This window comes from Equus przewalskii, chromosome 4, assembly GCF_037783145.1.
Source record: "Equus przewalskii isolate Varuska chromosome 4, EquPr2, whole genome shotgun sequence".
NCBI lineage: Eukaryota > Metazoa > Chordata > Mammalia > Perissodactyla > Equidae > Equus > Equus przewalskii.
In genome coordinates this window covers 70,883,443-70,955,531 of record NC_091834.1, presented here as the reverse complement: position 1 = coordinate 70,955,531, position 72,089 = coordinate 70,883,443, and the positions used below count along the sequence as shown (strand labels likewise).

The following is a 72,089-nucleotide window of genomic DNA, read 5'->3' as shown; positions in this document are numbered from 1 at the left end:
CAACATAGGTGAACCCCACTGGCATAACATTGAGTGTAAGAAGTCAGATCCAAAACAGGATTTACAAATTTATATAAAATTTAAAAACAGAAGGAGCACAAGCTGGCCTTCTGAGGCTCTCAAAATATTCTAAATCTTGAACTTGGTGTTGGCTACATGGATGTATACATATGTAAAAATTCATAAAGCTGTAAGTTTAAGATTTGTGAAGTTTTAGATAAGCTGTGCCTCAACTTTTTAGTCTTTAAAATAAAAAACAAAGAATACTTAGAGTTGACCAACACTGCAGGCAACAGATGTTCATTTCTGCCAGGACCCTCAAGGTGTTTAGAATGAACCTTAAAACTGCTTACCCGAGGGGTGAATGGGAGAAACATTTAACCACCACATCCCAGTGCCTACTGATTGAGGTTTACCTGATGGGGCATTAATTTCCCCACACATGCATGAGTGCCAGGTGGCTCCCCAGGATGTCCACCCTGTGGACTCAGAGAAGCCCCAAGGCAGAAAGCAAGAGATGCACAATTCATACTTGAGAAGAGGCACTGGCAACATAAAAAAGGTGGAAGTCTGCTCAGAACTGTTCTCCCTGGCTGTGGCTGGAATCAGAAGTAAAGCTTAGAAAATAAAACAATGATCAAAACTTGTCTGATCTGCACAGACTTCCCACACATGCCAGGAACATGGTACTACTGATGAAGCATAAATGTCAAGTCCTGGAGGGTTTGAAAAGGGTAACATTAGCAAAAACAATTTTAAAAAATGATAAGACAACAAAATTATGCCTCAAATAAAATATATTCCAATTGACTTGTGATGCTTTAAATTCATTGATCTCCATAAGAAAAAGCATTATGTGTGTATGGGAAATAAAGAGGGGTAGAAGGGGTTGTATTACATTCTCCATAACCTTCCCTTTTCACAATGAGACTCTGGTAGGTCTGTAAATAGATGGAGCAAGCTCAGTATCAGAGGAGATAAATTGACCAATGAGGAGATGCCTTCAATGATAGAGTTAAAGAGCTGAGAAAGATTTTTGGATTAATGTGAAGATTTCCCAATAATCAAATACCCCGCAGTGTAGCCACTGAAACTTCATTAACTACTTATGAAAGTTCCCTTTGCAGCAAATAACTTTGAGTACTTTGTCACCTTCTTTAGAAAAAGCAGAAGGACTGAGAAATGTGTTCCTTAGCAATAAAATTAAGTACATTTATACAAATTAGTCTAAGGAACACCAATTATATCATTGACTTGACTCACTAGCAGGATTGGGCTGCTAGAATAATACCTTAAATTTGCTATAACAAATCTTACCTCAGGCAGAGAAAGTACCAGAGGCTGTGTCAATCAAACAAACCAATGTTATGAACTGTTGTTGCCTGACTGTAACCAATCTCCATTCACCCCTTCCTCCTGTCAGGCAGCCCTTCCACAAACAGCAGATATGACTCAGTCCCACTATGACTACATATGGCTTAAAGCAAACAGAACATTCCATTTTCCTAGCCTGTTATTGATTCAGTGTCATATGACTGTGGTACACAAGCATTTCCTCTTCTTCCTTGGAATGTTTTCCTGGGTGATTGTAAAGCCAGGAACTATGGCCACAATCTTGTTTATAGCCTGAGGATGAACGAAACACATGGAGGAAAGAAGAATGAAGAGAACACTGGTTGAGGCAACTCTGAAACCCACATCTCTGGACTTATAAATATGGGACCAACAACTTGTTATATTGTTTAAGATAGCATGAGCTGGGTTTTTTTGTTGCCGTTGATTCATTTATTTTGCTTTGTTTTGTTTCTATTTTTACTAACTTTGAACCTTCACCAAATAAAGGCTGGTTGAGCCAAATACCAACAGCCTCACTAAACACAAGCAGGACACCCCAACATTTCCATTCTCTACTGAAGTTTATCATCATTTTCCATAAGTTTGTAGCTATATAGGATAGTCCTGAATTAATCAGAATAAAATATATTTCTTTTCAGATAAACTGAATTGTTTATCTATTCTTATTTTGTGTGAACATTGTTATGAATTAAGCTTCAGTGAGGGGCCTCTGAACCACCCAAATTCATCCCAAAACAGTTCTGAGGCTCTAAACTGTAGCAATATCTTGACCTAGAATTCCATTTGAACTTAAAAGAGTAAAAGGAGATTCATTATTCTCTTTTTCATTTGTTTTTAAACAATCTGAACAACTAAACATATACAGGCATGATTCTGGGTAATTGAGTTTAAGTAAAAGAGAATTTTTTTCTCCTTCCTCTTGCAAACCATTTCACTTAGAAATTTTTTTAAATGCTGTTAAGCTAAAGTGGAACAAAGATTTTAAAAAGCCTCTTATTATCAAATCATTGTTATAAGGTTTGTATTCAGGACTATGTAGTCTCTTTAAATTATATATGTGTGTTTTGTGTGTGTGTGTGTGATATACATAGTCATATAAATATATAGATAATGCGTATATATAGTCCCATGTACTGAAATTGTTTTTAACTGGGCACTAGTTATCTTTTTAAAAGATTTTATAAAACTACTAGCTTTCACATATTTTTTTCATGAACCAAGATCTGGTCTTCTACTATCTTTTTCTGTGTCCTTAAATTCCTAACTGTGCCTTGATGTTTTGGTAGAAAAGCATGTCTTCTTGATGTCTTCAGGAAGCTACAAGTCCTTCCCCCACTTTGCATATCTCTCTGTATTACGCTTTTATCTTTTTATCCTGTGGTAATTTAGAAAGGAGATATTCTAAAGTAACTTTTTAGCAATAAAGCTTTCCTTTGTCAATGGCTTGCTTGTCCTTTACATTTTTAAAACTACTCAACACAACACACCTATCTGCATATTTCAAAAAAGCTATTTTATACTGTCATAACTGTGAGTCATTACCGCTTCTGTGTGGAGAAAAATTAAAATCCTGAAATAAATTAATATGTCAGTCATTTCTTCTGCTTTCAACCAATTGCGTAAAACTGGTAAGTGTGATTGATAAGCCAGGTTGACTTTAAATAAATAATAACTTCACATTAAAGTTCAGCTTAGAAGGATTTCCCTTCTGGCTTCTCAGAGAAAATACAAACCACAAGTATAGTTCGAATAGACTAGGTTATGGTGCATTAACAAGCAACCCTAAAATCTCAGTGGCTTAAAAAAACATCAAAGTTTATTTTCACTCATGATACATGTCTACTGCAGAGCACCTGGGTCTGCTCTGTGCTGTCCTCATTCAGCATCCTGCCTAATCGAGCAGCCACTGTTTGGAATGCCATTAACCACATTGGCAAGGGAGAAAGGAGAGAGTGTGGCAAGTCACCCACTAGCTGTAGAAGTTCCAAACTAGATGATTTTGCTCACATTTTAATGACCAAAGCAAGTTTCATGACCACTCTAAGAATACAGGGAAGTGAAATCCCAAAATGCCCCGCAAGAGAAACCAGAAATAAGTGGCAACAGCACAAATGACTACCTCACCATCAGACATAAATTTCTTCACTTTCCTGCTACACATCTATGAACCTTCCACCAGCTACCATCTCATCCTTCCCTACTGTAACAACAGAAGGGAAGTCCTTCCTCCTGACTAAGATTTATCCTTCTTCCTCTGCCCCTAGCATCTCAAGACCCAGCTCTATCTGGGTAGATCACCTCTCCTCTCTATCTTCAACTCTTTGCGTCTTTTTGCCCCTTGTCATCACAATTTATATTTCCTTCTCCTAATTTAAAATGTAAAAACTCTCTCTTGACTTTCCCATTTCTATTTCTTCCCAACTATCATTCTGCCTCACTCCTCTCACAGCCACATTTTTTATGAGATATATCCTTCACCAGGGCCATTTCCTCAACTCCCATTCATGCCTCAAACTACTGGATCTGGTCCTATCTTCACCACACTGCTAAAACCACTTTTATTAACATCACCAATGACCTCTTTGGTGCTAAATTCCATGTGCACATTTTAGTTCTCAAGTTACTTAACTATTGGCAGGACTGTCTACTCCCTCCTACTCCTGAAAACGTTCTCATTTGATTTTGTAGTACTACTTTCTTGACTTTTTTCCTACCTCTCCAAGGGGTTCTGTCTCAATCGTTTTGAGCAAACCTCGTTTTCTAGCCATTGTTTAAATGGTGGTGTTCTTGGGTTCCTGCTCTAGTCCTTCTTTTCTTCTCATCCAACATTAGTGTCATCCAACGTGGGTAAACTCATCATTCCTGTAACCACAGTTATCATCTGCATGCTGATGTCTCCCAACTCTAACCACAAAAAGCTGTTACAATTTCACAATCATCCTGCCAACAACACTACCCTTTCAGCACTTGCCTGTGTCCATGTAGTAACTATCACCTAACTTCTAGATATACCAGATTTGATTTACAAGAAACCAGTCATATTTGAAGCCAAAAATGAAAAGATAAAAATTGAAATATAATCTTTTATTAGCCCGTAACTAAATTGTAATAAAATACTAATCTATGTGTTTGCTTAATATCTCTCTTTCCCTGGGTTATCAGGGAGGAGGTATGTCTTAGTTATGACTGTATCTCTAGAGCTTGGCCCAGTGGCTGCTCAGTAAATAGTTGTTAAATATTGTTGCAATGCAACTTGGTACTTCTCACCTAAGTGTTACCATCTTATTAAAATTATGCCACAATTATTAATCTGAACAGACTGTGTTGCACTGAATTAGCAAGCAATCCTAAAATCTCAGTGGCTCAAGAAAATATCAGATTTACTTTTTCCTCATGCTACATCTCCACTAATGTTCCCCACAAACAAAAGCTGCACAAGAAGTGTTATGGACTGAATTGTGTCCCCCGAAATTCATATGTTGAAGCCCTAGTCCCCAATGAGACTGTATTTAGAGATAGGGCATTTAAAGAAGTAATTGAGGTTAAATGAAGTCATAAGGGTGTGGCCCTAATCCAATAGGACTGGTGTCCATATAAGAAAGGGAAGAGACACCAGGGGTGCACACGCACAGAGAAAGGGTCATGTAAGATCACAGCAAGAAGAAGGCTATCTGTAAGCTAACATGAGAAGCCTCAGGAGAAACCAAATGTGCTGGCACCTTGACTTTGGACTCCCAGTCTCCAGCACTGTGAGAAAATAAAATGTCTATTGTTTAAGCCACTCAGTCTGTGGTATTTTGTTATTTCAGCCTCAGAAAAGTAATATAAGAAGTAAAAATGAAAAATTCACTGGTGCCAATAATTCTATTGATGCTGAGATGCAGCCCTGTTCCTGCGAAGTTCCAAGGATCAACATAAGGAGCAATCTCCAGCCATTGTCAATTGGCAAGAATGTGCTGAAGGGCATGGTAGATGATCTCACTCTCCAGGTGAGACCCGAGTCCCTCCAAACAGCCACTCTTCCCATTAAGACCAGTCTTCTCCTAGGGGTAGTGTTGAACTTGCTTGAGGGAGCAATTCAATAGAAAGTATACACGACCCAGCAGCAGGACACAAGCAGATGGTACGGGAGAAGGTTGCCGTGGAGGATCTAGATATTCCTCTCCTTAAGAGGAGTTTTTTTAAATACTGAATTTCCTCATAGGAAGAACAGAAGTGTTTAGTCCTTGGTGGCAGTCTGCTCCATCCCTTTCCTGGTCTACCGTCTTCTTATCGGGCTTCCTCATGCTTCCCCTGACTGTACAGGCTCTGCACTGAGACATACTCCAGAAGTGCCACCTGGGGAAACTTCCTTATGTCTCATTAATCCCTTCCATCTCTAGATTACTGAGTTAGTTTTTCTACACTAGACTTAGCAAATCACAACTCCAACACAGGCCCTCAAAATTGGACTCTGTCATTTAAAAAATAGTAAGTTATCAAAAGTTCCTATATATTCTGTGCCAGAACCATGACAACTTTTCATTTTGCATATTTTTATACAAGGCAGAAATATTATTTTAATTACGCAACAAAATAGAACAATACTATTATTGCAATATCCTTCATACGGTTAGCTACATTGAACATCAAGAAACAAATGCTCTGACAGATCATCTTTTTAAATACTGGCAATGAGTTTACTATCATTTATAATAACAAAAAATGAAATACGCAGTTATGATTTCCACTCCTTGGAAAAATAGAAAAGAATCCCAATCTAAATTCTGTCTACAGGAGCCCAAACATAAGGAATGTGATCAATAGCAGTTATCATGGAGACTCATTAGAGTCAGCTCCCATCTGGCTCTGGTGAAGTCTGCAGTTTACCTCCCAAGACATACTCAGGAAACTCCTGGACCAAAGAAGCTACAGTGTTGATGGAACAGCAGCTCTGGGGGTGGGTTACCAGGGGAAGCACCAAGTTGCCCTGATAAAATACTTGATTTATCATCAAGCTATTGTTGGCACATCTCCACCATTTGGAAATCATCCTAGAATTGCCTCCAATCCCAGTGCATGCAGCTTGCCCACCCAGTTTGTTTCCTATTTTCCTTCTCATTTTGGTCTCACAACTACATCATTTAGTGTCCCATTTTTCAGCCCATCTCCTAGCCTTTTTTGGACTTTCTATTCTCAAAATGTTGTCCAGTGTGTCCCCTTGGTCTCACAAGTGGCTCAGTTAGTGACCAACCACTCACAACAGATCTACTTGTCCCTGAAATCACTGCCGATGCCATCTTTCCCAAGCCTTGTCACCAGCATCTTGGACAACAGCCATTCATCCCCATGCCCCACCCTGACCCAAGCTCTTCTGTGGGGAGGCAAAGAGAAAGGGAAACAGGATGATTTGCTATGATTGGGTTTAGTTTGGTTCTTTTTGTTTCTATCCCTGGCACTCTGTTCAATGAGAAAATGTTTTTGGACATTGTAGGGGAGGAAGACATTTCCTCTGCCCAATGTGGGTTCTTCTGGCTGGAGAATGAATTAAATTCACATGAGACAGAATAACAGGAGAAAATTAAACAAAGCTTTATAACATGTATACATGGGAGAGGCTCAGGCAAGCTGAGCAACTCACCAAAACGGCTGAAGCCCCCACTTTAAATATCATCTTCAGCTAACAACAAAGGAGGATGTTGGGGGTGGAGGGGGAGTTGATCATGGGAGATTACCACACAAGTACAGTAAACAAATGCAGATGTAAGTCCCTGCTTTTGGCATTGATTAAGAGTTTCTACAGATAAGGTCATCCCCCCCCTTCTTCCTGGTACAGAGGGAGACACCTTTACAGATGGAGATTTCCTTTACAATGTAAATGTCTCCTAACAAAGGGCAAGCAAGTTCCACTCCTCAGAGCCTCCTTCCCATCTGCAGTTTATTAAAAATAACCAGCCCCAAATAATCCTCATGCCAGAGACATATCTTGGGGCAGCCAATGCCAGTCCCCCACAACATCCTTTCCCACCTCCCAGTCAGGACAACAGTTCCTAGCTCACACCCTACCCTCACTATCTCAGCCACAACCACACAACACCATCCAACAATGCCCTACTTCTTCTGCCAAAAATTTCAGCTGCTTCTGTCCTGAGTTCTGTCAGTAAAATTAACATAAGACACGTGTTTCCTTTTCAACTTTGTTTACCTCAGTGACTTTCCATTTCTCTAAAGACTTTCTAAACTCTCTTGCACTTAAACTCACGTTGTAACGTTACAAGTCATTAAAGTAAAACAAAACAAACAAAATAGCTCCAGGGTAGCTTTTTAAAAGTCTACAGAATGAGGTCAAACCTAGACTTTTGAGAGTGGCTCTTTGGAGAGGATCCACAGTGGCTGACATCTTGAAGAGTATATACACTGCCACCCCACCTTGGAGAGAGGCATCCCATAATAGCTCCTCTCTCCGCAGCCCTCTCTGCCAGCAGTTGCCTCCCCTGCAATGCTGCTTGCTGCCTTACTTCTGCGTGATCTTGGAGGAGGTCTCTGCCCCTTTCCTTGGAGGCACCCATTTCAGGCTGCCATCTCACAGTGACTGAGGTGTTCAGCTGTCACTCATTCACCCAGTGCATCCAGGAGTGTGATTACGATGCAGTTCTCTCTTTCAATAAATAATGTAGATCTGCAGGTTTCTGAATTTGCCCTGTGGAGGGCAGTTCCAGAAAAACTTTTTGCTCTCTCTACAAAGCTTCTTTACTCAGACTTGTGCAAATAGCTTCTGCTTATTAACCCTCTTAGTGAAAGATGGAAGGGGAGAAAATAAAGAAAAAACAATACATTTATTGATCACATATCTGAAGCCACTCAGTATGTTAGGTGTTTGCACATGCATTTTTATTTTTGCAGAAACTGAGTCTGATTTGAGCACTGTCTGAGTCCAAAATCCATATTCTTTCCAATGCATCATGCTGCCACACACTATACAGAGCTGGTGTCTTTTTAAGAAGTAGGGGGAAGAAGTATGGGACGAGTGGCCATTGTTAAAAAGAATGGTCCATGACTTCTATGGCTGCTCAAGTCTCTCCCTGACCTTGCCTCACTAACTCTTCTGCTCATTTATCTTTTATCTATATAGTGTCACCTGAAGAGCCAAAAATGTCTCTTCTACCTTTTGATGACGATGCCTGAACTTTTAGCCTTGCTTCCTTCCATTCCTTTTGGATAAAGGATTCTTAGTCAAGAATTCTCATTAAAATAAAATGATACATAGATCCCAGGATATATTTGCTGATAGTCAATAAGAACACCTAATAGATGAGTTAACTGAATACTTATTTGGTTTACTAGTTGACACAGAGTAAACCTCAATAATAGGGCATTGGATAGCTTAGTTTTGGTAAGGGGGAAGAGAAAGAGAAGATAGAGGAAATGAAAAGTCCAAAGCCCAAGGCATTAACAAGGTGTGGGCAGCTTAAGGAGGGTGGTCAGAAGGAAGTACAGTTAGTAAATCATGGTAGAGATGAAACCCTCAATGCGGTGGGGAGAGGTAGGAAGAGAAAAGTAGAAGAGTACCAAACCCAATCGTGGCCTAAGGGACAACCTCACCTACACTGACTGGGGAGAAGAGAAAGAAGAAAAAATGAGAAACTAGTAAAAGGGAAGAGAAATTATACACAACAGACTCCTGAGCTTCTCTCTACTATAGAACACATACCATTTTCGGTTGAAATTATCTGTTTGCTTGCCTGCACTCTCCTTTAGATCATGGGTTTTAGTGGACAGGGACTCTGTGTCATTTTATTTGTGTGGCACCAGAGCCTAGTGCACTGCCTGGCATATAGCAGAGGCTCAATTCACATTTGATGGATGAATGAATAAAATCAGTTTCTTTCTTTTCTAAATCTCATACATAAAATCTTTGCTATGAAGAACCACATGTATTTCATATATGATGACCCTTCAGCAGTACTCAGGATTCTTAAAGGTGCTAGGGCCCTTTGAGAAGCATAAACTGTGTCATTTACAGAAATGCAAATATCTTTACTCAGAAATGTGGTAATGTCCAACGTCTAACAAATACTGTTTTGGTGATAATAATTGTTGTTTGTAAAAAGTATTTTAGTTATTTTCAGAGGTCTTTATTTATCGGTAAGCATGCTTCTTTACATAGTCTATTTTTATTCAAGTCATTTAAATCAACCTGACTTCTATTACATTATATTTCAACATACATAAGACAAACTTAGATGAAATATAGCCAATGATTCCAAAATAGTTCCTCTAGACGTGCTATATATTTTAAACTTAATTTAATTTCTTTCTTATGTACTAGGGGAAAACATATGAGATTTTTTTCCCAAGCATCTCTCTTTCCTCATTATCAAAGTATTCATACTGAATTATTTTAAAAAGGCAGCATTTAGTATTCAATCAAATAATAAGGAGAACGTGTTCCTTCTCAGTGGTTTAATAATAATTCTTGCATCACCAACCCTGAATATTCATGTTATGGAAATGTGTCCTACTTCTATAGATTTCATCACTGTCAGCTAGTGCCAGCACAGAACACAGGGACAGTTAGTCAGTCTTAATACATTCAGGATTTCAGCAGTTACCAAAATGTCTTCCCTGACTTACCATCAATAATTTAACTTTTGAGGAATATAATACTGAGACACAGGAGGCTGACCAATAAATATTCTGCTATTCCTTAGAAAACAGGGACCTAACTGCATGAAACTGTGATATCACTTGACTTAAGACTTACTTTTATGTCTGCATGACATAAAGACGACTGACTGATTCAGTGGGGGAAATAAATCAATCAAGCCAGTTTTTTTATTAGGTAAATCTACTTATAGCATATTTATTTTTTTCCCTCATTTTGCTGTTAGAACATAGCTTGTCAATGGTCTGATAGTCATCATCCTCATTCTTCAAACATGTATTAATCCTGTTTTAACCTTAATTCTGTTGGTGGTATGACCTTGAGGTAGTCACGTAATCTTACTAAGACTGTTTCTTCATCTGTAAAATGAGGAAGCTGGATTGGGTTGGGGTCAACAAACTTTTTCTGTAAAATAAGTAATAAGTACTTCAGGCTTTATGTGATGTAGCCTGTGTTGCAACTACTCAACTCTGCCATTTTAATGAAAAGCAGCCATAGATAATATGTAAGTGCATGAGCATTTCCATGTTCCAATAAAATGTTTATGAAAACAGGAAGGCGGCAGGACAGATCTGGCTTTGTGCAGTGGCTTGCCAGCTCCTCTCAGGTCTTTTTCAAACCTATGATTCTATATGTCAGATACATATAAGGCACCTGAACACCGTGAGAGGGAATGAACTCACCTAGTTCCTCAATGACCTAGAATTAAAGGGGCACAGAAACTCCCCATTACAGAATTACCCTGAAAAAAATCAAGTAAGCCTAAGCAAACCCAGCTGATTAATAGACTAACAAAGGTCTCTCAATTCTGGTCAGTCGGCACACATTTTATTGGTAGCCCAGAGTATACAGACACTATGAAATCCAGGCCAACTCTCCAGGTTGTTTCTGGATGAGGGGAGAATATGCACAGCAGCTTACAAGAAAGATAGGATTTCACTCCCGGTTTTGTTGCTTTTGACTGCACTGAAGGCACTAATCAGCATTAAAACAAATATTAGTCACACTGCAGCTTCAAACTTAGGAAAAAAAGAGAACCATTCGCATGTCTGTGTAGAGTACTTGTTTCATTAAGTAGCTCAGATGGTGAAAGCCCCAAAAGTCAAGTCATCTGTTAATCTTTCGTGAATGTCTGTCTGTAGTTTCATTCTGTTGCACCACTATGAACTTTACACACACAATCACACACACAGAGGGGACAGAGTTGGGGAATGCTAATCTGCGGAGACGTAGTAGATAACTGTGTGCTGAAAGATGATTCTGTCACGTTCAAAATAAGCTTAAAATGTATATAGAGGTATTACAACTGCCCAAGAAGCAAATCCACAGTGACAAAAGATCCCAGAATAATAAAAAAAAGAATGACAGAGTACATTTGGTTTACAGCAGGATTTCTCAACCTCAGCACTATTGACATTTGAATTGGATAATTCTTTGGCATGGGGGGGCTCTTGTGCATTGTAGGATATTTAACAGCAGCCCTGTCCTCTATCCATGAGATGGAGTAACAGCAGCTCCCTTTTCCCCTCCCTCACCCATGACAAACAAAAATTGTCTCCAGATATTGACAGATCCAGGGAGGAGAAGACAAAATCACACCTAGTTGAGAACCTGTGGACTATAGAAACATAAGATATTGAATTGGCTATAAATATCATCCACACCCCAGGAGTCAAGTCGTACCCCAGACCAAACCTCATATTCACAAGCATTTTATCACAAAAGACAGGTCCCTTCCGACTAATTCTTTCTCCCTCTAAATACATCACAGAACTGCCCAGATAACAATGAGAACAGTAGAGGGGACATTATCTGGAGAAAGAGTACTGCTGTCTTAATCCTTTGTCCTAAGCAGTTTCTAACTCTTGCCCAATGGCAATGTTATCATTTCTATATCTTACACACAGGGAAATCAAACCCAACGCACTGACTATGTATCCCACTTAACTCCTAAATTATTGTTCAAGATTGCTTGCTCCAGTTATGGGTAAAAAGACCTACAGAGCCTTAGACCATCACTCAATGGCCTGGAACTGATTCAGCCTTACGAACTTGGGCTCTTAAGTCCCTGATCTCAAACTTGGTTCCAGGTCCTGTGTTTCTTTTTATTCCTACCATACCTAAACCTCTGTCTAGCATCCACAGTTTTCTTAGGCGGTACTGCCTGCACTCCAGACCCCATTGCTGGGTTCCTAATACCTGCACACACTTCCCAGCTGACCATAATCTATTTGTTGAGACTTCATTGCATCATTTTCTGCTGATATCTTCCCCCCTCCAGCCTTGGGTAGGCCCTTGTGGTTCTACCCCATCTGTGTGTTCCAATTATCTCTTTTCTGTGGGGTCTCATTTTTGGGTTCTGGCCATAAAATCAAGCATCTACTTATTTATTTTAAAGGAACAGTAACCATAGAGGAGAGAGGGGAGAAGCAGTTGTGTGCTTACTTCAAAGGCATCCCACCTTGAAAAGCTTCCTAGTGTAACCCAACAACCAGAACTCTGATTATTATAAGAAAAACCATCACAAGATATGCTATGTTATGTTACTATGATGTGAGGCTTCCTAATATTCTGAGTCATGCAGAAATTTCTACTATTCTCTGATGTTATAGGTAGAGAGAGCAAAACCAGAAAGAAGTCAATAAGATGATGTGACCCCTGAATGGTTCTCCTCTGCATGGAAAAGAAAAAGAGTACAGACAATAACAAGTGGAAACAAAACGGAGATATTAATTTTAAATCTTGCACAAAATCATGTTTGACTTCAATTTGAGGGGCAATAATACTAAGTCCTGTTTAATTACAAATATAGGTAGGTATATTAATGTACCCTTGATTCAATAGTCATATACACAGGAAAAGCTTATTCAAGCATAAATGTGACCACAAAAAGTTTAAACACAAAAGTGAATTTTATTTCACCTCTGAGATGAGGTTAAGGGAAAAGTCTGTTTTCTTAGCTTGTGCTGCATATAATAAGCCCCAATGAAAAATATTTGAATTAAAAACATCCTTAACTATATTGCCTTAACCACAAGGCACGTAGAAACTCCAAAGGCTAGAGAAGAGCATGGGCCAGAATTCTGGAGAGGGTAAGGGGCTGGGTTTCGGGTAGAGATAGAGGGAACTCATCCAGCCGGAAGTACAGAGAATAAGAGGTTGGCTGCTATGCAAATACCAATGACAAAGAGGACTGCCTCAATTCTCTAGGGTGGAGCACGGCAGCAGGCAGAGACCATGGTAACACCATGATTCAAGGAAGGTCCATCAAGTTGGAAGCACATCCCCAACCAAAGGATGTAGCTCAAAGGGTGTAGACAGTGAAAGGGACAAGAAGTGTGAGACTGACAAGTTCTAGAATGGCTTTCATGCCTCAGTCAAACATATTGGGTTCCAGATCAAGGCTTGAGTCCTAAATGGGAATAGAAGTACAAATCAGGAACAATGTCAGAAGTCTAAGAAGTCAGTTTCTAGAATCCATCCACTGGGAAAGATGAAGTTCTGGCTGAGCCTTGCTCATTCATTCATTTATCCAATCCTTTGTTCAACAAATGCATACTAAATACCTACCAAATACTGTTAGACTCTGTTCCTGGCCCTATGGATTCAATGGGAAAAAATAAACAGGGTCCCTGCCCTTGTAAAGAGCTTTGCTGGAATTGCTTTGGAGCTTGAATAGTGGTGAACCTATAAGTTAAAAAACTTCATCAAGACAGGGATGATAGACACTACTAGTGCTAGCGGGATTGAGCAGTCTGTGCCCCTGAGAAATTCCACTCCAGCCCATAGGCAGCCAGATGGGTAGCAAGAAAGGAAATGTGGTTCTATCACCTAATAAGCACATACTGAATCATAAATGGAGGCCATGATGAGGAGGAGGAGGCACAGTACTGGTAGTTGAATAACTGTTTCAGGATCCAGCCAAGAGACTCAAATCACACCAGCTATTTAAACAGAAAGAAATTAATATGAAGAATTGTTAACTCAGTAAATGTTGTTAATTAGGTACTGGAAAGACAAAAAGAGAGCTCTAAGGTATCACAGAGGTAGTAACTGCAAGAAGCATCTGCTGTCCCCAAAGTTGAAAGGACAAAGGGAAAAAGTTGGAGTTATTAACTTCTTGAGGCTGTAGGACAGATCCCATAACACTGGAATATAACTCTGGAATTCAGACTTCGGCGGGGGGGGTGGGGGGGTGGGATACTCAGATGGTCTGGATCCCTGAGCTTAGGGGAAGGAGGCATCCCATGAGGCTGGGTTCCAGAGCTCTGAAAATAGGGAGCCAGGGGCTGGCATTGGGGTCTCTAAGAACTGGCTCTAAGAATGTTGGGAAAAACGGCAAACCAGACTCAACTGCTGCTATTGGAACACACTACTGCAGCAGGGGTAAAGAAGTGTTGCAGGGGTGATGTTCATGGGATAAGAAAGGCAAGAGAAAGCAAATAGGGAGAAAAACAGAAAACAACAGTAAACCAGAAGGAGTGTGTGCCATCTACCCTCTCCTACTTCCTGCTTGCAATCTCCCTCTAGCACCCCTCACCGACAGAGTTTAACCAACTGACAAAGCAGAAATGTGATGTGCAAACATCCAGCCCAAGAATCAGAAAGCAAAATATGGAAGAGTGGGTTTGAAGCTGAGAGATGATAGCTTAATACACAGCCCAGTAATCTAGGGCAAATTCTTTACCTTTTTGAGATACAGTTTGTCAAATAAGGACAATAATGCCTAACACAAGATGTTTTGAAATTAGACAAAATGTATATAAAGCATTTCACGTAGTGCTTGACAAATAAAATACTTTATTTCACAACAATTAATGGTTTCCGCTCCTGATTCATCCTTCCAAGTACATCTGCCACCCCCAGTGCCTTCCTTAAACGACTACTTTGTAGAACTCTATGTGTGGCTTAATCTATTGCTAGAATATATCTCATCAGGCAAAATCTATTTATAAGGCCTCAACCAACAGGGAGCCCTAGGTTCTGGGTTAGGGACCATATTTGGCTCTTGTATTTTCACTTCCATTCCTCTCTCTCATCTTGAAAATCTGGGGAAAAAAATATCTCCTACATATTTCCTTGTCCTTGCCACCATCAATCCAATAGGCCAACTTTCCATTAAGACATATTCAATTTCCTTCTTTCTACCCCATGAGTACAGCAAGATTTCAAATGTGATCTAACATCCTTCACCCTAAAGAATAGTCTTCAGTATCTTGTGGCTTGAGAGGTTTGCATGCCCAAAAGCAGACATAGGAACCACTACGGTTTTTCTGATGTTCTCAGTTGAGCAGAAAAATTCCAGAAAACAGAGACCTAAGCCTAGGAAAGAGAGTTATTGAAAGTAGAGCATATCAGATGCCTTTTGGCACATTTTAGAGGCAAGAACCCATAAAAACTCCTACAAGAAAGCAAAACATAGCTCTTCTACTATCTTACCTAAAATTTTGGGTTCCTAACAGTTCCTAATTAGCTCCTAATTAGTCTTAATTAAACATTTCCTAATTCCCTTCCTGATCCATGGATCATGTGATTCTACCTCTATTAATTATAAGACCTTGGGAAATTTTCTTAAACCTCTAGGCCTCATTTAATTCCTTGTGAGATGGTATTCCCAACACTACCTCACAGGTTTATTATAGGAATTAGATAAAACAATATATATTCAAGGACAGGGGGGAAATGGGGAGTTTATTGTTGTTTAATGGATATAGAGTTTTGGTTTTGCAAGATGAAAAAGTTCTGGAAATCTGTTGCACACTAAAATAATATATTTAACACTAGTGAACGGTAATCTTGCTGGATAGAGTATGCTTGGCTGTAGGTTTTTTCCTTTCAGCACTCTAAATATGTCATGCCACTCTCTTCTAGCCTGTAGGGTTTCAGCTGAGAAGTCCACCGATAGCCTTATGGGCTTTCCTTTGAATGTCACTTGTGGCCTTTCTCTTGCTGCTTTTAGGATTCTCTCTTTATCTTTAATTACAGACATTTTAATTACAATATGTCTTGGTGTGCACCTCTTGGTGTTCATCTTGTTTGGTGTTCTCTGTGCTTCCTGTACTTGGGTGTCTGTTTCCTTCCTTAGGTTAGGAAAGTTTTCAGCTATTATTTCTTCAAATAGATTCTCTATCCCTTTGTCTCTCTCTTCTCCTTCTGGGACACCTATAATACAAATGTTAGTGTGCTTGATATTGTCCCAGAGTTCCCTTAGACTGTTCTCATTCTGTCTAATTCTTTTTTCTTTTATCTGTTCAGCTTGGGTGATTTTCTTTAGTCTTTCTTCCAGCTTACTGATCCATTCATCTGTATCATCTACTCTGCTATTGAGTCCCTCTAGTGAATTTTTCATTTCCAGTATTATATTCTTCATTTCTGATTGGTTCTTCTTTTATACTTTCCAATTCTTTGTTGATATTCTTACTGTGTTCACCCAGTCTTCTCCCAATATCAGTGAGCATCCTTATGAGTTTTTGTTCGAACTCTTTGGCTTGTTTCTGTTTCATTTAGTTCTTTTTCTGGTGCTTTGTCCTGTTCCTTTGCTTGGAATGTATTCCTTTGCTTCCTCGTTATGCCTCTTTCTCTGTGTTTATATCTATGTATTAGGTAAGTCAGTGATGTCTCCTGATCTTGGAGAAGTGGCCTTATGTAAGAGAAGCCTTTTGAATCCCAGCAGTGTGCTTCCCTCTCATCACCAGTCCAAATGTTCCAGGATTGATCCCTGTGTTGGCTACTTGTGTCCTTCTGCTGTGGCAGGGTTGCTCGTACTGCAGGTATCCAGGGAGTCTGACCTTTCCTTCCCTGGCCTGCTGTTTGTAAATCAGATTTGGGGAGCCCCAGCTCTGTAGGCTACAAGGTCTAATAGCACATTCCCGTTGCAGTTTTCCTGTTGACTAGGTATCCAGTGTAGCTGGTTGCAAGGCTCAGGGGCTTACATTTGCTGTAGGTCTCAGTCTTGCACAGCTTTTGTCAACTCTCTTAGGATTGCAGCTGAGTGGGGCTGGTCCTAGGCACAGGAGCACCCAATTGTTTCAGGCTTCAGAAGGTGGGGCCAATCCTCTTTGTGGCTGTTTGTGAAGAACAGGTCTTCTGCCACCAATAAGCCCAGCCACCCATAGGTCCACACACACTGTCAACACAGCCCTGGTCCATGCACACTTCCCAACCCCATGGAGTGCACCCAGTCGCCCCACTGCACCCCCACCTCTCCACCAATGTTCCCCACAGTTCACCTGGTCCTCACACAGGCCCTGCCTCACAGAGGCAGGCACACTTACCTGCCTGTAGAGGATCAAGGCACCCAGTCTATGCAGGCCAACAAGTAGCCTGAGGGCTTGCTGTTGGGTAGAGCCGCTCCCTAGGGCAGGCTGTCTGCCGTGATTGAAGTAGATTAAATCTGCACTCTTGTGGGTGTGGCAGATCCCTGGGCTAACAGGCCAGGTGAAGAACTGCCAGGGTCTGTGTCTGCATGCCTGTACTAGGTCACAACAATGGCTGCCACCAATGTCTCAGTCTCTGGAGAGATATCATCTCTCACTGAGATGCACCCAGAGCCTAACAGGTGAGTCTCTTTTTACCAAAGAACTATGTAGCTTTCTTTTTGGTGATTTTAGGTTGCTCTTTAAGATGAGTGAATTTTTGCACAGGCCTTTTAAGAGCCAGGTTTTTTCAGCTTTTGTCCAATAGCTTTTCTGCACGTATTCCCCTGTTGCAGTTAATAGCCAGCTAAGCCAGACAGTAGGACACTCATCTCAGTTGTGCTGAGTCTGAAGGATTCTTATAGCAGTAATGTGCCCCTGCTAAGGTTCCCACTTCTTCAGGGAGGGCTGTGCACCTTAGGGTGGCTCCTGTCCAGCTGTCTGTGAAGCTCAGCCACTTGCAAAGGTAGATTTCTTTCTCTCCAAAAGGAATTTCTGCCTCTTCCGCCTCACTCAGGACTGTCCCTTATTGTGGGGGTTCTTTTTATCCAGTTTTCAGTTTTCTCTCCAGGGTAATTTTTCCAAGAATAGTTTTAACCTGGTTGTGTTTATGGAAGGAGGTGAGTTCAGAGTCTGCCTATGCTGCCATCTTGACAAGATCTTCTAAAAAATGTTTATTGAATGAATGAATGAATAAAAAATTCCTATCACACACACACACACACACACACACAACACAAGTTCATCTCTCATTGTGATATCTGGCACATTGCAAGCATTCAAATATCAGCGAGGTTCTGTCTCTTTCTCCTTTGAGCCTCCCAACAACCTCCTGACTTGAGCCTCACCTGCATGAATTTCTAATTTCTCTTCCTCTGAACACTGTATGGGCTTAATCACATTCTGATCAGTGCTGCTCCTTAACAGTTCAGTGTGGGCAAGCTTTATCTTGCCAAATAGATTTTCAGCTCCTGCAAAGAAGGGACCATATCTTATATTTCTTTTATATTCTTCTCCATGTCCAGTGTAATCTTTGCGTTAACTGTTGGCTGAGATTATACTTCAAATGAGATGGACCCTCCAGAGCCATCAGGTTTCAGTTGTCCCTGTCTGCTCTTGGGCTTCCACTCGTCATCATCAATCAACACTTACTTATCTGTTAGTTTACACAAAAATCTCTGTTAGGAAGAGGGGGCCAGAGCAAACAACAGGGAAGGTAAGAAGAAAATAAAAAGATATATAAGACATGATTATTGTTTTCAAAAGGCTTACAATCTACTTGCACAGACAAAGCAGACATAAAGAGGTTGATAAAACTGCAGGAAAAAATGCTAAGTGTCCACCGAGTGTTATAGACAATGCAGGAATTCAGGAAGCCATGAGTGCTTCAGGGGAAATTCAACAAGAGATTAGCTTTAGAAAAACATAAGCAGTAGAGTATATATTCTTTAGAGTTAGGATGATTCTTTAGGAAAGAAACATATATATATCTGGGGGCCAGCCCAGTGGTGCAGTGGTTATGTTCATGGGCTCCACTTCAGCAGCCTGGGGTTCACAGGTTCGGATCCCAGACACAGACCTACACAGCAATCATCAAGCCATGCTGTGGCAGCATCCCACATACAAAATAGAGGAAGAGTAGCATAGATGTTAGCTGACAATCTTCCTCACCAAAAAAAAAAATCTATCTGCTGACTCTAACTTTGAGATAAAATTATATATTTTCAAGATAATAATGATAACTTTATTTTAGGCACTACAGTAGACTCTACACACTATCACTAATCCTTAAAAAAAGGGGCATTATCCCTATTTATGCATAAAGAAACAGTGTGAAAGAAATTGCCTGAGGATGTTGACATAGTAAGTATTGGATTTAAACACATCTGACTCCAAAGCATGAATTCCTCTCACTATACAACTCATTAATTCATCAAACATCTACTAAGTATTATCTGTAAGAAAGTATTGCACTGAAGATATAAAACTAAATAAAACATGATTTCTTCCTTCAAGTGGCTCACGGTCTAGTGAGGAGGCAGTTACATAAAGAGACCATTCCAACAAACGCAATGAGTCCAAGAACAGAGACATGCAAAAGAAGTTATGGAGCACATAGGAAGGAAATCTACTCCATCCTGGGAAATCCTGAAAGGTTTCCTGAAGGAGTAGAATTCTTTGTTAAGTACTAAAGAATAAAATAAACCATAATAGCTCATATTTGTGTGCTTACAAGACAGATACTATTATTAGCCCTGATTTACAGATAAGAAAATCGAAGCACAGATTGATGAGCAACTTGCTCAAGCTTAAATAGTTTATAAATAAGCAGTAGAGCCAGGATATGAACTTGTTCTCTCTTAATCTCTACAGTATGCTGCATACGAGTAGGAGTTTGTCAGAAAAGCAGACTGAAGAAGAGAATTTTTTGCAACAGGAATATTCAGAGCAAGGCACAAGGCAAGAAACTGTGCTGTATGAGATCATATAAGAAGGAGAGTATAGCCGGAGCAGGAAATAACAAGAAATGAAATGAGAGAATTACAGGCCAGATCACAAAAGGTCTTGTGTAACATGATAATGATCTTAGAATTTATCCTACAAACTACGGAGGAAGATCTTCAGATTTGTACATTAATAAATGATTATGTCAGCTATTTGGAGGTTGAATTTGAGTTAAGACTGGAAAGAAGGGGGTCCATTAGGAGACAGTTTTATCATCATCATCATTATTATTATCGTAAAAAAAATAACATAAACTCGCCCTCCTGACAATTGTTAAGTGTACAGTACAGTAAGGAGACAGTTTTAATATGCAGGAGAGAGAAGATGAGAACTTGAACTTAGGCAGAGAGAGCAAAATGGAAAACGAAGAAATAAGACATGTCTAGATGGCAAAATAGGCAGAACTTGCTGATGAACTGGATGTGCCTACCTCCTTGCCCATCAGATTTCCCATTTTAAATAATTTGTTCAGGAAAACAGAAAGCACAAATGTACACATTTGTCATTTCAGAATTGGCTAGGCATGAGAGTATTAAGAATGAATAAGACACACTTCCCATCGTAGAACGGCCTGCAGTCTGGAGTAGGGTGGAGAACAAGGTCAAGTGCAATAAAGGGTTACTTGGTTATTAAAGAAACATGTACAACACACACTGGGGATCCAAGACGGGAGTGGTTAGCCCTAACAAGGGCAAAGCAGAGAAGGGTTAAGGGAGGATATGTCCCAAATTGAATCTGAAGAAACGAGCAGGTACTTTCCACTGGATCATGTATTACTTGAGGTGAATGTTTCTCTAGCGTAGAGTGGCAGGAATACAGGAGAACAAACAGTATCAATGAGTTAAACAAAGAAGGTGAGGAGGGCAATACAAAACATGCAGACCCCTGAAGGCATGAAAAGTAGAGCAGGAATTTGTTAGCTGCTAGTTCCTCCATTAAAACACCTAAGCCCAAGAAGGAAATGGAGGTCACAGAAGGATGAAGGTGAAAGACGAGATAGTGATCTGCAAGAAAACTACAGGAAGTGTTGTGGCTTTATAGTGCTGTCTGTGGCCACACCATCACACTCCATCTAGCCCCGCCTTGAGGCACAGAGTTGGTGTTCAGTATGCCTGGAGTAGTGTATAAGCCTATTAGTTCTCCCCTAAACCCTAGCATTTCCTATAATTGTAGGATGCCATCTTGAGAGTCACAGTAGGGGTCTGCGCATCAGGCAGTTCCTACTGCTCTTCTAAAGGATTTTAAATTACCTCATAATAACGTATGTTTAGAAGCCTCACTGCCTCAGTCACAAATATTGATCTTTGTGAGCAAAAGTGCCTTTTTTTCAAATGTGTTTATATAGACATTATCTTTTTTCTAAACGCAATGCTCAATGCTAAAAGGACAATATTATTTATGAATATAAACTCTCAGTCTTGAAAAAGAACATCTTTGTTTAACCTGTTTAATATACAACCTCTGTACAATTTCTAAATCTCAAGCATCTTCCCAGAAATGACTATTTATTCCCATCTAAAGTCAAATTCCTACTGCTGTCCCTAACAATCAAGTAAGAAGGAGGGAAATTCAGTTACTGAAATTGGTCACAGACTTCTTAGATCATTAAATGTACTGCTTGCAGAACAGCGGCATAGGCTATAAATCTAGTTCTTTGACTTTGAATAATTTCAATATTCTTTATAGGAAAGCTTAAAAGAACTTTTCCTTAAGAAAAATAAAATTATTTAGTGGGAAAAAAGTTTAATAAAGTCATTTTAATTAGATGTATACATTAATCATGAAACTGTGCAGAATAATTATAGTGACATTTCTCCATTTATTATAATGAAACTTGGAGTGAGAATGATTAGAACACAAACAGCTCAGACAGAATACAAAGGTCCGTGTTATTTGGGGTAATTTTAGCATGATTTAGTAAAGACTGCATCTCCCAGGATAAAATAATAGGTTCTCATTACATGAAAGTGTACTTTCATGTAATGTAAACAGTTTTGGCTCCAGTTCTGGGAAACAAAAACTGGGAACGGGAATTGGGAACCAAACTGGGAACTGGGAACCAAAAACTCTTCATCTCTTGCGATCAGCCATCCCCAGTCCAAACCTCACATTAAGAAGTAGCAGAATCTCTGAACATATGCCAAACTGAAGATGGACGTTTGTAGAACTTTCATATGTGCAATACCTGCAATAAAATAAATTGGAGTTATGACATCACAAGGCAGTCGGCTAGCAGCTAAGTTGAGGCCTTTTTCACACATAAGAGCATGTTTATTCACCCCATTCTACTTCTCCAGGGGCCCAGAGGGAAAATAAATGCAGGAAGTTTCAGCTGGAAAAGATGGCTCACCCTGAAACTTTCTGAGTATTTTAAGAGGGTTTACAATGCTGTGGACTGCCGCTTGTGTCCTGTGTCCCCAGCAGTGGTCAGGATGAAATGAGACAAGAGTTCGATAAAATGGAAAACAAGTGGTTCTACAGCAGTCATATATTAAAATGACAATGTGCGTTATCACAAACCTTTACACAAACATTTTAGCATATGGTGCATATATTTCAAGTAATGTAAATGCAAAAGAAAAGGTCTTTAGTACCAACTGACTGGCTTCAACACTGGAAGAATACAAATTAACAGAAAAGAAACTCAAAGGGAAATTAACGGCTCTCATAAATGTCTCAAGGGCAAAAATACTATTTTCTCTTCAACATAGGAAAGAAACAATTTCTGGTAATAAATTCTACCAGTTATGTTAGTGATGGTGTTATTTCTATTACTTTTAAAAATGTATTTTTAATTGTTCTACAGATTTCCTTAAACATACAAAAAGAAATCAGAGACTCCACTTACCATAGCATATGCTCAAAACACACAATACTGTTTCCATTGCTAAAAGTATTTGAAATATATACCAGCATACCATACAAATCAACTGTTCCTTACAAGGTCCTCTCACCAAATTGAGATGTTTTCACAAACAACAGGATTCAAAAGAAATAGAAGTCAGGACTGCTCCTGAAGTTTCTCAAAGCATGAGCTACACAGGAAATTCTCTCTGTGCCATGCAGGCTGATGGCACTGATAGCAATGATAATACTAATATACTGGCTGCACTCATTTAATGCTATTTAAGTACTCCAACTGATGTCTAATAAAATGAGGCTTATTTTTTTCTTTGTTAATTCTAATTAGGTCCCCTTTCTTCCTCTCTTTCCTTTCTCTGTCACTGTCTCCCTTTCTCTCTCTCTCCAGCTTGTCTTTTCCTTTGTGCAATAGTGAAAAATAGGGGCCAGCCTTGAGGCCTAGTGGTTAAGTTCAGTGCATTCTGCTTTGGCAGCCCGGGGTTTGGTTCCTGGGCATGGACTCACACCACTTGTTGGTGGTCATGTTGTGGCAGCGACCCACATACAAAATAGAGGAAGATTGGCACAGATGTCAGCTCAGGGTGAATCTTCCTTCGCAAAAAAAAAATAGATGCTAGTATGTCTACACATACTTCAGTGCCCACCCTCAGGCTACATTTGAAGACCATTGGACCATCACACAGAGTAAACCTGTCACCTCTCCACATCACCTACCAGAGGGGTAAAAAATTCCATTTCTTATCTATCTAGGTGCCTATATTGAAAGTTTAGACTTGTCACTTTTCCTTGTCAGCCCCTCAGATCCAACGAGTTGCCAAGACCCAACCTTCTTGCTAAAAGCCTCTCAAATCTGTTTACTTCCTACCATCTTACTGTCTCTGCACAATCTGAGCCCCACTATCTCTTCTTTGTCTCCTCACTAGTATTGATGCCTCCATCATGGCCCCCCAACTGCTTTCCACACTGCAGCTGAGTAATCAAATTAAAATGCAAATCTGGTCAAGGTACTCATCTGCTTAAGACACTTCAACAGCTCCTCATGTTCTCAGGATAAAGTCTTATATGCTCTCAATATATGTTTTTGTAATCAGATCCCTGCTTATCTTTTAACCTCCCTTCTCCTTACTGACTCTAACAAAAACAGCTTGCATTTTAGCTATCATGAACTACAGACAAGCTCTCACTAAGGCCCTTGTACCCACTGTCCCCTCTTTTTAGAAAGCCCTCCTGCCATAGTCCTGCCTTTGCTAGGCTGATTCCTACTCAGCTTAAAGGATTCATCTCAGTTGTTAGTTCCTCAAGAATCTCTTCTACCCTACCTGCTTGACGATTGTCATCAACGGGTGTTCACTTTTAGCTTCCCCCACACATCACTAAGTATTTGTTGGAAAAATGAAAAAATTCAAATCATTTTGTTGCACAACTGGTTTGGCTGTAGCACCTGTGTATAAAGATCCAAGATACTAACAACAAATCAAGCCACTCAGCTTTGCATCCCACATTTAAATGCTTGGACACACATATACCCAGGCCATTTTAACTCTGTACTATTAAGGGTTAACAGGGCCCTGATATCATCAAAGCCAAGTTTTGTAATTATAAAAATATATAGGTTTATATTTTCCAGAAAGACAAGGCTTGAGTTTGCTAAGAGATCTCTCTAGTTTTATTAATATAACAAGCAACCTTCATTGTTTCAGGGTCATCCCAGTAACACATAATTGTCTGAAAGCTGATCACCTGCTTCCTTCTCACAATGGTTAGGAACTGTCTGGTTAACAGAGGGGAGAACCATACAGCTCTAATATGCTTAATGTTATCCGAATCCAAACAAGTGTGATAACTGGAAGCAAATTCAATCAAAAGAAACATTACCACTTTCTCAATGATTAACATGAAACTAGCTATCTAAGAAAAAATATATTTTTAGAACCGATTTAAGGTGACTCAAAACTTGAGAGTTCATAATATTAAAGTTTAATTCTGTTATAAAGCAGTTGGCATCAAGATAAACTCTATATCTGTCAATTTAGAAGAATCTCTTGAATAGGAAATCTTAGGTTCAACTCTCAAACACAATATCTAAGCTTTGGTTTTGAGTGTGATGGGTGGCAAAGGGGGTAAAGTGTGGATATTCTCTGCTTGCCCTGAGGGTCCACAGGAAACAGGTCTGGTAAGCACAGTTCTAATTAATCTTGCCAATAGCAAAAGCCATAATCCACAGACTCATCTTCCCTGCCAAGCTACTGTTCTATATTGTGTATGGTTGAGTGCAGAATGCTGTGCTACCTTACTAAGTGTAGTTGGTACTGAATGTTCCATGCAGATTCCTTCCTCAGGGTTAAAGCATCTTTCCCCCAGCTGTTGGGAATACCATCTGTTGACAGCTCACAGTTGGGTCCCTCACAGAGAAATGCCCATAACTACAAGGAACTACCTTACTTAAGGTTAAGGCCCATCCCAGAGGGGAGCCCCCAGTCAATGACCAACTCACACGGAGGAACAAAAGCCCTTTTGCTTCAATTTGGAGGAATTAACTCTGAAGGAACATCCAGCTCCAGAGCTCCCTACAGATTCCACTGATGCCTCAGCTGCATTGTGGGTCAGCTTCTCCCTCTTCCCAATCCTCCTTTTCTCATTTCCTTACAGGTGTATATCTGGAGAGCACTTCTCAAAACAACCTTCTACATGCTGCTCTTCATCTCAAAATCTGTTTCCAAGCAACCTAATCAGAGACTCAAGTCAACAATTGTGTAAGGCAAATACAGCAGTATACAGTAGTTCTGCTGACTTCATCAGTAACTAGTCTTGGTATCAGTCTTGATTTTCTATTAGAGATGTAAATCTATTAATAGAGGCAGAGACAAGATCTAGAATTTAATCTATCACTAATTGACTCCATTTAATTGCAACAAAATCTAGGAACCAACTCATTGTTATTAAAAGTTATCTAATTTCTACCTTTTATCCTGAACAATTTTTAATATTTGACAAAAATTGTTGAATAATTTTACCATCAACCAATTATAAAAAGGTTAATATTCTAGATGAAATTCTAACTGAAAGAGCACAAGAAGAAAAGGAAAATAAAAATGATCTGTCCACAACAGATTACCACATTCTCAAAGATATGGGAAATGTATTTTGTTGGACTTGTAAAGACTCAAACCTTTTCTGAGCAAAATAAAAAGAATGATTAGAATAGCAGCTACCCTTGATGTTCTTAATCAATCTCTTAATATCTCCTTTGGAAATGAATGAAAGGTTACCATGGAATCAATGGATTCTTTTATCCCATTCCACTGCTCAATCCAAAGGGTATGAAAATGAAGGTTTTGAGGTCTTTGGGGTTTTTTTGAGTTTTATTGTTGCTATTGTTTTGGTACCATCATTTTGAAGAGTAGAAATTAAATCAGTTGGTCCACCTAACTATGGTCTCATTTGTCTCAGCTGATGCAAACCTAAGCTTCTCTTCTAGAACATATGCACACAAAGAAAACTCCTAATTAGATCAGAGTACGGTAGCAAACAAATGCTAATGTGCTATCCTTTTAAGAAAATATAACTTTCATATATAGGTAGAAGTTGCCATACAGTAAAGAAGACTTGCCCACAAAAGTGAATCTTCTCTTTCCTTTAATTAGAAATTTCTGTCTAGTACAGATAAATCAGTAACTTGACAGTGGTTTCGTAAAACTGAATGACAGGTCCCTACTCTTGTTGGGGAAAGAAGCAAATGCAAATGGGGTGGAGAGCCATTCTTTTATGTTTTCTGGAAGAAGTAAAATGATATGTCTTTCTCTTTCACCCCCAGTGAATTGAACCTAGACCAAGACTCCAAATTTTTATACTATGCACCTTTATGAGTAAAAACATGTTGAACAGTCACATATATATATATATAAAATGTATTAATTGTATCCATGTATTACTGTGCTAGTAGATACATTTCAAAATATACAATATAGAAATTTTAAAAAGATGAAATAAAAAAGAAACTAAAACTTTATATAACTTTGGTTTGTTAATTAATGGTCCAAAAAGTTTTCCCTCACATTAAAATATTCCTTATAATATTTTAAACGAAAAATCAATACAATCAAATATACACAATTTCTTTCAATCTTGGCTTAACATTTATTGACACTGTGATTCAAAAGGCTGGTTCTAAACTCAACTGTAGTTGTCATAAGCTAAAAAAGAAAATGCTGCACAGAGATAAACAGATCCAAATAGTTGAGGCACATTATTGGCTGTGTTTATTAAATCATGACATTCATTTTACAATCTTTTGAGGGATTAATATTATGTTCAACCTATAGTTTTTTTGTAAGAATCTTTGAAGCTTAACTGAGCTAAAACTAGATAGCACTTCATAGTGCTAGTTCTTCCACTTAACCAGACACACAAAGACGACAACACATTGTTACACGTTGAAAGTGAACTAATAAATATGGGCACCAAGGTGACTCAGCTTTCCCTAGAATAGCCAGGGGACTCCTCAGAACACACGATTGTCTGACATGTGGGCAGTATAAGGCCACCAGTGTTAAGGCACATGGTAAATATTAGTAAATCTGTATTTCTTATTTTCCAGAGGAAAATAATTATTTTAAAAATTTGAATATTTTCCTCCCCAACTCTCTGACAATCTGACTTAAACAACAGATTCCAGGGAAATGCATAGAAAGAAAGATACCACAAATTTAATCTCTGTCTTTTTTCAGGTTTTGCTCCCCTAACTGAGCAGCTAAGCACCTAGATAGTGTGATAAGCAGTGTCAACATGTTTCCAGATCTGTACACGGCACATATTTTGCTACCCATGTGCTCAAAAGTCAAATATACATTGATATTCAATGTTTAAGGGATTTACTCACTCAGAAATTACATCAAAATAGCTCATTTCCAAGAAAAGCACAATGTGAATTTAGAATAGGAAGAAATACGAAAACTTACTTTGGTCTAAGATTTAATCATCCAGAAATGTATGCTACAATGACTTGATATCCACAAGTCTGTTAAGATCATTCCAACACATGGGAGGAAGCATTTTGTAGGTAGTCCATAATAAATGCATTTTGGGGACACATTACATTCAAAAACTTGATTAAACTTATATCTTGATCCTCAGATTACAAATTTTTGCTGGCCTAAATAAAAGATACAGAACCCATTTTTCATCTGTTCACTTTAGCCTACAAGATAGTTCATGAAATAGTATCAGTCACACAGGCTGATGATAAAATATGAACAATATTAAAAATATACCATATATATTTATGTATTTATAAATATTAAATTATTAACAAAGGTTTTCTTTTCAGAAATAGGAAAAAATCCATTTTTTTCTTCCAATTTGAAATAAAGAAATACTAAGAATAAAGGCTTTGGAAAGATAAATAGCAGTGTCTCAGAGACTCTTGAAACAAACCCTTGTAATGAGCACCAGACAACTAGCATAAGACTTGGGGGTGGTGGGAGGAAGAGATAAGAGAAGCAGAGAATGTCAAGTTCAGAAGGAACCTTCAAGAACATCTAAGCCAATCATCCTTTTGAAGTCTGAATCCTTTCTACAACATCACAGCCAAGTGTTCATTAAGCCAACCAAGTGATTGATCAAGAGTTCACTGCTCACCAAGACAGCCAATTCCCTCTTAGAACATTAGGCAGCTTTCCCTTACACTGAGCTAAAGCATGCCTATCACTTTTACCCACTGGCCATCAATAACAAGTCCAGTTCCTTTCCTTTAGGGCCTCTCCTACAGGTTGAAGCCATCAAAAATACCAGATAGTCTGACCGAGTTTTCTCATTAACATCCCAGTCTTTCAACTATGTTCTTCAACTAATAATTCTAGTCTTATCACAATCCTAGTTAATATCCAGTTCATTAATGTTTCTCTGAAAGTGGGTTATTCATAAAAGAACACTATACTAGCCAATAGATGGAAACAACCTAAGTGTCCATCGATGGATGAATGGATAAAGAAGATGTGGTGTGTATGTATGTGTGTGTGTTCACAAAATGAACTACTACTCAGACATAAAAAAGAATGAAATCTTGCCATTTGTGACAACATAGATGGACCTTGAGAGTATTATGCTAAGTGAAATAAGTCAGACAGAGAAAAACAAATACCATATGATTTCACTTATATGTGGAAACTAAAAAACAAAACAAACAAGCAAAAGAAAACCCATAGATACAAAGAACAAATTATTGGCTTCCAGAGAGGAGGGTGTTGAGAGGTTGGCGAAAAGAGAGAAGGAGGTAAAGAGGTACAAACTTTCAGTTATAAAATAAGTAAGTGATGGGAATGTAATGTTCAGCATGGTGACAATAGTCAACAATATTGTACAGCATATCTGAAAGTTGCTAAGACAGTAAAGCTTAAAAGTTCTCATCACAAGAAAAAAAATTTTGTAATTTTATATGGTGGTGGATGGTAAGTAGATTTATCGTGAAGATCATTTTGCAGTGTATACAAATAGCGAATCATTATGTTGTAAGTTTGAAACTAATATAATGTTATATGTCAATTATACCTCAATTAAAACACACACATATGCACATATATACTGCTGGGCATGGCCCACGGAAAGAGCAAAATAGAACTTTCCCTCCCCATTCTAGATATTACACATCAATTCCTGCAGCCCAAGATCATACTCATGGTTTTCATGGCTATGTCACACATATTGATTCAAACTGAGCTTCATGTTGAATAAAACTTTAAAATCTTAATTGTCAATTTACTCAATAAGTATTTGTGGAATGTCAGTAGATGGATATTATAACACTATGAAATGAATGAGAAATCAGTGTGATATAACGGAAAGAGGCAAAACCCTGGGCCCAAGCCCCACTTTATCCAGCTATAGCTGTGTAGCAAGAATGCTTGTTAGAGCTACTCAATTTTCATAATAGGCTAACTACCTCGCTCCTTGCTGGTCTCAGTTCCAAAGCATATGGATGGGCCCTCAGCCAGCAATTTAGAATACCAGCACTCCAGGTTATTTAGCTCCTTTCCAAATACCTACAGAGAGAAGAAATGTTTAGGGGAGATAGGTCCAAGACCTTATAAATTCAATCCTTGGTTAATGTCGAATCACCAGAAAGCCACATATTAGTAATTCACCACACATCTTTCTGAGCACCTTCAGGGAGTTGCATTTAATGCTTTGTCCTAATCTTTGACAGAAGATTGCTGTAAGCAGTAACCATATGAAACTCCCGAGTACATTGCTGTGTTTTTAAAACTGAGGATATTGTCCATTTTGTTATCCTCTCAGTGCTAGGAAAGGAATGACATGTGTCAATATTTCTAATGATGGAAATCATCAGAATGGTTTTATACATTTAAAAAAATTAAATTTTAGAGAAGGTAAGGCAGAAAGAACTAATGAGGAAAAAAGGTCATTAGATACATAAACAAATAGCAAGAAATATTTGTATTTCCCACTTCATCAATAACTGAAAAATGATCTATGATAGGAAAACAGATCATTCTAACTGGGTCTTATTCAATGCTGACTGTTAATTAAGATAAAGATTGCTATCAGTTGCCCCTATGTCTCCTCTTCCCAAAGAACAGCCCCAATAATTTATTTTCCCCAATTACAATGGACCTAAGAACTATCTGGAGAACTAGTTTTAGAAATTGGAATTTTTAAACAAATTCTCCATGTAATTGGATGCAACTGGACCACAGAACACACTTCAAGAACACTCTTCCAGGACTGATTTTTGAATCACTTGAATCAACTCTGTCACTTATCCCTGAGCCCTCTGTTGTCTCTCTAGGTCCCTTTTAAAGCCCTGGTGACCAAAGGTAGGTAGAGTATTCTTACTAGGGGCCCTACTAAAGCAGAGAAGATGAAGGGATTATGCCCCTACTGTGACACTGCAAACACATTCACTTTAATACATCCTAGTGTTGATAGGCATGCTTGCAAAAGCAGTGCTTCACTTTGTCAGATTGAGGTCAGCTACTTAACTCTCCTGACAACTGAGAGCTTAAATTGTACTAAAATGGGTCCAAATCACAATAAAATGAAACTGCGAATAGCGTTGTATGGGACTTTTTCCCCAATTGAACCAGTTGTAATCATTTTTTTATATATCATCTATTCTACTCTTAAAACACAGAATTTTCCTTTAAATAGAAAATCTGGCAACCTCCTTGAGTAAAATTATTCTTCCATAAAGTAAACTCTTTTTGTCATAATTTTTTTTATTTATAAAGATTTTTAATTCAAACAATACCACTTTTAGAATATTCACAAATAAGTAGCCTGTTGTCATACTGGATTCAAAATCATCAAAATATTACAGGGCAAGAGTAAAGAAACTTTATTATTGCTCTCTAACTTACCATTTCATAAATAAATCATTCCATAATACAGAAACTAATGTTATACCATAAAGTTCTCTGCCTGGACCATCTATATGATTTAGCAAAAGAAATAGATTTAAAAACTAAAAGTGACCAATCACTTACAATATGTCAACTGAAAACTCACAATAAATGTTGACATAAAAGGTTCAGATACTCATTCAAGTTTCTGAGATCAATTTAAAAGTCACCACTTCCAAGCTTTTGCTTACCTATAAAAACTCTAGCCCTATATATTCCATCATGTCTAAATTGACTCTAAATAAAAGGTATTATCAAGTGAACAAGTTGAGCTATCCAAAGCAGAAATTCAAGGTCTGAAAAATGAGCGATTTTACTCAGAAAATGGCCAGATAGAAATTTTACAAGGTTTTAGATTCAAGGGAAATCAAGCTAAGACCAGTTGGGGCATGATTCACTCTCTTAAGCTATTTGCATTTTTTATCTGGTATGTTTTTAATTTTATAAATTTCATGCTGTCTGTCTCCATGGTTACCAGCTCTTAATCATAATGAGCACCTGGTCTGTACAGAGGAATTAATATTTCCTTATGAACCACACACACTAAATTGTTCATAACCTCTCTATACTTTTCCAGTGACTAGTTTAAGTTTTTGACCTCTAAGCAAAGATTTTCAAAAGGTTCTTTTGATTTTCTTTTCTTTCTTTTTAATTTTGTATATTATGTGGACTTTAGTGGTTTCATGATAGCTGAGATTTGCCAACACATCACAATCTATGTTCTTTGACATGTAACTTCTATATCCATCAAGTGTGCTTCTGAGTCTGGGTCAGACATACTTTATGTTTTTTAAAAAACAATTTTTTGTACATATTTATTAAATCTAAGTCAAAATCAATTGACAAATTAGGTGAATACTGGTATTCACTCATTCACCCACTAGAGCCTGGAGGGAAGCATACAAACCCCAACCGCTCAGTGACACCATGCTTAGGGTTCCTAAGCAACACCTTATTTCAAAGAAAATTAAAATGGCATTTGATACTGTGGACATTTTCCACATAAAAGCATATGGGCAATGTTTAAGAGCATAGACTTTGTCAGATTTCCTGGGTTCATATCCTGACTCTGCCACTCACTCATTATGTGATCTTGGATAAATTACTTAACTATGCCTCAGTTTCTTCATCTGTAACCGGGGATAATAACTGTATTTGCCTCATAGGATTAATTTAAGGAGTAAAGGGATTTATATTTGTTAATGTGTAGAATAGTCCCTGGCACATATTAGTTACTGTTTAAGTGTTTTTAAATATAAATCAATCATTATGACCCCATATAGCATGAAACCACGTTTTCTAAGAAAATCTGATTTTCACAATAAATATTTGTTAACCCTTCTATGAGGCAAGATAATCCTGACTTTAAGTTTCCTTGTGCAGCACTTAACTATTACCTGATCAGCTAGTCCCACATCTCTAAGAATTCTATACACTGACCATATTAGGCATTTTACATGTCACTTCATTTAACCTGCATTGGTAATCCTATGAAGACTGATGATGTTCTCGTTACAGATGAGAAAACTCAAGTTTCAATAAGTTAGATATTGCACAAATACACAGTTAGTAAGTCGCAGAGATAAATTTTGGGCCAACCAATGACGTCTCCAAAAATGAGATGTTCTTAATCAATCCATTACCATAGATGAAGTGCTATATAAAGAGATAATCTCACAACTTTTCAAAACTATAAATTTGTCCCATCCAGGCATTCTTAGCCTGCTCCTGGAAGCCCAGCAAGGTAAGTAAAATTCGAATCTGTCAGTGCCTCAGGGTAGGGTTCCTCTACTTCCCTGGACACCACAGGCTTGTGTATGTGATTGACTCCCACAGATTACTGAGGTTCGTTGGTAGAAGTCAGGGCCACAAATGCAAATGAGCTCTAGATGGTGCCTGGAACAATGTTAAAAATGACCTTTTGCATCTTGCCCATACACCTCTGTAAAATGCTGGAACCAGAGTGTTTAGCCTGAGCAGATATTTTTTCTCCAGCAGCTGAACAGCTCTGGAAAGCTTGGCTTATTCCATCCTGTTGGCCTAACGATTAGTTGGCTCTAACGTAATGATCTTGGTGATGAATGTCCTATTATTAATGGGAAATACTGACTAGCTCTGGGTTGGTTTTTTTTTTTTCATTGTGAGGCTCCAATAAAATGTCTCTATTCACTTGGCTTGGCTCCATTTCTAATGAGGAGGTCTGGGTTTTATGAATTTCCTGACACACACACCAGTCACTGCAATAACCTGATGTCAATCTATCCTGCCTCCTCTGATGGGATCCCAGACGTGTCTTCCTTCAGCTTCTAGCTATGACTCACTTCTGAGTTATAAAATAAGCAGAAGCCACTTCTCCTTTCTTCTCCGAAACCATTTCTTGGTAGCAACTGACTTGGAAAATTTTGCCCTCCACTGCTCAATCAGTGACTAAAGTAATGTTCTTTGTCTCTGGCTACCAGTGATGTCTATTTTAGTGAAGGATGGCATAGGCGTATGTTCTCTTGAATTGAAAGACTAAATTCTGGATTCTGGATAACCCCAGATACTTAATGCCAAAAGAGGAACAAAGCATTCAGACAGCTTGGGGAAGAAAATGAATGTGGCATTGCTTTAGAAGAATGGTGGTTCATGTTGCTACCAGAGACTTTCAAAGGCAGAACTTGTAGCCAGCAGATGCTGGCCACAGAGGAAGTTGCTCATCGGTCTAGCACCTGCTAAAGAAATGATAGTTCCTTTTAGAAGAGGAACTATACATGTACAACATAGCAGTTATTGTCCTGGTCAGTGATCTAGACAGAATACTAAATCTGAGCTACAGCTGGGAAATAACAGTTCATTAAGATAGACTGAAGGCACATTAAAAACCAAAAAGGCAGGCTCAGGTCAAAGAAGTGGAGGATATTATTATATTCACTGCATTCCAGAAATTCATCCCTGCCAATACATCATTTAACATTAGTAATGCCCAGGTTAACATCTCCAATTACAGTATACACCATATGACCCTTGACTTATAAGTCAAAGACAAACTTAAAAAAGAAACATGATTTTTTTGAAGCCACTTGGCAAAACAGAGTTCCTTCATCTATGGAGTACAAGCAAATGAGTTCTAAGTACAGGTTGTAAGAAGAATAACGTTTATCTTCTTCAGACACTGGACCTTACTAAAGCCAAGGAGGTAAGGTAAAAATCTTGGTACCATATTCAAAACAGTGTGGCATGCCATCTCTCGGAAGTAATATAAAAGCATTTCCTTCTGTCCTACAAGCTCTGCAATTAATTACCCCATAACAATCTATCAAGAGTAATACATTCCTCTGAACCCATAGTCTCCATTCTTATAATTCTCTTTTAGCAAAGCTTTTAACGCTGTCTTTTCCTTTGCTGCAATTTATGGAGAAAGCAGTACAGAGTTACAGATTAGCTACTGTAATTATAAAAAGAATTCAAGAGGAATTAAGAGTGTGTTTCTTTGTTTGCTGGATTTTGTTGGAGTGATCCTAGAGATCATTTGAGTTGAATGATTTCTTGAGGCTCTTTACCCATATCTAGACCCTATCAACCATATTTTCAAAACCCCCCTTCACATATTACTCATCAGTAATATGATGAGTTACTGATGCAACACTAGCTGAGTGGAGAATATGTTTTAAGTACAAATATAACCTCCAGTGGGTATGAAATAGTTAAATAGTAAAATCCCCCTCACCCCCGACAGGGAACAACTAGATGGTTGTTGTCATAAACACCACAGCTTTAAAGTAATCGAGGAATGTTTTCCATTCAACCCTCAACCCAAAGCCTAAGAGGCCTAAAATGCCTCTGCATCCAAGAGTTCCACAGGCATTTTCTATTTACTGTGTGTGCCTGTAGAAGAGCATGTTCACAATGGAGAAAAGCCACATCCTGGAGACCTCATTCTCATGGATTGGATTAACAGCCAATAGTAACAACAGTTACTATTTAATGAGGGTTTACTACATGCCAGCAACTAATTCCAGGAACTTATTTCTGGATATATTTAATCTTCAATAATATACACACGAAGTAGGTATTATTATACCCCATTTGATAGATGAATAAGCTGAGTCTTAGAAAAGTTTAGTAACTTATCTATTGTCATACAACTAGTAAGCAGCGTAGCTAGCTTTCTAACCAAGCAGTCTGACCCCAGAGACTATAACTCTTAACCACTGACTGAGGAAACAAAAATACAATTAAAGGAGGAAGTGAGAAGTACTGAGCTCTGGACACTTTAGAAACATTTCATTTAACCCTCATACAATACATTTTGTAAAAGGAAACTGAGTCTCAGAGAGATTAACTAAATATCCAAATCCAAAAGCCAGCAAAGGAAAAACTAATATTCCTTATACCACATCAAACCACCTCTCTGCAGCTTAAAGACTAAACTGAGTGGCCGATATAGAAGCAGAACTATCACTTCAATCTGCATATCAGTGCTGCTATAAGAAAGTGACCAGTGGAACCTGTCTGGCAGAGATGCTGATAGGAAAAAGAAGGGAATCTGAGATAAGAGAAAACATAAAACCAACAGAACCAAAGAGGAAGAGGATCTAAATCATTAAGATACTGTAGTGTTGGTAGGGGGAGGGGGCAGTGTGTATGTACACAACTCAAGTGTGTGTGAACTGTTTGCTGTTTGGTTTCATTCTGTTTTCAGTTACTCCTTTTACTTTCTTCATGAAATTTTGAGTGGTTTTCACCAAGGGACAGCATCCATATCCACAACCAAAGAGCATTTGGCAATGTGCGACGGCAGTAGGTGGTCCTCAGGACTGGGGGATCCTGTTGGCATTTAGTGGGCATGGGCTAGGGACGCTAAACATCCTGCAATATTGTGTCTGCACAACAAAGCACTGTCCCACCAAAAATACCAATACTGCTCGTCCAACATTAAGAAGTATTTAAAAGAACCCTTTCAGAGATTAAGGAAAAAATACATGATCAAGGTGGACTTAATCAACATTTGTTGTCAAGATCCCGGTGCCTCAAGTCGACAGAGGAACTAAATACCTACTGCACATATAAACAAATACATACATAATATAATTTCAGTTAGTGATAGGCACTATGAGGAAAAAATAAGGCAGGTAAGTGGGTAGAAGGTAATGGGAGAGCTATCTTTTGTGAGGTGCTCAGCAACGGAGGTGAAATTTGAGCTGAGCCTTGAATGATGGTGAGAAAACAGCCAATAAAAAGTCTGTGGGAAAATTATTACCCGGAGAGAGAATAGCCACGGCAAATTCAATAGGGAACAACAAAATTGGCATGTTTAACAAACAACAAAAAGGTGAGTGTGATTGAAATGGAATGAGTATGAGTGAGCGGTGAGTTGACATCAGAGAGGCAGGCAGAGGCCAGAATGTGTAGGGCTTCATGGGTCTTGAAAAAGAGCTTGGATTTCTGCTTAATGTGATGGAACTGGAGAGTTTTAAGCAAAGGAGTAAATGATCTGATTTTTTTTTTTAATCACTAAGGTAGTAAGAAGAGAAAACTGAGAATGAGGATATCATGCTACTTGGAAAGTAGGACTGTAGATAAAGTCCACAGAAGCATATATCGTGATGTCTTTGTTAAATTGCCTGATGGGGTGGGTACTGGTTAGGGAAAGTTAACCAATTGTATTTTAAAACTACTTGGGCCCAAAACATCCCTGCACAAACTTCTGCCATTCTTTTTTCAGATGGGCCAGGTCATTAATTGATCTCTTAATATATTAATTTAAAGAAAAAGCATTTTACCACGCATAGACTCTTCATACTTAAAACCAAACCACTGTCTTCAATGTTGACACACCTAGAAACAAGCCCGTAATAACACTAACGTTAAAGTAGTCTCTGCTGACTTTAGCTAACTGAAATAAACATAGAGGGAAAATTAAATGCCCAAACTGTTCACATTGGAATACAAGAGACTATTTTGGAAACCATAAAAAAAAAGCTTCTATTTCAAATACAATTGATTAGAAAGGTACAAAACTAAAAATAGCTCAAGGCAAATGAGGCAAAGACAGAAAATAATCAAGTTTAGAGAAGCAATACTGACAACATTATTTTGTCCGTCTTCCAATTTGCAAGACAACTTGGTTTGGTTTATTTGCCACTTCTTTGTCTGTCATGAAATCTTTGGCACATTTATTATTATTAGCCAAATAATTATTATTAGCCAACACTATTGAGCACCTGCTGGGGGTGTGTTAGGAGCTAGGAATATAAAGTTTTGCTGTCAGTCTAGAGAGGTTAGCAATGCGTAAGAAAAAAGATAACCAACGATACAACGATGCTAATTATGGACGTTGAACTGAATGTAACTGCTGTATCTGAGATACAGACTATCAGACATAGCAGGCGACTTCATCCCTAACCCACATCATTAACAATTTACAATCTGAAGCTGCCAAACAAATTGTTGAGTCAGTAAATGACAGTTCAGGAGACTGGGTGACTAAAAACGTTCAGTAAGGACTTCACTAATATTAGACTTCAAGAAGGCCTTTCAGAAAGGGTTAAGACTTACACATGTAATTCATTCGTACGATTTAAAAGTAACAATTTTACATCTTTTCGTAAATATTTGGGGATATTTGGGATGGGTGTCATAAAAACATGACTGAGAAGAAATCACTAAAGTGTACCATATACGGCGCTCCGGAATAAGGAAACACACAACTCTGGAACCTGAATCAAAGAGCTTACAGAGCTTAAGCCATTTTTCCTAAACTTTGTTTTTCCCTACAAATGCTTTTAACATTTCCCAAAACGTCTTATTAAACGTGTTTTTGCCCCATTGGTTAAGAAGAATTAACAAATGTCACAGGCAGTTTTGGAAGATGGTGACAGGGGATTGATTCCCAGCTTGAGAAACGCTGGAAGCCGCTGGTTTAGAAGCGTCCGAAACGGATGGCTCTGCTCTGGTATCTCATCCAGCTGTTACGTCTTCATTTCAGTCAAAGAAAAGGACATAACTACTGGTGAGTCTTGAAACCTTGAACGGGGTAAAAAACACTCGCCGTCAGTTCTTGATCTTACTTTTAAGCGAGCTTTTGTACAAATACACTAAACCACTTTACCAGTAAGATATTGGGCCCCGTGGGGAAGCCCCGTGAGCTCACTCCCCTCCGTCTCCAGCAGAGCGTGACCGTCATCCCGCAGCCAGTTACACGGGAGCGCGCCGGTGCATCCTGGGAGTCGTCAGCAGTGGGGATTGTGGGAAATGTAGTTTGGAGACTCCGCCCTCCTCGCCATTTCTGTAATGGCTGCTTCGTGGAAGGTAATGTACAAGCTCGTCTCCAAAGGGTACTTAGATTGGCCCAGTGTGTTTGTAAAAGAGAAGGCAAATTTGCACCTTGCCGGGCCAAAGCAGAGATTCTTTTTAAAATCTTAGTGTCGAGTCCTGGAACGAACTTGTCTCTCGGTTCGATTTATTTTTAGCTTTTCCTGTGTGGGCGAACTAACCAACTTTCAGTCTAGTTGTCCTGCTTAACTATTTTCCCTACTTATTGCCCATTTCTCTCCTTCTGTACAACGCCCCCGCTTTGCGCTGACTCTAGCTGCATTCTTAAAGTGATAATAATAGGAATAGTCATGGTGATGATGAGTAATTTTTAAATCCTACCCTCCTCTGATAATAGGCGGTGTCACACAGAAGCTCTTAGTCTCAGCATCCGGAGCTCCAAGAAAGGAGTATTTCAAGTCAGATAGAATTAAACATATATCGTTTCTTTGGTAAGTCGTACTAATTCCCCACAACTTCATGGTATTATATGTTATGTTACTTTTGCCAGATTTGTCTGCATTTCCTGGATGGGGGAGACCTTAAGAAAGTGTAATTTTTACTCACTAGGATACTTTAAGTTTCCAAGTAAGTGTGTTGTGCATTTTCTGTTTGTTCTTAGTTCTCTTCTGCTGTTGAGTTTGTTTGGTTTATTCACTGGGTGTTGGCATTATTATAGGTGGAAAAATCGCTGGAGTCAAGGAGTTATCATAAGGGGAAATTAGTCTCAAATGAGCATCTTTAAGTACCTTTTACTTCCCTCAGTTTTTTCCACCATAAAATGAAGACATGGGTCTGAAATTTAAATTTAACAGGTTGTGTGGACCATTATTTGTCATGTGTTCATATTGTCATTTGAAAAGGTAGGAATTTTTAATGGTTCCTTTTTGTTTTCATGTTTAATTTCTAGAGACCTTCAGCCCTCAAGATCCAGCCACTTGAAGACCCCAGCATCATGACCTCAGTTTCAACTCAAGTGTTCTTAGTTCTCATTTCACTGCTTTTGGTGCTGCCTGTTGTTGAAGCAGTAGAAACCGGAGATGCAGTTGCTCTCTTGTTAGGTGTGGTACTCAGCGTTACAGGCATTTGTGCTTGTTTGGGGATATATGCACGAAAGAGAAATGGACAGATGTGACTTTGAAGAGCCTCCTGAATCAAACCTTGCCCTGAAAATCTTTGTGCTATTGAGGCTAAAAACAGAGCTTTGGTGTCTGGAAGTTCCCAAGAAACAGTAAATAGGGTAAATTCACATTCTTAATTAACTGTTTTCACTATAAATGGGAACAAATTGATATATGTTAAATGGAAAGAAAAGTTTCCCAACAAATGATGTACTGACAAATGCAGTCTATAATTTGTATTTGCTGCTTAGAAAGAGGATCAAAGTAAGAGGGCTGAAGTTTTCATATGTAACATTTCATAGTTTCAGAATTCTCAAAGCACATAAAATAGGAAGAAGGAAGCTCTGGCCCAGAATCCTAGGAAATCACCACTGTTCAGTTGTAATCACTGCCCCCTGCATCTTTTTGGAGTCTTTTCTCCATATTTTTATTATATTTTTGTTTTTGTTATCTCCCAAGTTAATATTGTACTTAGATATGATATACAGTCAGTCAGAAATTAAAATTTTATTTCTTTGGTGGGAAGAAGGTTAAAAAATGTATTCAGTGTATCTAACAGTGAAATGGAGAAAAGATTTAATGTAAAAAAATTACTTTATATTGACATTGAAATGGAGTAGCGATTTAATGTTAAAAAAACTTTATATTAACTAACATCTCCATAGTGAGAAATACTATATTAAATATAAACCCATTATGTTGTAAGTTAATGTGTGGTGTGCATTTCTGTTTAGGTTAAGCTGTTCAATCTTTGCATAGACTTTTATATAAGCTAAGTGGAGAGGGGCAGGATGCCTTACCTTAACTGGTCACGCTAGCTTGTAGAGACACAAATCAGCAAAAAATGAGAAATGGGCAGCATCAAGACAGGAGAGGCCCCTGGTAGAGAATCCACAAATACAGAAAGAAAATATAGTGGCCCATACTGATTTACACACCAGCCAGATGAGACGTACCCTCTCTGACCTTGCTACCTAAAGTACCCTCAGATCAGCAATATCACCTGGGAACTTGTTAGAAATCCAGAATCTTGGGTCCTACCCAGACCAATTGGATCAAAATCTGCATTTGTTTGAAGAGCCCAGTGTCATTTGTATGCACCTTCAAGTTTAAGAAGACTACTCTCACTTGTTTGTACCCAAGAATGACCTGAAGAACTTGGTAAAACTTTTACAGTCCCAGGTGTCTGTCCTGGTTGTGTTGTAGTAATTGTAGGTTGGGGCCTGGAAATCTATGTTTAACAAGGGCCCCCCACTGATTCTTTTGATTCTATAGATGCAGCCAGCATAGAATAATCTGAGTAAGTCAAACTACTTTAGGGTCTTAATGGAAGCAGGTAGTCAAGTTTTTTCCCTAAGATAATGCATTAACCAATCTCTAGCTCTCCAGGTGACATTGGGAGCCTTAATTTTGGTCGGAAAACAGGCAGGAGCAATCTACAATCCTGTTTACAGTATATTACAATACAGATGTGAACTGAGCTGGCTTGCATGAGGGATTTGGCAGAGGAGTCAAGGAGTAAGGGACAGCCACGCTATCAAGACAGTGAAGAAACTGAATGGATCTGTATTTGTCATAGTTCTTTTGTTTTTTCACCAGAGAAAGCACTAACATGTTTTGTTCAGATAAATTGGCAGTTACCCATTGTGTAAGTAGTAGAACTTGATTTTACATGCCTTTTTTTGTTTTCTGAAAGATGGAAAAAGGAATGCAGAAAAAGGCCAGTTTGCCCTGTGGCCTGTAAACCAGCCCATTGGTACTGATGTAGAGAGGCTGCTGTGGCTTCCTCGTGTGTCTGAACTCTTCCAATGGCATTGAGAGAAATCAAACCTCAAGTACATTTTAAATCACAGTGCATTAGTCATGTAGTCACCTCCAGGTACTATTTTTAAAATGTTCAAAATAAGACTACAGGCAAACATTCTTTAATGCACGTGTATTTTCAGAAGTGCCTAGAAGGAATTAGAAACTGTCATTTTCCTATTTTCTCCTTAAAAATAGAGAATCATCATGAGGTGGCATTCAGGAATTTTGATGGATATGATAGGGAATATCTTCCCTACTTTTAGCCTCATTTTTTTTTTTAGCCAATCTATCTAGGTTGGATTATATGGGTTTGCCTGAAAAGGACAGAAACTCTTATGGTGGCTCTTAACCTTTTGGGGGCCATCAGCTCCTTTGAGAAGCTGATGAAAACTATGGTCCTTTCCCTAGAAAAAAAGCACATACATACTGGCATTTTTAGATTAATTTCAGGGAGTTCACAGAGCTGAAGCCCATCCAGAAATCCCAAATTACAAATTTCTACTCTTGATTTCCTTTTTTTTTTTGAGGTTCTTTCCAATTCTGGAATTCCTTAATTTGCTCTGAGGGATAACACCTGCAGTGGGGCAGCTATAAGAAGAATGGGGTGATAAATGTCCCCCAGGTGCCCAGCATAATTTGTAAATGTAAATGCTCTGTACATCTTGGCTTGGTTGAGTCCAGTTAAAAGCAGAAGACTAATAGTTGACATCAACAGGAAATGCTGGTAACCAGCCTATTCCTCTAATGCCAAAAATCAGAGCGTTTCATGGATGGTTTCTCGCCGGTTGCTTTTAAGATTTTTTTCCAGGCTGGGTCTATGGCTGAGTGGTTAAGGCTGCTCGCTTCGCTTCAGTGTCCGTGGGTTTTGCCAGTTTGCATCCTGGGCGCGGACCTAGCACAGCTCATCAGGCCATGCTGAGGTGGTGTCCCACATAGCAGAACAAGAAGGACCTACAATTAGAATATACAACTATGTACTGGGGGGTTTGGGCAGAAGAAGAAGAAAATAAAAGATTGGCAACAGATGTTAGCTCATGGCCAATCTAGGGGGAAAAAAAAGATTTTTTTTCCATCCTTAGTTTTCAGAAGATTAACTATGATGTGTGTTGGCATGAATATCTTTGGGTTTATTCTGTTTGGGGTTTGCTCAGCTTCTTGAACTATAGGTTTATATCTTTTCCCAAATTTAGGTAGTTTTCAGCCATTATTTTTTCAAATACTCCTTCAGCCCATCTATTTTCACCTTTCCTTCTGGGACTCCAGTGACCCAAGTGTTAGATCTTTTCTTACAGTCCCACTTGTCCCTGAGGCTCTTCCCCACCCCAGGCCCCCCCTAGTTTTTTTCCTCTGTTGTTGAGACTGAGTAATTTCTAGTGTTCTATCCTCAAGTGCACTGATTGTGCTGTTGTGTTTTTCAGTTCTAACTTTCCTATTTGGTTTTTCTTTGTAGCTTCTGTTTCTTTGCTGAGACTTTCTATTTTTTCATTCGTTTCAAGCATGTTTGTAATTGTTCATGGAAGTACCTTGATGGTGGCTGCTTCAAAATCCTTGCCAGATGATACTAACATCAGTTTCATTTCAGTCTCGGCATCTGTTGTCTTTTCTCATTCAAGTTGAGGTCTTCCTTGTTACGATGAGTGATTTCCCATTGATTCTTGGACATTTTGGGTTTTATATTAAAAAGACTGGACCTTATTTAAATCTTGTATTTTAGCAGGCCTCCTCTGACACCACTCCCTCAGAGGAAGGGAGGATGCTGCCTCATTACTGCCAAGATAGAGATAGAAGTTCCAGGGGCACCTCATTAGTGCTCTCCATGTGCCCTCCACTGACCCTGGGGGTGAGGTACCTTGTAGCTACTGGGTGGGAGCGAGTGGAAGTCCAGACTCCCCACGTGTTCTCCACTGGCCCATGACTGTGTCCAAGCCCATTGGAATTTCTGGATTGCTAGCTTCTCCAGTACCTGACCAGAGACCTATGAAGCAAAAAGAAAATCTAGAGACTTCACTACCATGTCTTTCTACTGGTCCTGAGGTCCTTAGCCGATCTGTCTTCTTTCCAACTTTCCGAATCTTCATATGTTTGTTTTATACATAATGTCCAGAGTTTTTAGCTTTATTTAGTGGCAGAAATAGGAAAAAGGATGTCTACTTCATCTTCCTGGGAACAGAAGTCTCCTCAGTGCATATTTAAAGAGTGAATTTCCTAGAGAGAGAAAACACCAGGTAAATGATCGATTCAAGGTATTTCACTTACAGACCTTTGTCCTGTGATGTCCCTCGTCTGTCATCCCCTTTTCACCCATCCAAGGTATCATATTCCTGTCTTTACCCAGTAAGCTCAACTAGGGAGTACAATTAGCAGTCAAGACTTCAGGAGTGCAGATGAAGTTTGAAAAAATGAAGTGTGTCCCTATTTTGTCTCAGCCAGTGCAACTGGCGGCTCTGAAAAACTGATGTGAGACCAAATGTACCTACTGAAGGAACCAGCCAGGCCCAGGAAATCTCAGAAGCTACACATCACATGCACCTTCACCCTCTTAGGCTTTCTTAGCTGTGTAGAAGCTTGTCAAATGCCATTTCCAACCTTGGATGTAGAAAAGTGATGTAGCTATACAACCTGCAGCACATAATGAAAGAAGGGCACTTCTTGATATACAACCTATCTCCCTCCCTGAGACTCACGTATCACTCTCTTTACTGGTATCCCAGTAGGGGTTAAGAGCCCAAGCTCTGGAATCTAACACAACTAAATAGATAACCAGGCTCCACCAATTAAAATGTGATCTTGAGCAAGTAACTTCTTTTAAATTTGTGTCTCCCTGTTAAATTTCTTTCTGTTAAATGGAGATAATAATACAGTCATGCACCGCATAACAACATTTTGGTCAACAATGGACCACACATACGACAGTGGTCCTATAATATTAGAACCATATAGCCTAGGTGCGTAGTAGGCTATACCGTCTAGGTTTCTGTAAGTACACTCTAGGATGTTGACACAATGATAAAATCACTTAACAATGCATTTCTGAGAACACATCCCCATGATTAAGTGATGCATGACTGTAGTACCTATCTCAAATAGGTGAGGAATACAGAAAATAATGAATGTGAAAGGCTGGGCACACTGAATGCTATTATTATTGGTATTTGGAGATATTTCCTAGACATTGGGGAAAAAAAAAAACTACTAGCACCAAGTTTCTATTTACAAAGAGGGCATCTTTAGAAAGTTATATAAGCAAATCCCTTATTAAACAGTTTATATTTCAATTTTGACATTTTCCCTGAGTCTTCATTTTCTTTACCATAATCCCCTCCCCCCCATTATAGGCTTACAAATTGATGAAACTCAAAGACATCTATGAAGAAAAGAAAATTTGGCTACTCTAAAGTTTCCCCAAGTCTTCTTATTTGTACCTGAGTCTCTTGAAGAGAAAAAAAAGGAAAAAAAGAAAGAAAATAATTGGTGCTGTTTTAGTAATTCCTAACATGTTCAACCATGATGACTTAAGTGACATAACAAAAGCTTAGCAGCAACTGCTCAGATCGTTAAAGGAAATACAAGGAATTTGGTTCTGCTTATTCAGGAAAATGGCAGATCTGGTCCATATTCGACCAGGAAAAATATTCTGACAAATCTCATCTCATTAGAAGTCATAAAGATATAAGCAACACGTAACTTCTTAATGGTTGTTTCCTATGATGGGGAGTGGAAAGGAAGCCCCTATTTTGGTTTACTAATCCCAGACAGGATTTTCACTTTTAGGTGAAAACAGGACCAAATCAATAAATATGTGTGTGGAGTAGCACATTTTAAATTTTGTTTCTAATTTTTCGTAACCATTTTTCTAAATCTTTTCTGTAATTAAATAATGTATATCTAACATCTAAATGCAAAAAGCAGAAGACCAGAAAAATATGTGATTGCTTCAAAAAACTAAAATGCGATTTAATTTCTCATTGATTTGTAGTATCAGAGCTAAAATACCATGCTCACACATATTTTCACTGAATCTATTACATATATGGGTGAGTAAAATTTTGAAAATATTAGTTGGCACTTCATAATCTAAAATGAAATTATGAAATTTTATATACAAGAGGGTTAATTATTTTTAAAGGGCTAATCATGTAGCACTTTGTTAAACATTGGGAATATAAATACCATATTTCTCAATATTAATCAAGATAATTATGCTTTGGATAAATGTGCATAAATCACTTAACAAAAGAATTCAGAAGCTGGCGTGATCACCAAGAACAGAAACTATACTATATTGTCTTTCAAATGATTTGTCAGAACAACCCTTTCATTTTGCCACAAAAATTACCAGGGCATTTTGATATCAACAATTTTATGGGTCCTGTATGCTCACTTTTACTTGTTTAATCAACACTTTTCAAGACATCATCAGTGCAATTTAGAAAGAAAAAAATTAATCAACTATCAGGCAATTGACCTTGAGCCAATAATTTAACCTCCATAATTTTTTCATCTGTAAAATTATTTGCAAGTAATCTTTAAAAGGCTTCCTAGTGATAGAGTTTTGTGGCTCCATAGTTTTCCTGATTTCAAAGATAATAAGGTCTAACGTGTTAAAAATATTCTAATTATCTATTTTCATTTGGCAACACGAGGAGCTGATTTTCTTTCAAACTCCTCAGTGAAAACTATAGTCATTTGGTACATTTTTGATTTTCAATTCAGTGAAGTGGGGGCCGCTCATTTTCTGTACTGAACAAGTATGATTAGAGATTGTCTCAAGAAGGAAGAATAAAAACAACCTGTGACCCTGCCACTCCCACTCACAGCAAACAGCCCACACGGGAATTGATGTCAGCCTGTTGGGATCCAGGAACAAACAACCCTGCAGTTTCCTGTGTTTGGTCTTTCTGGCACTACCAGTGAGACTCAACTAATAGACACCATCTTCCCAGTGGCCAAAACAGACATTTGAGAGGATTCATGGCACCTTCCTCTCCCTCACACTCCACCTCCAGTCCATCTCTAAGTCTTACGGAATCCACTTCCAAATTATCCTTAGGACCCACCCACTTCTCTTCATCCCCATGGCTCCTATCCAAGTTCAGACTGCCATCTTGATGAGGATGAGATCTGCAGCAGGCCCCTAGCTGGTCTTTTGACCTCCCACCTTAGCCCTCTGCATTCTTTTCTAAACACAACAGCCATAGTAAACTTCTTAAAACACAAATCTGATTCTGTTACATCCCAGGTCAAAACTCTTTAGTGGATTTCCTATTTTTATGAATTTCTTAACAAGCCTTAAGAAGATAGCACCGTTTGATCTGCCCTTATTTCCTCCCCTATTTCACAAGTCTCATCTATGTCCATGACCCACAATCTACCTTGTACTCTAGCCTTCAGCCATATTAAGCCTTTCACTTCCTAGAAAGCACCATATCTGTTTTCTTTGTCTCACCTCTGTGTGTGTGCGTGTGCGTGTGTGTGTGTCTCTCTCTCTCTCTCCCCACAAGCCCTGCTCTCTAGGTCTGCACACTTCTTCCTCTGCCTGGCATAGTTTTCCCCAGTTCGCCTGCCTTATTCCTTCCTCCTCATGCTTGAACAGCACTTCCTTAGAATGTCTTCCCCGACTCTTCCTGTCTAAGTTACACAGCCTACTGTGTGGTCACACAGCATTCTGTACATCTCTATCAGGCACATAGCACTCTATACCGAAATCTCTGTTTACTTATCTTTATCTCAACCAACCTCAACCCCATCTTAGGATTCTTTTTTTTTTAATTGAGATTATGATGGTTTACCATCTCAGGATTCTAAGCTCTGTGAGGACAAGGACTGAATCACTAATTCACTGCTGTATTCCCAGCTTCTAACACAGTGGCTGGCATATAGAAAACGCAGCTCACTCAAACTTTTGTAGAATGAATATGTGATAGAAAGTTAATGTAGCAAAGGGACACCTCAGCCCAGGACACACAGTAGATCATGGCATCCTCTCACTGAGACTGGCTGTGCCCTCAGCAACCTCAGTGCAGCTCTACCAATCTTTTAGATCTTACACAGGACAAGTTTGAGATTCATTGTGAGATTTATCATTTTCTTGGACATCTAAATTATAATTGTAGAACATGATTCTAATAAGTTTCAAGATGTCTAGTTAGCTGATTTCAATTATATACACTATTTATAAAAGCTTGCATTGTATGTACATATTTAATGCTTCGTTTAGTTTAGACAAGATCCACAGATTTGAAACACAGGATGATCTACTGCTTTGTCTCCTCATTTTCTTCCTCATCCTATACTCCAGCAACACTAGACCACCTGATTACCAAAATCAAATGCCTTGCCATTCCTCCATGCTCATCTTTCATCTACTTTACAAATGTCATCTCTTCCACGAAGCCTTTCCCAAAAGCAGTTAATGATATCCATCCTCCAGAGTCCCTAGTGCTTTGTCTACACCTGTATTATTGCATTTCACTCGGCCTTGTTTTATGGTTATTTAGATACTTATTATGTCTTTTATACCACCAGCTCCACGACACCCCCTTCCCATTCATCCTACCTCTGTTACCTTTAACTTAAATTTCTTGAAATCAAGATTGCGTCTTTTTATCATTGTAAGTATTAACACACCTTGTCCATAGTGTTAGAGGTTTTAATAATTGGTTGTGTACTGAATTTAGTTCCTAAAAAATCCTGAAGAACAAATTAATATAGTAGCGTTGAGTAAGCAAGTCTATATGCTAACTGAGGTATAATACTGAAGCTAACATTATTACTTCTTAATAACATTGCAGGTTGGAAGTGTTCCTTTTACACACAAATGTGTGAACTCTGTCTTTCTGAAAGCAGTTGGCAGTTCATGGTTACTCTAAATGTCATCCCTTGAAAGAGATCCATTGTGAAGTAATCACAAGACAGTTGTCAACACGTCGTAGTTCTCAAATGATGTTACCACTGATGATGTCAAAGCCTACATTTCATTCGGGTGAGAAGACTTTAGCAGACAAAAATTTAAAAAGAGAAGAAAAGATGCCTGTAGCCCAAAGTCCTTCTGCATTTCCAAAGATGACTCTCAAATAAAGAGCCCCAAATAGGATTCCACTTCTCACCCTCAGTCATGGCGAATGAGTATCATGTAGGCTCCATGCACTTGTGCTGGATCTTTCACTTGGGCTGTTTCTCCTTCTAAAGAATAAATCAATTCAGTGTCAGTATCTTTACGACTAAAGGTACAAAGAAGCACTAAGAGTCAGTTTTTACAAATCAATGTGTTCATCCAAATATTTAGGGCTCTATAAAATAGTCCTCTAAGAAAAATGTGGACTTAATTTCATTGATGATGCCATTATTCAAAGCATATTTGGTACTCATATTTAGCCTGTGACATGCTCCTTTGAATACCCCCAATGAAGGGAAGACTTCATCATTGAGCATTTGGTTTTAGGAATTAACCAGAAGTAAGTCAGAGCTGAGCCCTGTGTGTGAATAAGATAGGTAACCAGAAATAGAAAGAACAACCACTTGGTAAGCAAATTCCCGAATTGAATGAGAGGTTTGTGCTCTCACATTTTACAGACAAAGACACTCAGGCTTGGAGAGGTTAAGTTACTTAGAGATGTAAATTTACACAGTTTGATAAAATGAATAAGTGACTTAGAAGTAACAAAAAAAAATTTTTATGCAACTTACAAACCAAACTAACTGGTTATTACACTATGTAATGTATTACTTTTTTAACTAAAAAAAAAAGAAACAACATTAAGTAATGATATGGTATAATAACAAAATGACCCATACCTTACCTGCCCTCAGTAAAACTATTTGCACTTGTGCATGCCACCTTCCATATGCATAAATGTAATGAAACTCCATTAGAGCATACATACCATTTTGTTTTCCAAGTTTATTTGTTTAACATTTAAGTATTTCATGGACATTTTAACAACCAAATAATATTCCATCCCTTATATTTGCCATCACTTATTCAAAATCCATTCTTTTAATAATGCTGGATATGTCAGTGATTTCCAACATCTTGCCATTACTGATAATACTATACTGAAATAAGCAAAATAGGCAATTCTTACCAACTTCCAAATAGATACTCACATCCTTTGAATGTGTGGTTCCAGCTTATAAGTTGACTTTAAGTATTATTTTTATATTCTAAATTAGCAAATGCAAATATGTACGTAAATATATTTCTAAAGTGTCTCTTGTCCTGATCTATGTTTTCCAAAATGGAGGATAATTGGGGTTACTATACAGTACTACACCAGAAATGCTAGAGGACTGAGTTTGTAAAAGACTATTTGAAATCTAGATGTGGAAAGAAAGGTTTTATCCAGGGAGAGAGGATGGTAAATCTCTTATTAAAGAAAAGGCCAGGAGTCACTGTGCATTTTTATAATAAGCATTCTATAAAAAGGAGCATATGAAGTGAAAAGAGAAATCATCATATGTTCTTGAATATTCATTTTCAAGATTATTCTTTTTGTTTTCATAATCGAAATTAAGCATTACTCATCCAATGATCCCTATGTTTACTATCATTAGTGGTCAATAGTAATGATAGCTATCAAGAAACATTAAATTGATCATTATTACAATAATAAGCATCAAATCACACGGTAAAGTGTTTCTTTCCTCTGTGCTGTTGCTAAGTGACAGAAGTTTATGGCTAAGAAAGGCTGTGAAACATAATGAAAAGAGCACTAAATGAGGAGTCAAAGGGACAAGGATCCTAGTTCTGGCTACACTGCTGACAAACTATAGGGCACTGGGCAAATCACTTACAAATTATCCTAGTTCTCGTTTTCTTAACCTATTCCACTGGCAGGCACTTCAGAGAAGAATTCCTCTTTGATGAAGGAAGAGCAAGGTGAAGGAAGGCCTTGGCAGAAAGTTACCCAGAAGTGGGGCCAGCCTTGAAAAAAGGCAGAAGTAGTTCCTTGGTAGATGACATAATTTAAGGAAAGCCAGCAGGAAACTCCCCAAACCAAAATGCCTACCTCCTATCCATTCTTCAGTATTTTTGTGATACCTGCAATTCCACTATTAATGGTGCCTCTTCTGGGTCATGAAGGCCTAGAGGTCTTCTGGCTTCCTCTATTGAATGGTAATGACAAGAACCTCCAAATGGAACTTCAAATTGAGATTAGACACCTGGGAGTGGGGCTAGGGAGAGGGATAAAGGTTAAGATTATCAAAAGTGGGGAAGGGCCTGGGGTGGTTAATGCACCAAAAATACGCAGACATTCATAACCAACATGACTGAAGGTTGGCCCTGCTTAAAAAGAGGTTTAATTTCTGCTTTGTAGTTCATTAAATTAATCATGTCAACCTAATAGTAATAACCTTATAAGCAGAAAATTTTTCTTTTTAGGTTTGCATGATTCTTAAACACCCAAGATAAAACACTTAACACAACAGGTGCTCAATAAATATTTGTAGGCTGACCCAAGGACTCCAGCCACAGAAAAAAACCAAATGGTTTAAATGACAAAATAAAGGACTTCATAAGAAAAAATATCATCTACGTTGGTAGTCTAACAAAAACCAAGTAGGATCAAAACAAAATTCAAATTAGTAGCATTACCATAAAAATGTAAAATCAAAGCAAGGAAAGAGCACTTCATGATTTTGTATGAAGATAGCTGTTGCCTGTGTGTTTATATGCTTTATTTTTCTATAGATTCCTGGCATAAAATGGTTGCTATAGTGGTTTTTAAAGTGCGTGACAACACTCCCACTACAAAGAAGAGGTTCCCCTCCCACCTTGGGCCTGATAAGGGAACCTACACCTCGGTGTACTCAAATGACAGGACTCAAACATAAAAGAAGGCAGGAAGAAAAAGAGGGAGAGAGGAAGGAAAGAAATTATTCTGTTTAAGGGAATCCATTGTCATTTTAAAGATCTTTTACTACAATGAAAAATTGTCTGGATAAAATGAATTTTCACTTACGTCTTATTTGCAGTAAAAGCAAGAAAAAAATACATGCTCGGTCCAATTAGGAGGCTGTTGCAGTGGCTTTAGAAAGAGAGGTTAGTTTTGTCAAGAGAATTACAGGGGAAGGGCTGAGAATGGTTGGATTGTTTTCCTCCTACCTCTCTGCTGCTCTTCTGCTGTGTTCCTAACTGGTTTCTCTCGCTATTCTGATGCCCCCATATTCCTTAATTCTTCAGGTCTCAGACTTTGGCCTTTTCTTCTCCTCACTCTCTTTCTCAGAGAATTCATCTATCTCCATACTACTTTCCTCAGAGTATGACCTCAGGGTTTCCATTATGAACAGGCAACTCCCATATGACTGGCCTGACTCTCTCAGTTCCAGTTCAAGACCAACTAGTGCTTATAAATAATGCCATGTGATTATTATGTGTGAGGCTGGCTGCTACCTCATGTTCATTTGCTAAAATTAAACTCATCTTCCTGTCAAAACTGAACACCATGTCTGATTTCTGTGTGTGTGTGTGTGTGTCCATCAGTCTCCTAGCCAGCCAAGCTTCAACTTGTTCTACTTCCATACCGGGCAATAATTCTGACCTACCTTGGTTCTTTCTTGTTACAGTTCTTTATACTGACTGTTCTATCCCTCTAAGACTCATGCCTGGACCATTTTCCATAAACTCAAATATTTTAGAACTATAAGTCTCTGGCTATCATCAGCTTGGCAAGAAGAAAAAAATGGGGAGTAGGGGTAGATATACTAAATCAGTGTTTTTCAACTGTGTTAATCAGACCCGTAGGCCCCACAGAGCTGCCTTGGCAGCTGCCAAATCAAATCAAGGCCAGCAGAGTGTGGCTCCAGCCCCCAGAGTGTGCCTCTGGCCCCCAGGCTTCACTTAGAGCAGCTCCACCATTGCCTGTTTTATATGTGAGTTCCAAGTATGATCTCACCACAAAAATCACTTGTACCGTTATCTTAAGAAAAACAAGCTCAAAAAACATTTTTAGGTGACTTTTTAAGGTCCCTCAACTCTAAAGTTCAAATCCTATGGAATCTAGTAATATCAGTATTAAGATAGTATTAAAGAAATTTCTAGTTTAGGCTTCTATTTATTGTATGCATCAGTTCTGATCAGTTCTGGCTCTGGCAACTCGAAGGTTTTTAATGAATTTAGGGTAAAATACAGGAATTATTCTGGTTCCCCAACAGTCAACAGGAGAAGAGTGTAATAAGCCTATAAGAGTTCACAGCATCTGTGATTAAGTGGGGGAATTGTCTCTAAGACAACACACTTTCCGGAGTCCATAAGATCCCAGACTGCTTCCTAAACCGAAGCACATTATGACAATATGATTTCTGCTGCCCATCTGTATTTAACCAGAGAGAATCTGTGAAAAGAGGGAGTTTCCAAGATCTTCTATTCCATGGAGATTTGAACTTTTTTGGCTTTTTCTTTCTGTTTCATGCAACTTTGCAACAGTAAATAAATAGCGCTTAACGAGCGGTTCTACTGGAGAGTAAAACCAGCTGGTTTGGCATTCAAGATTCTGGAGATGGAATGCAGTTCAGTGGGTTCTGGTTATTTAGGTCTCGATGGAACAGGCTGCTAAGAGAAACAGAAGGAGTGCAGTAGAGCCATACCTCACACAGTAGGGCAGCAGAGACCACCCAGGCCTCAAGTCTTGGCAGTTAACTCTTCTCTTCAAGTCTGGTCACCAACTTGACCATTAACTGTGTGAGCATGGGAATTCACTTCTCCAGGCCTTATTATTCTTATCTCTACATAAAGACTTTATGCCTGATGGCTCAGAGCTGGTTTAGGCACTGAAAATGTGGTTAGTCTGAATTAAGATGTGCTATAAGTGCTGTAAAATACATGCTAGATTTTGAAGATTTAGTGAGAAAAAATATATAAAATATCTTTGCAATACTTTTGGGTTGATTACATGTTGACCTAATATTTGGGATATATTGGCTTAATAAAATGTACTATTAAAATTAGTTTTACTTTTTACTTTTTTATTTTGGCTGCTAGAAAACAAAATTACATGTGTGGCTCATGTTAAATATCTAAGGACAGCACTGATTAGACTCTAGAGGCACTGTGGGGTACTGAAAGTGCATGCGATTCAGTGTCAGAAACACCTAAATCAAGTTTCTAGTTTTACCACTTCTGAACGTCACTTAGCACAAACTCCAACTTTTCTATTGATCTCGAACCAGTTATTATATCTCTCTGTGCCTCCAATTTCTTCCTCAGTGAAATGAATCATGGAACCTACCTTATAAGGTTTTATTAAAATCAGGTAAGTTAATAAATGCAAAGAACAACACTTGTTGCCTTATAAGCATCATATAACTATTAATTATTCATATCTCTAAACTTGGTTTCTATTATATTAAAAGGAAAATACTTACTTCACAGAATGAAGTTAGAATCTAATGAAATAAAGTATTTAAAATTAATTTATAAATTATAAAAACTAGGAAAATATTAGTAATTGTTCAGCTCTAAAAGTCAATAAATCCATGCAACTCTGATGGTCATTGCAAAGTTGAAGTCCTCCAGCATAAATGTGAGTTCAGCATGCAGATTCCTTTACCCTAGAGTATTAGTAGGTTGGTCTGCTGTACATATTTGTTTTTCCTATTACAAACTATGTTCAAATGACCTTTTAGTAAAAAGCCAAAAAAGCTCAGGATTGATGTCATCTTCACTCTCAAATTTGTATATATACACATAGACTGGGCATTCAACTTGCTCTCTCAATAATTCTGATACTGCACATTTTTTAAGTTGACTTAGGGCTTTCTACAACATGTTGTACTTCAGAAGTATTTGGAAATATTGTGAGAAAAAGGTTTCAGCTGTAAAATGTGATCCAGCTCCTGACAGGAAGGGATTATCCTTTAATTTATTTTCAAAGTGCCATACACACTTGGAGATTCATTAGGAGAAATAGATGTAAAAGGAAAAGCATTTAATTCTTAGTTATGATGATTGTTTTAAAGGAAAAATGCATTTATTTATTCCACTAATAATTACTAAATGCCTATTATGTGCCAGGCACTATTCTAGGCACCAGGAACACATAGATAATCAACATAGACAGAAATTTTGCCTTCATGGAGCCATGCAGTATCAAAATTATTGAGAGTGCAAGTTCAACACCAAGCACATGTCTACACCCAAGGTAGAGAGTGACGTTGGCATGCATCAGTTCTGAGCTTTTTTGGCTTTTTACTAAAACATCATTTTGAACATAGTCTGTGAGTAGGATAAAAAATTCATTCCATGGGGCCGGCCCGGTGGCAAGGCGGTCAAGTTCGCACGTTCCGCTTCGGCAGCTCCGTATTCACCGGTTCAAATCCCGGGTGCAGCCGTGGCACTGCTTATCAAGCCATGCTGTGGTAGGCATCCCACATATAAAGTAGAGGAAGATGGGCATGGATGTTAGCTCAGGGCCAGTCTTCCTCAGCAAAAAGAGGAGGATTGGCAGCAGTTAGCTCAGGGCTAGTCTTCCTCAAAAAAAAAAAAAAAAAAGATTCCTTCCATCTCTTCACCAAATGTCAATTTAGGTAGGTTCTTCTATAGTAGCAAGACTCATCATGAAACCCCAGCAAGAATCTCACCTATTCACTGCCACATGGCACAAAAAACAAACCATTTATAGAGTGGATTACAAGTAGGCCATATACAAAACTGCTGTCTCTGCATGATTCCTAGTCTTTCAACAAAGTGCCAAGGATTTATGTGTTTAATACCCATTAGAATTTACGGGAACTAACAGTGCATGAACGGGAAAAAAAAAAACAAAAACCCTTTGCTGTGAAGTGAAATCTTGAAGAGCCCTAAGATAAAAGTGTGCATTTTCCATATACTTTGGATAAGGGGAGCAAATTAAGCAATGTGCTGACTTGGTTTAACAAAGGCTAGTTGAAAAGACTGCACAGTGCTGTGGAAAACACTCCCTGGGCTGAGAGTCTACAGACCAACTGCGTGTTAGGCCCTGACTGGAGCACTTATAAAGCTTTTGGCTAGAGATGGCCAGGGTATGTGAAAGTGTTTGATATAATACTAAACAGTAAATACATCTGGGTCTGCATACAGGACCTACCTGAACTAGTGAACACCTAATTGATAGAGAATTTTGAATTTTACATCATGGAGTTGTTGTTTTTAATTAACTGATCAGATCTACTATGAAAAAAAATACAAGAGACCCCTGGATCCCTTAGAAGAAAACTGCTAGTAAAGACCTGGAGCTTAAAAAGAACTGTTTTTGTCAAGAGATTTTGTACAAGTAGAACAAAATGACAGCAATCCTGGACCTGCACACCACAACCGCATGGTGACGGGAGGAGACACCACTCTAACTAAAACTGCCAGAAATTTCCACATTAAGAATTCTCACGGGGGGCCGGCCCCATGGCTGAGTGGTTAAGTTCATGCGCTCTGCTTTGGCGGCCCAGGGTTTCGCTGGTTCAGATCCTGGAGCGGACCTAGCCGTGCTCATCAGCTCATGCTGAGGCAGTGTCCCACACAGCACAACCAGAGGGACCCACAACTAGAATATACAGCTACGTACTTGGAGGCTTTAGGGAGAAGAAGAAGAAAAAAAAGAAGAAGATTGGCAACAGATGTTAACTTAGGTGCCAATGTTTAAAAAAAAGCCAAGAATTCTCACAGGAGGACAAATCATTTACCTGGAGGCCTAACATCAGTCTGTGGCCCTCCAGCTTACCTAGACAACTGCTTGCCCAAACAACTAGCAACTAGTTTTAAAAATGTTAGAATCGTAGCTCTATTCTACAGTTTTAATTGAGACTGAGTGATATGAAATCCACAGTCAAAAAATATTTCAAATAATGGAACTCTTGGCATAGCACCATTTCTACTTCCGCTCCTTCAGCCTGTTCACCTGCCCACCTTTATGCAGCATAGCGACATTCAAAGAGACGACAGGTAACAGCCAGGAGTATAGATAACAGAGTTTGTAGATGTAAGTCATGTGGTACTTTGAATCTCTATAAACAGGACACATTTTTCATAATGCATGCATACAACAGTATTCCTTATACTCCATGGAAATGATTAATGACCCATTAAGGATAGCCATACCAGAAAACAAGTGCTATAAATCACATACCAACTGCCAATAGGGGATGCCATGATTCTGGATCAGATAAAGGAGAACGGCAATCTTAACCAAGTTCTATGTGGTGAGACTGTGTACACTCAGCCCCAGTCATTACCACCTTCTGAAAGTGAGCAACTATACCGTCCTGTTTCAAGTTGTTGGAAACGTGGTTCAACGCTTTCCTTGTTTCAGAGATTGCAAACTCTAACAGCAGCTCTGGCCTTTGTTCAAACTAAGGGAACTTAAAGGGTGATTTAGCTGGTAGCTTTTTAATTGTATTCAATTAGTAAGATGAATCAGCACTATTTTATATGAGAAACTCTTCTGTTCCGCTCTAATTTATGCGTGGTAAAGAAAGGAAAGGAATATATTCTAAAAAGAAAAGATAATCCTGATCTTTACCTAAGAGTAATACTGTCCTCGTGAAGCCTTTTTTCCAAGTAGCTAAATGACCAGTTTCTGTTTCAACTCCTTTCCTTTCTCTCCTGTAGACAATTATGAATAATCCATAGGCAAAATTAGAGCAGAGTATTCATCATTTAAAATTTTTTCTATTTATATTACCAAACATTTTACTTCTTTATTGATAAATCAGGTTTAATTTTGTTTTCAGGCTACACTACCCTTTTGGCTGTTAAAAAATTAGTGATCTTGGGGCCACCCAGTGGTGTAATGGTTAATGCGAGCTCCGCTTCGGTGGCCTGGGGTCCACAGGTTCAGATCCCTGGTGCAGACATGGCACCATGCGTCAAGTCGTGCTGTGGTGGCATCCCATATAAAATAGAGGAAGATTGCCACAGATGTTAGCTCAGAGCCAATCTTCCTCACTAAAAAAAATAAATAAATAAAAATTAATGATCATAAGTCCAAAGCCAGATAAAAGCTGCAGATACCTTGTCACGTATTTGAGCACCAGGTTAGGAGCTCAAAATATAAAATATCTGCTCTTGGCTCATAATCTGCATGAGAGACATTATGTTATTAGAAAATGGTTTGAAATTACTGAATAGGAAGGCAAATAAGAATCATGTAAATGCTAACGTAATAAGGCTAAGAAGCAAACAAAATTCCCCCAAATCCAGGGGAAATCCTTGGCCAAAAAAACTATCTGCCCATAATACAAATAATTATCCCAACCTTATTAAATTAAGAAAAACAGAGTTCAGTCGGAGCCTGTGTCACTGTTTTTTCTTCTTTTTCTTTTATATCCTCCCCACAGTGCCTAGCTCAGCCCCTTTTATGTATAAGTTCATAATCGCCCATTCAACAAAAATGTGGGAAGTGTCTCTATGAGCCACGTTCTGTCTGGGCACCAGGGAGGAACAGAGCAAAACAAGACAGTGTCTGGGCACTCAGAGGGTTCATGTTCTGGTGGAGATGATGACGTGCTGAATGAATGAAACCATGTTGCCCCAGGACTTATTCTTAAATCCTCTTTGATGTAAAATTAGGCAGATAATAATCACACTTTTATTTTAACCAAATGTTAACCAAATTAAAGTAGTAACCATATTTATGAAGTATGGGAACTTTGTTTTATTCTTCGTTATTACACTATAAAGAGAAAATTATAAAGTTTAAAAACTTAGGAGAAATGAAAGTGGAAGGGCTAATCAGAAAATCAGAAGGCAGGACTGGACAGTCAATATGGGAAGCTGTGAAATTGCAGTCTTAGATGACACATTTTCTTTCAGCCATGTTTTAATTATGCTGTTTGTCAAAGAGCTAAACACCACAAAAGCTTAAATAACCATAATCGTTCATATTATCATATCACTAGTGCTTATAATAATGGCCTTAAGACACTGTAAGATTGAGGTAACCTCTAAATAACCAAAGAAAAAAATGCCTATCCCTCTTGAGTTGTTAAAATTATATTGCATTTTTATTCTGCGAAAATTTACAGTCCTTATAAGATATGTATGACTCGTCATTAACCTGAATATAAATGAAACTTCCCACTTCTTAATTATTTTACCAACATTTGCTTTGCCTCCACACCACCTCCGAACACAAATGCACACACACATGCACACCATACTCACTCTCACACCACAAACACATGGGTCACTTTTCTCTTTTTCATGGTTTAACTTCATCTAAAAAAAAAAAAGCAAAGGGGAAGGAGACAACTTAGAACATTTTAATAAACCAAGGACTTTTCATCAAAACTCTTAAGTTTTGTGGAGCATTAGTAGGGAAACTTGCATTTGCTCTTTTCATTCACAGGATCACACTGAAATAATGTTAACAGAAGAGGAGTTTTAAACACTTCCAGAAGAAGAAGGCATACTATATTTATTTAAGTAGCTATCACTTTGTACATAAAACTTCAAAAGAATCCATTAAAACCTTTATCACTAAGACAGTGCTGTCATAAACAGCAAAATAGTTTCTTAGCCTGACCTTATAAGCCTTTAAACTCCTGTCCCTCACTTGTTAATGCCTGCAGTCTGACTCGCTCTTCTGGAACTGCTCCCTCAAAGCTTGCTAATTGTTTCCTTATCACCAGATCCAAGGATATCTTCTCACCCCTTTTCCTTTTAAACCTCCAAGTTACACTGACATTCCCTGACATTCCTTGACATTCTCACCTCCCTCAGGATCTATGACACCGGTGCTCCACCTTCCTTTCAGTTTGTTCTACCTCTGGTCCTTCCATGTTCCTTCTTGTTTCTTAAATGCAAGCATTCTCTTAGTTTTTCAGTTTGCCCAGAGGGAGGAGAATGGGCATGCTTGCTTATTTATTTAACCTCACCCTTCTTCTCTGTCAACAATCTGTCCCCTGGCAATGGCACCCAATAGTTACCCTACCTCCACCATCACCTGTAGGTACTTCCTGACCTTGGTCTCCTCACTTCTAACTGCATGTAAGACATCACCATTGGAATGTTCCACCAGCATTTCACACTCAGTATGTCTAAACTTAACTCATTCTCTTCTTAGCAAACCAGCTACCTCTTTCTTGACTTTTGTTACTCCTGGTTAATGGTGGCGCCAACCTCCCAGTTAACCAAGCACCAAACCTTAGAGTCAATTCTTACTCCTCAATCTCTTTCGCTTCCCTTAACTAATCACTTGATAACAAAAATAGCTTCTACCTCCCCTTACAATCTGATCTATCCCTTTGTTTCTATTCATTCCACCCTGCTCCCACTTCTGTCAGGTCACACTTTCCCTACATTGATGCAGCTGCCTGACACTGGTCCTCTCTCTTGATTTTCATTTCTTGCAAGATCTAGCACAGTGATTCCTACAGTATAGGATCTCAACAAATGTTTGTTAAATGAATTAAATAAAGGAACAAGTCTTAAAGTTTTCAGAGAGAAGAAAATTCTCAACATAAAGGTCAGAGAAGGGAAATTGCTAAGTTTTTAAAAGCTTGGATCTTAAATTGAGAAGGAAGGTCTTAGAGATGCTAGCTTTAAAATTAAAAATGAATTACATTAACACTTTGGAACCTGTTTTGTGAGAGCAGAGAGAAAAATCTGACAAATGAACCTTTTAGCATTTTGGAAAGGAACATGCCAGATTCTTAATCTTTTCAAAACTCATTAAAATTCTGAAGGAATTTCACTGCTTGAGGTGTTCACAATTATGGTTATTCCGAACTCCCGAGGCACAATTTTAAAAGTCCTGTGGTAGTTTTTTAGGTCTAGTGTATTCTTTCACCATTGTGTTCCTCAAGCAGATAGAGTACAAAGCCCTAGAAACTTCCAGTTACTTAGATGTCACTGTGGAAAAGGTCACTTTTTTCCATAGACTAGAAAGTGAAACCCATTATCAAAATATAAACGCACAATCTCCCTTTTTCTTGGTCACTTATTCTAGGTTAGTGAATTTTTAAAATAACCTATTAGAAAATATTTCTATGCAAAAGTTCCTGATGAGAGCCTTTCTTAACCTGATAGCTTCCAGAAAATGTATAGAAGCCTCTTTTTCATATACAGCTTTAGATTTGGCTAGAGTTGAGAATATCAAAGATACATGTTTTCAAAGTTTTAATGACAAGCTTTAAGCAACAGAGATAGCACTTTGAATGATTTAAAAATTTTTCCTTAGAACATGTTAACCTAGCCTATCATTCTCTGCATTTACCAAGAATTGTTTACTTCTTGACACATTTTCACATAAACAATGAGTGGAACAAAACACCGCATTTGCCCATCATGAGCTGTGCAACACTTGGCAAAAATCTGAAATGTCTGATTAATTTTGAAAAGAAGATAATTGCTGTTTTAAATAAAATTGTATACATTTATTACAAGAATCCAATTAAGCAAATTCAGTCTTCCTAAGCCACTGATCAATACAGTAAATGCAATATGACAAGAGCTTGAAAACTTTAAATCCTTCAGATCTTTAGAATCTTCAAATCCAGGGTATATAGTATTTTGTTGTTGTTTGCTTTGTCCCTTTATTAACCTGACAATCAGTTTTTCTAGGTTTGGCGATATAAGGAATCAAAAAGAAATTAGCTAAGATCAATAACGTTACTGCCTGAAAAATTTGAAGCCATAACTTCACATTTGAGAACTTGTAGATGATATGAAGCTTTTGTCAGCTATCAGATATATTTCTAAAAATTCCTGTTGATGGAAGAAGCAGACTTCAACATTTTCTCCAGTAGAGTTAATGAACTAAATGGAAAATATCTCATTAATTTCTTGAGCCCCCTTGTGAGGCAAGAAAATGACATTCTCATCTAACAGCTGGAAAAACTGAAGAGCTAGTGGATATAACTGCGCTCAGATGCAAAGGAAAATAACAGCTCTACAGCACCCTGAGATGTGGATATGAAAGAATATTGCATACACACGTCCCCTCTCTTATTTTTAAGGAATCAATACCAGCTTCCCAAGATCCAAGGGTTTAACTATCTTTAAGGACAGTTAAACCCTTGGATCTTGGCACTAAACTTTTTGGCAGAGTAAATTATTGCCTCATGGCCTGGCAGTGCAGTCACCCTTTTAATTTACTTTTAAATAGCTTTTCCATACAACCTAAAATCTTGCCAATCATGAATCTTCAACAAACTTAAGTCCCTTATTCTATAGATTTTTTAACTGTAAACATTCAGGAAATAATAACTCTTTGCAAAGTACATTGAGCCACTAATTGGGAAGTATAAAAGAACAAATTGAATTGATTTGTAGTTCCATAAAAAACGAGTCTGACATTACACTTACAAGTTGCAAACCAGCATATAGTTTTGAGCTCTTCCGAATTTATTTGTTTTGCAAAAAAGAGGAATGTTTCACTTGAATGGAAATGCCCTCGAGTTACTTCCAGTACCGCTGTAGGATTGATTTTTCTAGGTTAAGGGTATGCCAAAGTTAGGTACCTTTTTTAAACAAATCATTATCTACTTTTTAACGGGTTTAGGATATCCAAAAACAAATCAGGGAAATGTAACATCACTTCAGTATTACCAACATAGGGCTTTGTGTAATGACTGTGACATCATGACAGTGAAGTATTCATTTTTAAGCTTAAACAGAGAAGCTTTACCTCCGTATGTCCAATAGAAATACAATATGTAAATTAACCCATATTATCTGTATGCTGATTGGCTTGAGTTCCCCCTAATGTCACAATCTCACCACCCAGCAATGAGGTATTTTACTGCTGTCTGGAGATCAAATTATTACTGTAGAGAAGATCTTTATTTTTTCTGTTTCATTAACAGATTATTATAAAGCAATAAGCATGCAGGAAGAGAAGCAGACGTTTTACGTTGGGAATTAATGAAAGCACGTCTGCTCGTTTTTTGGAGGTGGAGAGCGGAGAGTTGTTTAAAATCTCATCCCACCCCCACAAACAAAACTCTTCGGAAATGGTAAAACAAGGAAATGCATGATTCCAGAGGCATCCCTAAGCACTCAGGTGTCAGGCTATGTGGTGTCTTGTGATATCTTCGGACCTTTTGGACGGGTGTAAGTTTTACAAATTCGTTATATTCCTACTGTTTTTCTTCCGTAATAACAAAGGGGGGCAGGAAGGAAACACACACACAACTGCTTTGACATTACCAATTTATTGGTCAGCGGCTTAAAAGAAGGAAAAAAAAGGCACTTGCTCGGTGGGGTGGCATGCAAAGAGTAGTCATTTAACATTTTTGTGAGCCTGATTCTATAGTCTATTCGTTAAGGTAGAATGGATGTAAAGCATTTTGCAGTTGTCCCCTGAACTTAGCTTCTCCCTACTTAACACATATTTCCGTGCATTCGAGAATAGAAGATGACTAACAAAGGACAAGGCTGCCCTAACCTGCTTTCCCTTCTTCCCCATTGGCAAAATTTTTGACTAAGCTTTTCTTTTATATTTAATTTCTTTTCTTTCTTTTTTCTTTTTCCTTATTATTATTATTTCCCAGCTAGCCTGCAAATCAAAGGTCAGCTGGGGAAATCATTAAAGAAGAAATCTAAAAGAAGCTTCCAATGCTTCGGACCACCCTAAAAGAGAAAGGAAGAAAATGTTCGGGGAAGGCGAGGGTTCCGGGAAGCTGAGGAAGGGGCGGGCGCCCTCGGCACCCGGGCTTCTCCGGGCGCGGCCCTAAGGGAAGAGGGTGGGCCTGAGGTCCTGATCCAGCCTTTCCAAGCCCCCACTTCAAATGCCGGGAGGGAAAAGTTCAGAAGGAGCCACAAGGGGACAAAAGCCTAATTTTGCCAGTTCAACAAGACAGGACATTCAATTAACCCAGCCAACTCTGGAAACGGGTCGAGGCGCCTGTTGGCTCCACAAAGCCTGAAGCAGCCCCTGCCGCCGCCCTCGCCACCGCCGCCGCCGCCGCCGCCGCCGCCGCCACGGCCCCTGCGTTACTGGGGGAGACGGTGCCGCTGCGACAGGGGAGGACGCGGCTGGAGCTCAAGGAGGCTCCAGCGCGCAGGCGCCGCCGAGCCCTGCCTGGATGCTCAGTCAAGGCACTAAGGCAAAAAAAAAAAAAAAAAAATCAGCAATTTATAGAAAGAAGAAGCTATAGTCTGTCGGGATATCCAACACCAACAGGTAGGAGGATATACTCTCCGTTAAGTTTGGGGGGAGGGGGGCGCACAGTGTCGATGAAACTGCAGGTTCACCGGGAAAGAACCCTCCCTGAGGTTTTTTGTTTTTTTGTTTTTTTTACAATAAACTGCATAATGGAAGTACATTCAGACAATGCATCTTCAATAGGGCTTATTGAGAGCTTCATTTCTGGAAAGCGTTGCAAAACTGAGGAATATCAGACTGCGAATCACCGGGAACAGTTCCCTTGCAGCACAGAAGCAATCTCTCTCCCCATCTTCGCGTATGTAATGCATGTCTCTCTCTCTCTCTCTCTCTCTCTCTCTCTCTCCCCCACTCCCCCTCCTCCACCCCCCATTATAAATCCAGGGGTGGCGGATTTCAGGTTTCGTAATGTTGCATGATGCGATCGGTATTTACCCGGGGATGTACCGGTGAGGAAATTAAAATCATCGAACGCAGTTTTGCCTGGGCTTCCATCAGCATATTCCGGGCAAGTGAGAAGTGGCCAAGGAAGCACGCTTCGTGGGAATAAGAGGAAGCTGATTTCCCTGGTGTGGCTCCCAGGCACCTAGGAGATGATGTGCATTTCGTTTTAAAATGAAGCCACTTGCAATTTGCAACAAAGATTGTCCGTGCAAATGGGGAAGACTTAATTGCCCAAGAAATAAAGGTTCATGTTGAATTCATTGGAATTCAGGCAGCCAGGGTTTACAAATGCAAGTGCATTATTCCTTTGGGTGTGTTTCCTTGGCCAATATTTACATTAATCATTTTTAATAATCATATGGACTTAAAAAAGAAAAGATTTGCCAAAAATGGGGGGTGGGGTGGGGAGGGAAAGACAAAAGATTAAATCACATCAAATCCTGGGAGAAGTCCTATTAATTTCAAGGTCTAATGTTGAAATTATGCTTTAAGATGAATCAACAAATACTCTTCTTACAATATGCAGCATGAATACTGGCACTTGAGTTAAAAGACATATATTTTGCAAGGGTTCTTTGGATCCACATCAGCAGAAGAGAAGCTGGCTGTAAAACACTGACAGATACTAACAGACCTCAAATAAATGTACATAGTCTTCTGTCTCTCTCCTATTAGCAATCTTGTAGATCCCATTGCAACACTAGTGATTAATTCCTGGATTGGCATATTTTACGATTGTGGAACATTTTATTCCTTCGGTCCAAACGTATGTTCTCCAAAATAAGGACATTTTTAAATTTGTCCAGCTCAGAAAATTTAAAAAGCCAATTCTCTCAAATCTCAAGCAAAAATACTAAAGCAAATAATGTTATTCGAAATTAAAACTTTATTTGCTTACCCAAAAACGAACAACTTTATGTTAGCACTGCCTGACATCATTACTTGTTAACTTAAGAACTGATAGCTCTTTTTTTTTTTTCAGATATTCCGATGGCAAATCAACTGGAAGAAAAGAGGAAGCATGACTGCAGATCGGATCAGTTCTCTTTGTGGATTACATTTCCAGTAAAATGTATGGATCTATCTTTTCCTTGTTCTTATATCTAGATCATGAGACTTGACTGAGGCTGTATCTTTATCCTCCATCCATCTATGGCGAACTATAGCCATGCAGCCGACAACATTTTGCAAAATCTTTCTCCTCTGACAGCCTTTCTGAAACTGACTTCCTTGGGTTTCATAATAGGAGTCAGCGTTGTGGGCAACCTTCTGATCTCCATTTTGCTAGTGAAAGATAAGACTTTGCATAGAGCACCTTACTACTTCCTGTTGGATCTTTGCTGTTCAGATATCCTCAGATCTGCAATTTGTTTCCCATTTGTATTCAACTCTGTCAAAAATGGCTCTACCTGGACTTATGGGACTCTGACTTGCAAAGTGATTGCCTTTCTGGGGGTTTTGTCCTGTTTCCACACTGCTTTCATGCTCTTCTGCATCAGTGTCACCAGATACTTAGCTATCGCCCATCACCGCTTCTATACAAAGAGGCTGACCTTTTGGACGTGTCTGGCTGTGATCTGCATGGTGTGGACTCTGTCTGTGGCCATGGCCTTCCCCCCAGTTTTAGATGTGGGCACTTACTCCTTCATTAGGGAGGAAGATCAATGCACCTTCCAACACCGCTCCTTCAGGGCTAATGATTCCCTAGGATTTATGCTGCTCCTTGCTCTCATCCTCCTAGCCACACAGCTTGTCTACCTCAAGCTGATATTTTTTGTCCACGACCGAAGGAAAATGAAGCCAGTCCAGTTTGTAGCAGCAGTCAGCCAGAACTGGACTTTTCATGGCCCCGGAGCCAGTGGCCAGGCAGCTGCCAATTGGCTAGCAGGATTTGGAAGGGGTCCCACACCACCCACTTTGCTGGGCATCAGGCAAAATGCAAACACCACGGGCAGAAGAAGGCTATTGGTCTTAGATGAGTTCAAAATGGAGAAAAGAATCAGCAGAATGTTCTATATCATGACTTTCCTCTTCCTAACCTTGTGGGGCCCCTATCTGGTGGCCTGTTATTGGAGAGTTTTTGCAAGAGGGCCTGTAGTACCAGGGGGATTTCTAACAGCTGCTGTCTGGATGAGTTTTGCCCAAGCAGGAATCAATCCTTTTGTCTGCATTTTCTCCAACAGGGAGCTGAGGCGCTGTTTCAGCACAACCCTTCTTTACTGCAGAAAATCCAGGTTACCAAGGGAACCTTACTGTGTTATATGAAGGAGCATCTGTAAATCTTTAGCCTTGTGAAACACTAACCTTCTCTGCTAAGCGATTGTGGCCTGTAGCCATATCTTGAGAAGAAAATCAAGAATGGGATCAGAGGTTATAAGGATTTGGGCAACATTCTGCAGTCTTTGCAATAGTTCACCTATAATCCTATTTTAAATCTCAGAGTGATCCTGCTGATGGCCGGCGAAGGTTTGTAATTAAGAAAGGACTGAACCACTGCCCTAAGTTTCTTTATGTGGTTGAAAACTAGATAATGAAAGTAGCAGGTGCTAAGTATCAGTGCTAAATGCTGTGTATATCACTACTTACGACAAAACATCAAAAAACAATTAGCATTGGACATCTTAATAAATTAAGTTGACATGAGGTAAATGTGTTGATAAAAACTAATTTTAGAAGTTTGAAGACTTTAAAACATTTCATACAATTATTGTTTTGCAAAGACTGAAATATTTGGGAACTTAAAGTACTGTAATCCACTAAAGACGTGCCATGAATTATTGGATTATCACACTTTTAAAAAATCGCCTTGTAAGTGTTTGGGAGCATTCCAAAGCAGTATATTGGTTCCAATTAGAGTTTACTTTTCTTTTTTTATTAATACATTACTATTTCTAAATACCACTTTCCTTACCTACTAGTGAAATTGCTAGCATTGAGCTGTATTATGTGATTTTTGTTGATTTGGTATAAAGTTTTTCCGATTCATTTATATTTTATGAATGCTAGATATTGGTCTGGGAGGCAACATTAATGGTACAACTGGTCACAATCGAGCAGTTCTAATAATGCAGAATAAACACATGTTGCCTTAAGGGTTATCTAGTATCTTTCATCTTATTTAGAATTGGAGAATGTAGTCAAGGGAAATGGAATCGGTAACTGGTCATGGGCATACATCTGGAAGTGCATGGACGATCATTTAAAACTTTTTCCTTTTTCCTCACATGGTTTGAAAATTAAGGTGCACATCACTGGGATGAGCTTTTCTTCTGAGGTGTGCTACCCATTCTAGTGGGTTCTAAGAAGCAGGCAGTTGATGTATGTTTATATTTTAAATCAGCTGTCAAGGGGAGACCACAGCCTTAGTATGACATCCTGCACAATTTGTGAAGCATTTATTCTACCGAAGGCACAGTCTTTGTTTATACTTTCTGCACATTTAGTGTATTGGTCGTTTAAATTATTTCAGTTTTAACTTGTGAAAGCTTATAATATTATTTCTGGTATTTTAGAAATACATTAGAGTCTGTGAGTCTCATTCTTTAAGATACAGATGTGTGAATTTCAATATAAAGTTGCATTTGCCAAAATTTACCCGTGTAGCCTGTTACTTTTTTTTGGAATAAATTTTACATTTTTGGCACTTAACAATTTTTTTTGACCTGGGAGGCAAGCACAAACTAGGAAAACTAGCTTTATTATGGTTTTGTTTTTTGATTTTTGTAGCTTCTATATTCTGGAACTGGAAATGCATGAATGGTAGGGAGCATAAAGCTGATAAACTGACAAATAATAATATCCACAAGAGCATTATTTGGTAGCTTATAATAATTATCCCTCTATTTATTCTTACAAGCCAGTAATATTTAGAGAAGTATACCTGTTTAGTTGGTTGTTTCAGAATTTTGTTATAAATAGCACATTTAAATTTGGGGCACAGTAGAAACTTGGGGTTCTAAATATATAACTTGCAAGAAGAACAGTTTACAATAACATGACAAAGCCAGAAAGTTGTTATTGTTTTTGCTTGTTTTCCATTGTTTTTGTTTGTTTGGGTTTTACTTATTTTATTTTTGTACTTGAAAAGTAAGATTAGGAATCTAATGGAACAGAATTCTTTATTACTACAGTACTTCTGTAAAGAGAATATAAATATAAATAAGGAAAAATAAATCACTGAAATGTCTCAATGATATATGCAACTATTCCATTTTGCTCTTATAAGGACAACTCAAGCCGTGACTTAGTGAGCACTGTTTGACCTCATTTTTACTTTATACCAAAGTTGATTGGATCTGAGACAAAGTTTAATGTACAACAGTGAGTTGAATCTAGCAATAAAGGCCCTTTGTTGGCACTAAAATAATTATCCGAAATACAATAAAGGAAATGTTATTGAAAGATACTCTGATAACATTATGTTTCCAACTCAAAAAAATTTACAGTAGAGACATAATTATGATGATTATATTTATAGAGAATTTTGCTTAGAGGTTCAAATATCACCAGCAATCAGTAGGAAATTCAGCAACAATCTTGAGGCCAGAGAGGCCAGATTTTATCAACACTAGCCTCCATTACATAGAGAAGAACACCAGGGCATGAATTAAGAGTAGGGGATTGAGGGGTCAAGAGCAGCAGCCAAGTGAGATTGCCTGACTCCACCTAGCTACTTGGAATAACAGATTCCAACAGCCTGGGGAAGTGATCAGCTCCAATGGTCAGTGAATAATACTGAACTGTAGTGACTTTCGTGTAAGCCTACTCTTGACTAACTCGGCATTTCAGGTCAAGGGGCAAGCAGTGAGTGAGATACATCCCCAGTTAATCAACGCCATTTGTAAGTCAATGAGTAATGGTAGCAATCATATAAAATAAAAGTCTGCTTCAGTGTCTTAATGACCAAATCGCATTCTCTCTTTTGGCACCCATTCCAATATTCAATATTTAAAAACAGTTGGTAACTAATTTAAGTTGAAAATGTTACTAATCTTCAACCCATAAAAATACATTCGCACTGGGGAGTTCAACTTCCCTGTAAGAAAGACCCATTATCAATAATAATGTGTCCCTCTTGGACTAATTACATCTGAGCTGAGCAGTCTTTAAATCGTTTTCCTTAATAGTGGTGATGTGTTTGCATAGATGTGTCTGTACTGTCTCATCTGGTTCCTTTGGTGCATAGTATATTCATTTGTGAGATGCCTGACTGGAGTCAGGCTTTCAGTCTGTGACTGTGGAATGCTATGCAGATATTAACAGAGGCAGAAAGAGGTGAGTAACTTGCCCAGTTTCCCACAGACGCCTCATTTAAATGAACCATAGTGATAAGATTAAAAATTATTTGTAGGACAATCTATTGACTGAGTTGTCTTTTTCGAATGTTGTTAGCTGGCTGGATTTTAACACCAGTATTTTTCATAGAGGTTAACTGATTTGTATTGATAACACATGGATATGGCCACATAGCCATTTGCCTCTGCTTCCATGAACGCTACCTGAATTGCTTATTCATTTATTCACTCACTCAACGAATGTCTGTTGGGCACTGGGCTTGGTGCTGGGAGCACAGTGGAAAACAAGCAGAACAGTCATACAGATTTCTTAGTCTAGTGGGAAAGATAATTAAATACATAGTAGCAATGAGTTATGAGTGTTATGATAGTAAACATTTCTAAGATGGACGTGGTATTAATGGCCATAAATGGGACTGTTCTCCATTTTCCCTTCAGTGCCTTATCTGCTACCTTTTCCCAGTAATCCTTGGGATCTTTTATATGGCATACTCCCTCAATTCAGAGGGAACCCCCATTCTGCTCATACTTCATTTAGATGAATCATCATGTTGTGTTTTGGAACACTGAGTTCCCATGTTGTTAACGCTATATACAAAATAACAGGTCAGTTTTGCTGAGTGTCCTGAATGTCCATTTCCACATAAGAGAGATTTCAGTTCCTTCAAGAGGCATGGAGGTGTCTTTTCTTCCATACTCATAACTTCCTGCAAGTTAGTGTGAGGATGCTTGGGTAAGGAAGGCACTAAGATGCAGACTCCCAGGGAGCCTCCCATGGTGCTCAAGCAAAGATGGGAGCAAACTGTGAAACGGTACATATCTTTTATTATTAAAGCATGCCACTCCTTCCATTTTTTTATTGTCCCTTATTGAAGATACAACAAAACTCCCTAACCCCCTATCAGTTGAAAAGTTTGGCCTTCAAAATTTACTTCTATTGCAAATACAGTGAAATGTATTTATAATTATAGAGAGACAAACTTCTTTTCAGTTAAACTGTGTGGAACTGAGTGGTGTTGCAATCGAGATTACTGTAGTACACTTGCAAACAAAACCAAAACTCTTCACTGTGTATTCACCATTATATGAATTTGCTTTGTTTCATTCTTTATTTTATTCCACGTGTGGCATAGACTGTATTGTTATTAAAACAAAAAAAAAATCCCAGCTTATATTAATTCCGTATGAAAAGAAAAGAAGGAAGATAAGATGATAAATCGTAATGTTTCAAATACTGGCTAAACACATTAAGGTAGACGGTTACGAGAATTGTGGGCTATTTATGATTCCAAAAACTTGTGAGTTTGTTTTCTATGCAAAAATACATCGCTTTCATGTTTGTTAATATTCTCTTATAAATGTTTTGAATGGAAACTGCAGGGTCTACTAAGATAATTGTTTATTGCTGACACTTTTTATTGTTGTTCTCAACTCTGGGCTTGCTAGTGTTCTGTGACTTTACCAATTCCCTCAGAAACTTTTTTGACACCATTTAAAAATGATAGAATTGCTCAATTTTGAGGCACAAGTTCATAATTAGTCTATGGAGTGTTGAAACAAAGATGTCATTTGTAAATGACTAGCTTATTTTTTGCCATCAGTCAAAACAGTCAAATAAGTTAAAGCGATATTGAGAACTGGAGCAACAAAGCAAAGATTTTTTTGGCTAACTCTTTTTGCGTTGTACTCCAATGTAACAGGCTCTAAAAAATATATTAAAACCAAGAGGTTTTAACTTTATAAAAGGATTATATAAATAAGACCTGGTTTTTAAAATGCAGAAGTAGCTTCTTTATCATCTCCTTCTGCCAAAGGGATGATGTCCATTAGCTGCTCAAACCCTTTGGATTAAAAGGCTTTTAAAGCCAGTTTTCCTCCCACTAGACCAGGGAGTTAATACGAGGGCTGGAGCCCTGAAAGGCCCCTGGAGAAAGGCAAAGAGATGTTCCCCTCTGAGTGATTGGAGGAAGAGGACTCAAAGGAGCCACAGGTGGTTTGAGGTTTAGAATTGCACACACTTGGCCGTTGCAGCCAGACCCCAGCTCCTTCTGGTGCCGTGAGACAACATCATCCTCCGGAAGACATAGGTTTTCAAGCTCAGCTTGGAGGCAGAAAACAGTTCCTTTTTTATCTCTGTGTGTTTGGAAAATAACAGATTCTTGACACAAATTTTTAAATTGACACTGTAATGCATATCTTGGTTTATGAGGCTTTGAATAGACAATAAAATAACATTTAACTTGTATGGATATTCAAGGTCGTGGGGTCAAGAAGTAAGTCACTTATTATATCATGGGAAAAAGTTATTACAATATTAAAAACTTTAAAGCTGGATTGATAATCAAGCTTAAACTAGGTAAAATTAATTTGGGGTTTTTTTTTCATAGCTTTAAGAAAGCAAAAATCTGACTAGATGAAAGAGGAATTTGTTCTTTTCTCCTCCATCAAAAAAATGTTGAATTGAGAGTTCATATTCTCCAGTGAAAAAGGAAATTTTTGATCATTTCTAGTAAGCATTTTTGCTTAAACATAATTCAATTCAACAATCATTTATTGTATGCCTACTGTATGTATGATCTTGGGCAAGTTACTTAACCTTTTTATGCCTCTTCAATAAAAAGGGGATACTAGGACGTACGTCCTGGGGTTATTGAGAGGATTCAATGAGTGCATCCTTGTGAAGCCCTTAGAAGAGAGTCTGGCATCTTAACTAAATTTTCCTTTTTACTGGTTCCCTCATAGTTCACCATCTATAGCAGCAGAGACACAAACAAATTATGAGACAATGTGATAAGTGCTGTAGGGGAGGTATGTGAGAGAAGTGTTAAAGAAACACAGATAGGCAATTAACTC

The 72,089-nt window shown here is 38.5% G+C and overlaps 2 protein-coding genes and 2 long non-coding RNA genes across 9 annotated transcripts; 2 read left to right on the top strand and 2 right to left on the bottom strand.

The window, feature by feature from the left end:
• Nucleotides 1-37,905: 37,905 nt before the first annotated feature.
• Nucleotides 37,906-38,416, bottom strand: LOC139083057 (uncharacterized). The gene is made up of 2 exons (XR_011539558.1): nucleotides 38,293-38,416; nucleotides 37,906-38,207 (listed from the first exon to the last, which is right to left on the bottom strand). It is a non-coding gene; the product is annotated as an uncharacterized lncRNA (long non-coding RNA).
• Nucleotides 38,417-38,435: 19 nt separating this feature from the next.
• Nucleotides 38,436-40,321, top strand: SMIM30 (small integral membrane protein 30). 3 transcript variants are annotated; one of them, XM_070617617.1, is made up of 3 exons: nucleotides 38,436-38,492; nucleotides 38,854-38,947; nucleotides 39,406-40,321. In XM_070617617.1, the coding sequence occupies exon 3, from the start codon at nucleotides 39,451-39,453 to the stop codon at nucleotides 39,628-39,630; it is 180 nt and encodes a 59-aa protein (XP_070473718.1). In that variant the 5' UTR covers nucleotides 38,436-38,492; nucleotides 38,854-38,947; nucleotides 39,406-39,450; the 3' UTR covers nucleotides 39,631-40,321. The 3 variants fall into 3 exon arrangements, 2 of the variants coding, with proteins under 2 accessions (XP_070473718.1, XP_008539202.2); XR_011539554.1 differs by having other exon boundaries at nucleotides 38,463-38,636; XM_008540980.2 differs by lacking the exons at nucleotides 38,436-38,492; nucleotides 38,854-38,947 and adding an exon at nucleotides 38,956-39,083.
• Nucleotides 40,028-59,219, bottom strand: LOC139083055 (uncharacterized). Its single transcript, XR_011539555.1, has 3 exons — nucleotides 59,103-59,219; nucleotides 48,529-48,604; nucleotides 40,028-43,627 (listed from the first exon to the last, which is right to left on the bottom strand). It is a non-coding gene; the product is annotated as an uncharacterized lncRNA (long non-coding RNA).
• Nucleotides 59,220-62,095: 2,876 nt separating this feature from the next.
• On the top strand, nucleotides 62,096-68,347 carry GPR85 (G protein-coupled receptor 85). Of its 4 annotated transcripts, none has more exons than XM_008540984.2 (4): nucleotides 62,096-62,444; nucleotides 62,889-63,516; nucleotides 63,682-63,796; nucleotides 64,925-68,347. In XM_008540984.2, the coding sequence occupies exon 4, from the start codon at nucleotides 65,095-65,097 to the stop codon at nucleotides 66,205-66,207; it is 1,113 nt and encodes a 370-aa protein (XP_008539206.1). In that variant the 5' UTR covers nucleotides 62,096-62,444; nucleotides 62,889-63,516; nucleotides 63,682-63,796; nucleotides 64,925-65,094; the 3' UTR covers nucleotides 66,208-68,347. The 4 variants fall into 4 exon arrangements, with proteins under 4 accessions (XP_008539206.1, XP_008539204.1, XP_070473714.1 ...); XM_008540982.2 differs by having other exon boundaries at nucleotides 63,655-63,796; XM_070617613.1 differs by having other exon boundaries at nucleotides 62,158-62,444; nucleotides 62,885-63,516; nucleotides 63,655-63,796.
• Nucleotides 68,348-72,089: the final 3,742 nt, after the last annotated feature.

Bases quoted from the DNA above. Each gene is read 5' to 3' on its own strand.
- SMIM30 (XM_070617617.1), top strand. From the start codon at position 39,451: ATGACCTCAGTTTCAACTCAAGTGTTCTTAGTTCTCATTTCACTGCTT.
- GPR85 (XM_008540984.2), top strand. From the start codon at position 65,095: ATGGCGAACTATAGCCATGCAGCCGACAACATTTTGCAAAATCTTTCT.